This window comes from Triticum urartu, chromosome 1A, assembly GCF_056163025.1.
Source record: "Triticum urartu cultivar PI428250 chromosome 1A, HENAU_Tu73, whole genome shotgun sequence".
Lineage (NCBI taxonomy): Eukaryota > Viridiplantae > Streptophyta > Magnoliopsida > Poales > Poaceae > Triticum > Triticum urartu.
The window spans coordinates 486,418,641-486,490,729 of record NC_141873.1 but is presented as its reverse complement, the minus strand read 5'-3'; the positions used below and the strand labels follow the sequence as shown (position 1 = coordinate 486,490,729).

At 47.0% G+C, this 72,089-nt stretch overlaps 3 protein-coding genes across 3 annotated transcripts; 2 read left to right on the top strand and 1 right to left on the bottom strand.

Annotated features, from left to right (window-relative positions):
• Positions 1-23,739: 23,739 nt before the first annotated feature.
• Positions 23,740-24,588, top strand: LOC125536022 (uncharacterized). Its single transcript, XM_048699101.2, has one exon. The coding sequence runs from the start codon at positions 23,809-23,811 to the stop codon at positions 24,061-24,063; it is 255 nt and encodes an 84-aa protein (XP_048555058.1). The 5' UTR covers positions 23,740-23,808; the 3' UTR covers positions 24,064-24,588.
• Positions 24,589-32,501: 7,913 nt separating this feature from the next.
• On the bottom strand, positions 32,502-33,125 carry LOC147991839 (uncharacterized). Its single transcript, XM_087538835.1, has one exon. The coding sequence runs from the start codon at positions 33,123-33,125 to the stop codon at positions 32,502-32,504; it is 624 nt and encodes a 207-aa protein (XP_087394961.1).
• Positions 33,126-40,462: 7,337 nt separating this feature from the next.
• On the top strand, positions 40,463-41,328 carry LOC147991838 (uncharacterized). Its single transcript, XM_087539275.1, has one exon. The coding sequence runs from the start codon at positions 40,525-40,527 to the stop codon at positions 40,765-40,767; it is 243 nt and encodes an 80-aa protein (XP_087395401.1). The 5' UTR covers positions 40,463-40,524; the 3' UTR covers positions 40,768-41,328.
• The last annotated feature ends 30,761 nt before the right edge of the window (positions 41,329-72,089 follow it).

Below are 72,089 nucleotides of genomic sequence, written 5' to 3'. Positions count from 1 at the left end.
TCCTAACCGATGATCCTCCCCTCGTCGCCCTGTGAGAGAGCGATCACCGGTTGTATCTGGCACTTGGAAGGGTGTGTTTTATTAAGTATCCGGTTCTAGTTGTCATAAGGTCAAAGTACAACTCCAAGTTGTCCTGTTACCGAAGATCACGGCTATTCGAATAGATTAACTTCCCTGCAGGGGTGCACCACATAACCCAACACGCTCGATCCCATTTGGCCGGACACATTTTCCTGGGTCATGCCCGGCCTCGGAAGATCCACACGTTGCAGCCCTACCTAGGCACAACAGAGAGGTCAGCACGCCGGTCTAAATCCTATGGCGCAGGGGTCTGGGCCCATCGCCCATTGCACACCTGCACGTTGCGTACGCGGCCGGAGAGCAGACCTAGCAACCTCCATTACAAAGGAAGTTGCGTTACGCAGTCCAACCCGGCGCGCGCCGCTCAGTCGCTGACGTCACGAAGGCTTCGGCTGATACCACGACGTCGAGTGCCCATAACTGTCTCCGTGTAGATGGTTAGTGCGTATAGGCCAGTAGCCAGACACAGATCAAATACCAAGATCTCGTTAAGCGTGTTATTTTGATATAATCACGGACGCCGACCAGGGCCAGGTCACCTCTCTTCTAGGTGGTCTCAACCTGCCCTGTCGCTCCGCCACAAAGTAACAGTCGGGGGCCGTCGGGAACCCAGGCCCACCTCTACCGGGATGGAGCCACCTGCCCCTTCAGCCCCCATCTCCGAACAGTATCATAAGTAATGTAACAGTATAAAGCATATATCATATGCCCGTGATCACCTCCCGAAGTGATCACGGCCCAGTAGTATAGCATGGCAGACGGACAAGAGTGTAGGGCCACTGATGGAACACTAGTATCCTATACTAATCAAGTAGGATTGTAGGTAAAGGTATCAACAGTAGTAGCAAGGACAGGCTATGCATCAGGATAGGAATAATGAAAGCAGTAACATGCTACACTACTGTAATGCAAGCAGTATAGAGGAGAGTAGGCGATATCTGGTGATCAAGGGGGGGCTTGCCTGGTTGCTCTGGCAAGAAGGGTCATCTCCAATGTAGTCGAACACACGGACATCGGCAATAGTCTCAGAGTCTACCGGAAAGAAGTAACGGAGGGGGAACATAATAAATAACAGAGCAACAAAGCAACACAAAGCATAACATGGTGATGCGCTGTGCTAAGGGTGACCTAACGCAGTAGGAGGTGATACCGGCGAAGGGGGAAAACATCCGGGAAAGTATCCCCGGTGTTTCGCGTTTTTGGACCGGTGAACCGGAGGGGGGAAAGTTGCGTGTTCGCTATGCTAGGGATGTGTGGCAGATGAACGGGACGCATATTCAGATTCGTTGGATTTTTCTGAGTAACTTTCATATAGAAAACATTTTCATCCGATTTAATGATTATTTTATATGATTTTCTAAAGTTTTAGCAATATTCTAAAATTATTAATAATTTGAAAATAAATGTTAAAATGCTATATGCACTCAGCATTTGGTACACAGAACTGTACCCACTGGCTGACGGGTGGGCCAAGGGTCCCAGTTAACCAGTCAACGTTTGACTGGTCAACAGGGGGTGGGGTCCTCCTATCATACACTCATCTAACTAATTACCGATTATGTAGTTTAATTAGCAGATTAAGTTAATTAAGTTTAATTAATAGGATAGTTAATTAATTATATTTTCTTTTTAAAAGTCTTCTTTTTATTTAATTTCACAGGGGCGTGGGCCCAATGGCCAGTGGCCCAGGCGGGTTTAGCGGGCGCGGCTAAACGGGTACGGGCGCCCGAGGCCACCAGGGGCGCTGCCACGGGCCACGGCAGCGGCTGGAGGGGCGGCCTCGGCCACGGCGAGGTCGGCGGCGGCGGCGCCTGGAGCTGCGGGCGTCGGCAGGCGAGCCGGCGTGGCCAGCGGCGTAGGCGCGGGCAAGGCAGCAAGAAGTGGTAGGCGGCGGCGGTAGCGAGCGGGGATGGGCCCCGGGCGCGGCAGCAGGCGAGCGAGGCCGTGCGGGGCGAGCTGCGGAGGCAGAGGCCAACGGCGAGCGTGGCTGCGGGCGGTGGGGAGCAGGAGCGCCCGGCCAGGGGGTGCAGCGGGCGGCGTCGTCGAGGGGGCCGCGAGTGGAGCGGGGCAGGTCGCGGCTGGCGGCGTGGCTGGGCGTCGGCGGATGCATGGCGCAGCGCGGGGCGGCCAGGGTCGCGGGCGAGCGCAGTTCTCCTCGAGCGCGGTTGCTGGCGCGCACACGTGGACGTGAACGGGCAGGGGTGTGGCTATATGCAGGTGGGCGCGGGGGCGTGGCCACGTCGCGGAGCTCCGACGGCCATGGCGATGCACGAGCGGCTACAGCGACGAAACGAGAGGGGGTAGGGGGAATCGATGCTGCTCACTGAGAGGAGGTCGGTGGTGAGCTCATACGGGGTCGTGGTGGACGAGGTGATGCAGATCGACGGCGAGGCCGTGGCGAAGACAAACGACGAGGGCGGCATCAGCGTTGCTCCCCGAGCTTGATCCAGTGCGGTAGGCGGCGGAGACGACCTTGGTGTAGCTGCAGGACGCCTGGGGCCGCTCGGGGTGGCTCCAGTGTACGCGGACGACGACGGCGAGGCGGTGACCGAGCTCGGTTGGGAGCGAATTGAGAGGAGGAGGGTGCACGGGTGACGGCACCGTACGGGGAGGAGTAAGCGCGCGAGCGAGAGGGGAACGAGCGGGGGCGGAGGAAAAGATCTGGGGGTGTTGACTTGGCCGAGAGACGGGGAGGGCTTGGTCTTATCCCCACAGCTACATGGGTTGGCCCGGGTGGGCCGTGGGCCACGGGAATAGGAAAAAAAGGAGGGTCTTTCTTTTGTTTCATTTTCTCTTTCTTTTATTTACCCTTTTCTGATTATTTTACTTTCTATTATATTAGTTTCTTTAAAATATCAAGTTAGCACCTAAATTAGGTCACTACCAAACCTAGTTTGGACCCAAAATAAATTAGTTTAATATTTTATATTTTCAAAAGTAATTAAATTATTATTTTAGCCACTGTTTTTATTATTTTAGTGTCTTTAATTATTTTTTAAAAATGTGGTTTCTGCACCAATATTATTTATGCTTTATTTGCTACGACTTGAACATTTTAATTTTAAAGTTTGAAAACTTTTGATGTTTGCTTTTAATTCAATTTTGAATTTGAATCGGTTTTGAACTAACGCGAGATTATCGACAGTAATCGAGGTGACGTGGCACCATTAGCAGAGGTTTACTGTAGCTTGATTATCCGGGCGTCACAATTCTCCTCCACTACAAGAAATCTCGTCCCGAGATTTAAGAGGGGAGCAAGGGGGGTTGGAAATTCTGGTTACGATATTCTAACGAATCTTCTCAATCTTGGTTGCTCTTCTCGAAGAGATAGATCCATTACATTGATTTATCGAGTTCTCTGCTTCAGGTTCTCATGATGAAGTTGGCATCCTTTCTTTGGGAACTCCATCGTACTTATGAAAGAATAAAGGGGCTGGGAGAACAGACCTCTGCTAGGTTGACTAACATGTTGAGAACATCGGGGAAGGTGGGGGGGAAGTAACTCTCGAATTGAAATTAACAAGATATCGAGAGCAAAGTAAGAAGGTACCAAGAGAAACTTTGAGCGGGCAGACAATCGTTCGATGCCTGAAACAGCGCATGAAAGGTGTTCAGAGCAATGAGAATTAGTTTTGTGTCCCATACTAGAATTGACGATCTCTCGAAAGGTGTCCCATACTAATAGGCAAAGTCCTCCTCCATCGGCGGTTACCGGAATGTCATCAACAATAGTAACAGGGACTTACTGATAGAGTGGTACACCGAGGTGTTTACATAAGCAGGAGAATATTACCGCTTAGATCATATAGATCACAATAAGGGTTTAAACAAACCAACGGAAAGGAAAAATGGTTGTCAGTTTTAATCAGAACAACGGAAAGGAAAATGTGTTTAAACACATATTTCAGGGGTATGTCCTTCCCAAGGACAAGCGGAGCATGATATCCATGACATGATAGAAAGTAGAAAACCATTTAGGTAAGGGGGGAGGAATCTCATGGTATTACCCATGCAATGGTGTTAGGATAAATGATAAAGAAAAATTAGCATTGTGCTTCAAATGCTCTTATTGAAAATTGGATTACCACAGACATGCTTCGAGATAGCATTGACATGGTCTTCAAGAAAAGGTCAGACTTGGATATAGGAAGGATCCATCAGGAATAACTTGTAGAATAAGTCTTACAATTTCCTCAGGGAGGAATGGATAACCTTGCTAAAAAGGAAGAATTATAACAATGGGTCCTCCGGCCAAGTGTGCTAGGCATGACACCACCTTACCAGGTTAAGGACCAATGTTATAAATCTTGGAAATATGTTCCAACCATCATATCTGACCGGAAGTCATATCTGATTGGGGTCAGGATACCTCAGACTCAGGATGCCCGAGAAGAAAAAGGTGCATCAGCAGTTGACGTAAAGACATTTTAAGATTCTCGGGAAATGAACTATGGAAGCAAGTTCCGAAACAAGGGTTCAACATTAAATCAAGGAGGTGAGGAGGTGGCTGATTGACTCAGCAACAATTCATTGAGATTACCAAAAAGTTGGATTTCCACAATTATGTGAACAAGGAGGTAACACTTGTCAGATCAAATGATACAATTATGTATGCACGAGGTAAACATACACAATTAACATAGGTTGAAAGGTGCACCCAAAATATGGGCTTAGGCAGCATGATCGAGGGTAGAATGGTGTTTCAATAACCAGGGGTCTAAGACTGATCCGTAGACCATAAACTTCAAAGCAATAAGGTTGCTAGAAATACAGAATCCAAGCAGCACCGTTCACCTGTTGGTATCCCGGCTAAAATCAACATGGAAACCAAGAAAGAACGGTGATGGTGAGAAGTATCACTATACCAAGAATTCTTAAGAGGCGGAGCAATTCTCTCAACATCCTTGACATAAGAGATGGTAATACTCCAAGATAGAATCATAATATACGTTGGATAGAAAGGAACTCTAGGTACAACACAAAACATGAACAAGTTTGTGTTGGAGGGAAGGCAATAAAGTGGTCGATGATAGCACAAATCATCGAGGGAAAAGATGGTATTTCTCATCATGAATTCAATTGATATCCTGGAAGAGCTCAGAATGCTGATGATGATCACGACAAATTTTGTCGAGAGCTTACATGAACGTGTAATCGATCGGCGATGACATCAAGTCAAAGGAATGATGAAGCGAAAGGTTATTGGAACCACGGGTACGTCACAAACTCGGAATCAAGCTTGCTGTTCTAGGAGAAATTATATGATGAGGAAGATCACGTAAGATTAGCTTACCATCTAAATCTATGCTCCGGAAAGAGGGGCCAGGTAGCACAGTTAAGAAGTTGCACGATAATGATATAGCTGATCAGGCTAGCAATGACTTGAAGGATTAATAAACTCATAAGCAATGAAGATTACTTAGAGTGATTGAATTGAAGTGCAGAATTGATTTACTTATCAGTGTTCTCGGTTGACGACAACCCAGAACCCAGGAAAATTGAAATCGGTGAGAAATAACAGTTGATGAAGAACCCATAAGAAGTTATGTAGTCCCATGATATGTTGGGGAACGTAGCAGAAATTCAAAATTTTCTACGCATCACCAAGATCAATCTATGGAGTAATCTAGCAATGAGGGAAGGAGAGTGCATCTACATACCCTTGCAGATCTCTAAGCGGAAGCGTTCAAGTGAACGGGGTTGATGGAGTCGTACTCGTCGTGATCCAAATCACCGATGATCCTAGTGCCGAACGGACGGCACCTCCGCGTTCAACACACGTACAGCCCGGTGACGTCTCCTACGCCTTGATCCAGCAAGGGGAGAACGAGAGGTTGGGGAAGACTCCATCCAGCAGCAGCACGATGGCGTAGTGGTGTTGGAGGAGCGCGGGACTCCAGCAGGGCTTCGCCAAGCACTACGAGAGACGAGGAGGGAGAGGGGTAGGGCTGCGCCAACAGGGAGATTGAATCGCGTGTTGGGCTGCCCCTTTGCCTCCACTATATATAGGGGGAGAGGGAGGGCTGCGCCCCCACCTAGGGTTCCCACCCCAAGGGGTGCGGCAGCCCTAGATCCCATCTAGGGTGGCGGCCACAAGGGGGAGAGGGGGAGGCGCACCTAGGGTGGGCCTTAGGGCCCATCTGCCCTAGGGTTTGCCCCCTTCCCCTCTTGGAGGCGCCTTGGGCCTTGGTGGGAGGCGCCCCAGCCCACCTAGGGGCTGGTCCCTTCCCACTATTGGCCCATGTAGGCCTCCGGGGCTGGTGGCCCCACCTGGTGGACCCCCGGACCCCTCCGGTGGTCCCGGTACACTACCGGTGATGCCCGGAACAATTCCGGTGGCCAAAACCATACTTCCTATATATCAATCTTTACCTCCGGACCATTCCGGAACTCCTCGTGACGTCCGGGATCTCATCCGGGACTCCGAACAACATTCGGTAACCACATACATACTTTCCCTATAACCCTAGCGTCATCGAACCTTAAGTGTGCAGACCCTACGGGTTCGGGAGTCATGCAGACATGACCGAGACAATTCTCCGGTCAATAACCAACAGCGAGATCTGGATACCCATGTTGGCTCCCACATGCTCCACGATGATCTCATCGGATGAACCACGATGTCAAGGACTTAATCAATCTCGTATACAATTCCCTTTGTCTAGCGGTACGATACTTGCCCGAGATTCGATCGTCGGTATCCTGATACCTTGTTCAATCTCATTACTGGCAACTCTCTTTACTCGTTCTGTAACAAATCATCCCTTGATCAACTCCTTGGTCACATTGTGCACATTATGATGATGTCCTACCGAGTGGGCCCAGAGATACCTCTCCGTTTATACGGAGTGACAAATCCGAGTCTCGATTCGTGCCAACCCAACAGACACTTTCGGAGATACCTGTAGTGTACCTTTATAGCCACCCAGTTACGTTGTGATGTTTGGCACACCCAAAGCACTCCTACGGTATCCGGGAGTTGCACAATCTCATGGTCTAAGGAAATGATACTTGACATTAGAAAAGCTTTAGCAAACGAACTACACGATCTTGTGCTAGGCTTAGGATTGGGTCTTTTCCATCACATCATTCTCCTAATGATGTGATCCCATTATCAATGACATCCAATGTCCATGGTCAGGAAACTGTAACCATCTATTGATCAACGAGCTAGTCAACTAGAGGCTTACTAGGGACATGGTGTTGTCTATGTATCCACACATGTATCTGAGTTTCCTATCAATACAATTCTAGCATGGATAATAAACGATTATAATGAACAAGGAAATATAATAATAACCAATTTATTATTGCCTCTAGGGCATATTTCCAACAGTCTCCCACTTGCACTAGAGTCAATAATCTAGTTCACATCGCCATGTGATTTACACTCACAGGTCACATCGCCATGTGACCAACATCCAAAGAGTCTACTAGACTCAATGATCTAGTTCACATCACTATGTGATAAACACTCAAAGAGTTCTGGGTTTGATCATGTTATGCTTGTGAGAGAGGTTGTAGTCAACGGGTCTTGCCATATTCAGATCCCTATGTATTTCGCAAAACTTTATGTCATATCGTAGATGCTGCTACCACGTTCCACTTGGAGCTATTCCAAATTGTTGCTCCATTATATGTATCCGATATCTCTACTCAGAGCTATCCGGATAGGTGTTAAGCTTCCATCGACGTAACTCTTTACGTCGAACTCTTTATCACCTCCATAACCGAGAAACATTTCCTTATTCCTCTAAGGATAATTTTGACCGCTATCTGGTGATCTACTCCTAGATCACCTTTGTACCCTCTTGCCAGACATGTGGCAAGGCACACATCAGGTGCGGTACTTCAGCATGGCATACCGTATAGAGCCTATGACAAAAGCATAGGGGACGACCTTCGTCCTTCCTCTTTCTTCTGTCGTGGTCAAGCTTTGAGTCTTACTCAACTTCACACCTTACAACTCAGGTAAGAACCCCTTCTTTGACTGATCTATTTTGAACTCCTTCAAAAACATGTCAAGGTGTGCGTTCTTTGAAAGTATCATCAGGCGTCTTGATCTATCTCTATAGATCTTGATGCCCAATTTGTAAGCAGCTTTATCCAGGTCTTCCTTTGAAAAACACTCTTCAAACAACCGTTTATGCTTTCCAGAAATTCTACATTATTTCGGATCAACAATATGTCATCCACATATACTTATCAGAAATGTTGTAGTGCTCCCACTCACTTTCTTGTAAATACAAGTTTCTAGCAAACATTGTATAAACCTAAAAGCTTTGATCACTCCATCAAAGCATATATTCCGACTCCGAGATGCTTGCTCTAGTCCATAGAAGGATTGCTGGAGCCAGCATACCTTTTATCATCCTTAGGATCGACAAAACCTTTTATTGTATCACATACAACTTTTCTTACGAAAACATGGTAAGAAAACTTATTTTGACATCCATCTATAAGATTTCATAATCGAAAAATACAGCTAATGCTAACATGATTCTGACGGACTTAAGCATCGCTACGGGTGAGAAATTCTCATCGTAGTCAACTCCTTGAACTTGTGAAAAGACTCTTTCCCACAAGTCGAGCTTCATAGACGGTAACATTACCGCCCACGTCCGTCTTCTTCTTAAAGATCCATTTGTCTCAATGGCTTGCCGATCATCGGGCAAGTCCACCAAAGTTCATACTCTGTTCTAATACATGGATCCTATCTCAGATTTCATGGCTTCTAACCATTTGTTGGAATACGAGCCCACCATCGCTTCTCCATAGCTCGTAGGTTCATTGTTGTCTAACAACATGATATCTAAGACAGGATTACTGTACCACTCAGGAGTAGTACATATCCTTGTCGACCTACGAGGTTCGATAGCAACTTGATCCGAATCTTCATGATCACTATCATTAACTTCCTATTCAACAGACATAGGCGCCACAGAAAACATCTTTCTGTGTTGCGTCACTCTCTGGTTGAAGTAAAGGTTCGACAACCTCATCAAGTTCTATCTTCCTCCCACTCAATTCTTTCGAGAGAAACTCCTTCTCGAGAAAGGACCCGTTCTTAGCAACAAACAATTTGCCCTCGGATCTGAGATAGAAGGTGTACCCAACTGTCACCTTTGGGTATCCTATGAAGATGTGTTTGTCCGCTTTGGGTTTGAACTTCTCCGGCTGAAGCCTTAAGCATCGCAGCCCCAAACATTAGGAAACAACAACTTTGGTTTCTTGCCAAACCAATGTTCACACGGCGTCGTCTCAACGGACTTATATGGTGTCCTATCTAAAGTGAATGCAGCTGTCTCTTATGCATAACCTCAAAATAATAGCGGTAGATCGGTAAGAGACATCATAGATCGCACCATATCTCATAAGGTTCGATTACGACGTCCGGACACACCATTACCCTGTGGTGTTCCAGGTGGCTTCAACTGTGAAACAATTCCACAATGTCTTAAGTGTTTACCGAACTCATAACTCAGAAATTCTCATTGATCAGATCGTGGGAATTTGATCTTCTTGTTATGATGATTCTTAACTTCACTCTGAAATCGCTTGAACTTTTCAAACGTTTCAGACTTGTGCTTCATTAAGTAGATATACCTATATCTACCCAAATCGTCAGTGAAGATGAGAAAATAGCGATATCCACCGCACGCTTTAATTCTCATTGGATCACACGCATCAACATGCATGATTTCCAACAAGTCACTTGCCCGTTTCATTGTACCTGAAAACGGGGTCTTAGTCATCCTGCCCATGAGGCATGGCTCGCATGTGTCAAGTGATTCAAAATCAAGTGACTCCAAACATCCATCAATATGGAGTTTCTTCATGCATCTTACGCCAATATGACCTAAGCGGCAGTGCCACAAGAAAATGGTACTATCATTATTAACTCTACATCTTTTGGCGTGAACATGTGTATCACCACGACCGAGATTCAATGAACCATTCACCTAGGGTGCATGACCATGAAAGGTATCATTCATGTAAACAGAATAACCATTATTCTCTAACTTAAATGAATGAGCGTATTGCAATGAACATGATCAAATCATATTCATGCTCAACGTAGACACCTGATGACACTTATCTAGGTTCAATACTAATCCCGAAGGCAGATGGAGCGTGCGATGGTGATCTCATCAACTTTGGAAACACTTCCAACACACATCGTCACCTCACCCTCAGCCAGTCTCTGTTTAGTCCGTAGCTTTTGCTTCAAGTCACCAATAATAGTAACTGAACCGGTATCCAATACCCAGGTGCTACTGGGAGTACTAGTGAGGTACACATTAATGACACGTATAAATTTTGTTGAAGTTGCCAGCCTTCTTATCTACCATGCATTTGGGGTAATCCCGCTACTAGTGATCGTTCCCTTTACAATAGAAGCACTTAGTCTCGAGTTTGGGTTCAACCTTGGGTTCCTTCACTTGAGCGGCAACTGGTTTGCCATCCATATGAAGTTTCCCTTCTAGCCCTTGCCCTTCTTGAAACCAGTGGTCTTGTTAAACCATCAACACTTGATGCTCCTGCTTGATTTCTACCTTTTGCGGTCTTAAGCACCGCGAACAGCTCCGGGATCAACTCCATCCCTTGCATGTCATAGTTCATCACGAAGATCTAGTAGCTTAGTGATAGTGTCTAGAGAACTCTATCAATCACTATCTTATCTGGAAGTTTAACTCCCACTTGATTTAAGTGATTGTAGCACCCAGACATTCTGAGCACATGCTCACTAGCCGAGCTATTCTCCTCCATCTTGTTGGCAAAAGAACTTGTTAGAGGTCTCACACCTCTCAACACGGGCATGAGCCTGAAATCCCAATTTTAGCTCTTGGAACATCTCATATGTTCTATGGCATTCAAAACGTCATTGGAATCCCGATTCTAAGCCGTAAAGTATGGTGCATTAAACTATCAAGTAGTCATCAGGATGTGTCTGTCAGGTGTTCACAACATCCACAGACGATGTTGTAGGGGTTTGCACATCGAGCGGTGCATCAAATACGTAAGCCTTCTGTGTAGCAGTGAGGACACTCCTCGGACTACGGACCTAGTCCGCATCATTGCTTACAATATCTTTCAACTTAATCTTTCTCTAGGAACGTATTGAAACAGGGAGCTACAACGTGAGCTATTTATCTACAACATATTTGCGAAGACAATTCAGACTATGTTCATGATAATTGTGTTCATCTAATGAACTCCCACTCAGATAGACATCCCTCTAGTCATCTAAGTGAAACATGATCCGAGTCAACTAGGCCGTGTCCGATCATCACGTGAGACGGACTAGTCAACATCGGTGAACATCTTCATGTTGATCGTATCTTCTATACGACTCATGCTTGACCTTTCGGTCTTCCGTGTTCCGAGGCCATGTCTGTACATGCTAGGCTCGTCAAGTCAACCTAAGTGTATTGCGTGTGTAAATCTGGCTTACACCCGTTGTATTCGAACGTTAGAATCTATCACACCCGATCATCACGTGGTGCTTCAAAACAACGGACCTTCGCAACGGTGCACAGTTAGGGGGAACACTTTTCTTGAAATTTTAGTGAGGGATCATCTTATTTAAGCTACCGTCGTTCCAAGCAAATAAGATGTAAAACATGATAAACATCACATGCAATCAAATAGTGACATGATATGGCCAATATCATTTTGCTCCTTTTGATCTCCATCATCGGGGCTCCATGATCATCGTTGTCACCGGCATGACACCATGATCTCCATCATCGTGTCTTCTTGAAGTTGTCTCGTCATCTATTACTTCTAATACTATGGCTAGCGCTTTAGCAATAAAGTAAAGTAATTACATGACGTTTATGTTGACACGCAGGTCATAAATAAATTAAGACAACTCCTATGGCTCCTGCCGGTTGTCATACTCATCGACATGCAAGTCGTGATTCCTATTACAAGAACATGATCAATCTCATACATCACATATATTATTCATCACATCCTTTTGGCCATATCACATCACAAGGCATAAGCTGCAAAAACAAGTTAGACGTCCTCTAATTGTTTGTTGCAAGTTTTTACGTGGCTGCTATAGGTTTCTAGCAAGAAGGTTTCTTACCTACGTGAAAACCACAACGTGATATGCCAATTTCTATTTACCCTTCATAAGGACCCTTTTCATCGAATCCGATCCGACTAAAGTGGGAGAGACAGACACCCGCTAGCCACCTTATGCAACTAGTGCATGTCAGTCGGTGGAACCAGTCTCACGTAAGAGTACGTGTAAGGTCGGTCCGGGCCGCTTCATCCCACGATGCCGCCGAATCAAGATAAGACTAGTAACGGCAAGCAAATTGACAAAATCGATGCCCACAACAACTTGTGTTCTACTCGTCCACAGAAACTACGCATAGACCTAGCTCATGATGCCACTATTGGGGAACGTAGCAGAAATTCAAAATTTTCTACGCATCACCAAGATCGATCTATGGAGTAATCTAGCAATGAGGGAAGGAGAGTGCATCTACATACCCTTGTAGATCGCTAAGCAGAAGCATTCAAGTGAACAGGGTTGATGGAGTCGTACTCGTCGTGATCCAAATCACCGATGATCCTAGTGCCGAACGGACGGCACCTCCGCGTTCAACACTCGTACATCCCAGTGACGTCTCCTACGCCTTGATCCAGCAAGGGGAGGAGGAGAGGTTGGGGAAGACTCCATCCAGCAGCAGCACGATGGCGTAGTGGTGGTGGAGGAGCGTGGGACTCCAGCAGGGCTTCGCCAAGCACTACGAGAGACGAGGAGGGAGAGGGGTAGGGCTGCGCCAACAGGGAGATTGAATCGCGTGTTGGGCTGCCCCTTTGCCTCCACTATATATAGGGGGAGAGGGAGGGCTGCGCCCCCACCTAGGGTTCCCACCCCAAGGGGTGCGGCAGCCCTAGATCCCATCTAGGGTGGCGGCCACAAGGGGGAGAGGGGGAGGCGCACCTAGGGTGGGCCTTAGGGCCCATCTGCCCTAGGGTTTGCCCCCTTCCCCTCTTGGAGGCGCCTTGGGCCTTGGTGGGAGGCGCCCCAGCCCACCTAGGGGCTGGTCCCTTCCCACTATTGGCCCATGTAGGCCTCGGGGCTGGTGGCCCCACCTGGTGGACCCCCTGACCCCTTCGGTGGTCCCGGTACACTACCGGTGATGCCCGGAACAATTCCGGTGGCCAAAACCATACTTCCTATATATCAATATTTACCTCCGGACCATTCCGGAACTCCTCGTGACGTCCGGGATCTCATCCGGGACTCCGAACAACATTCGGTAACCACATACATACTTTCCCTATAACCCTAGCGTCATCGAACCTTAAGTGTGCAGACCCTACGGGTTCGAGAGTCATGCAGACATGACCGAGACAATTCTCTGGTCAATAACCAACAGCGGGATCTGAATACCCATGTTGGCTCCCACATGCTCCATGATGATCTCATCGGATGAACCACGATGTCAAGGACTTAATCAATCCCGTATACAATTCCCTTTGTCTAGCGGTACGATACTTGCCCGAGATTCGATCGTCGGTATCCCGATACCTTGTTCAATCTCGTTACTGGCAAGTCTCTTTACTCGTTCCGTAACACATCATCCCGTGATCAACTCCTTGGTCACATTGTGCACATTATGATGATGTCCTACCGAGTGGGCCCAGAGATACCTCTCCGTTTATACGGAGTGACAAATCCGAGTCTCGATTCGTGCCAACCCAACAGACACTTTCGGAGATACCTGTAGGGCACACCCAAAGCACTCCTACGGTATCCGGGAGTTGCACAATCTCATGGTCTAAGGAAATGATACTTGACATTAGAAAAGCTTTAGCAAACGAACTACACGATCTTGTGCTAGGCTTAGGATTGGGTCTTGTCCATCACATCATTCTCCTAATGATGTGATCCCGTTATCAATGACATCCAATGTCCATGGTCAGGAAACTGTAACCATCTATTGATCAACGAGCTAGTCAACTAGAGGCTTACTAGGGACATGGTGTTGTCTATGTATCCACACATGTATCTGAGTTTCCTATCAATACAATTCTAGAATGGATAATAAACGATTATCATGAACAAGGAAATATAATAATAACCAATTTGTTATTGCCTCTAGGGCATATTTCCAACATGATATTCTCGCGGTACCAGAGGGTGTACTCAAGGGTAGAGCGGGACAGAGGTTGGACAAGTGAAATCATTTGCAGAAGGCAAGTACTTAAACTTGCCCAAGAAATGGGATCAAAGAAGAACAATATGGTCGAAACCACGGTCGCAAAAGACCAAGCATAGATAAGAGAAGAAGTTATAACAAGGGGATTATTATTACTATGAGAAGCTTCCATGATAAGTTCCACCTCGGGCCCATGGGCATGAACACAAAGTTCAAGGTCGACTCCCACTTCTCCAAAGCATAACCTTACATTCACTTCTCGTTTCGATAATGGCATTAGTGTTGAAAGTTTTGCCTGGTGAAATACCAGATGAGTATGACCCGTGAAATCTTTCGGGCTCACATAGATTAGGAAAATGCATAGGTTCAACCCATCAGGGTCTCTTAGGAACCTATACCACAAACTTCAGGAGTAAATAACACAAGCTCGAAAGCAGAGCATGTTTGACAAAAGTAGAGGATACAATTTACCAAAGGCATTATGTATCAGGTAAAGAACTCACAAGAATTTCGGTCGTGAAGGACACTGTCGGATAATAACCCGGCAGTGGGTATGGCGGTCTAGGACGGGGTTGATATGAGTATCGGTGCTCAATCAGAGGAAGAAGGAATGCCAAGGCATCAGATTATAGAAACAACTGACTAATTCAAAGCTTAATGCAAAGAATTTTATGATTTCCAAATTAAGGGATCAGAAGTAATCGTTCTGATCAAAAATGAATAAGTTCAATAGACTTAGAAGCACAACCGATCAAGGCATTCATTGGTGAAGAACCAGCTCATATCCAAATGACGTCTGAGCCGAAAGGATAATCCTAGGATTCGACTAATGATTGTGAACATTCACAACTTATTGAATCAATGGACTCAAAAATGATAGTGACCAAGGATGCCAATAAGATTATTATGCTTATGGGATTAACCATAATGCAAGCAAGCAAGAATTTCAAGAACAACAGGCTGTTGAGGATTTTGGAAAGATCAAATAGTATTTCAATGGCTTATGTGAAACACCTGAACAACTGGGAATAAGAGGATACTCGATAAGTGGAATGAATTACCGGCATGGGTATTCAGGTGGCAAAGAACTGCAAAAGCAACGGGCACAAAGTCTCGAAAGAGTATCGGAGAGTAACTTCGAAATCTTCTGGTGCAGTCGGCGATTATCTGAAGTGAGGGCCTCTCCAGGAGAAAGTGTTTTCGAGAACCTAAAGTTAGTTTTTTAGAAAATCTTTTAACCCGAATAGAAGAGAGATTAGAATCCCAGAGTATAGACGAGGAATAAAAGATCCTAATTACACCCAATGGCGATGTGGGCCCATGGGCCGCACAGCCATGTTAGTAAAAGTTTTGTAAAGTCTAGACTCGACTTCAGCCAAGGAGTGTGGAAGGGGGATTCCTACAGGTAGTTGGCTCTGATACCAACTTGTGACGCCCCCGATTCAATCGTACACTAATCATACACGCAAATGTGTACGATCAAGATCAGGGACTCACAGGAAGATATCACAACATAACTCTACAAATAAAATAAGTCATACAAGCTTCATATTACAAGCCAGGGGCCTCGAAGGCTCGAATACAAGAGCTCGATCATAGACGAGTCAGCGGAAACAACAATATCTGAGTACAGACATAAGATAAACAAGTTTGCCTTAAGAAGGCTAGCACAAACTGGGATACAGATCGAAAGAGGCGCAGGCCTCCTGCCTGGGATCCTCCTAAACTACTCCTGGTCGTCGTCAGCGGGCTGCACGTAGTAGTAGGCACCTCCCGAGTAGTAGTAGTCGTCGTCGACGGTGGCGTCTGGCTCCTGGGCTCCAACGTCTGGTCGCAGCAATCGGGTATAGAAAAGGGAGGAAAAGAGGGAGAAAGCAACCGTGAGTACTCTTCCAAAGTACTCGCAAGCAAGGAGCTACACTACATATGTATGCATTGGTATCAACTGGAACAAGGCTATTATATGTGGACTGAACTGCAGAAAGCCGGAATAAGGGGGGATAGCTAGTCCTTTCGAAGACTACGCTTCTGGCAGCCTCCGTCTTGCAGCATGTAGAAGAGAGTAGACTGAAGTCCTCCAAGTATCATTGCATAGCATAATCCTAACCGATCATATGCCCGTGATCACCTCCCGAAGTGATCACGGCCTAGTAGTATAGCATGGCAGACGGACAAGAGTGTAGGGCCACTGATGGAACACTAGCATCCTATACTAAGCAAGTAGGATTGCAGGTAAAGGTATCAACAGTAGTGGCAAGGACAGGCTATGCATCAGGATAGGAATAACAAAAGCAGTAACATGCTACACTACTCTAATGCAAGCAGTATAGAGGAGAGTAGGCGATATCTGGTGATCAAGGGGGGGCTTGCCTGGTTGCTCTGGCAAGAAGGGTCATCTTCAATGTAGTCGAACACACGGACATCGGCAGTAGTCTCGGAGTCTACCAGAAAGAAGTAACGGAGGGGGAACGTAATAAATAACAGAGCAACAAAGCAACACAAAGCATAACATGGTGATGCGCGGTGCTAAGGGTGACCTAACGCAGTAGGAGGTGATACCGGCGAAGGGGGAAAACATCCGGGAAAGTATCCCCGGTGTTTCGCGTTTTCGGACCGGTGAACCGGAGGGGGGAAAGTTGCGTGTTCGCTATGCTAGGGATGTGTGGCAGATGAACGGGACACATATTCGGATTCGTTGGATTTTTCTGAGTAACTTTCATATAGAAAACATTTTCATCCGAGTTACTGATTATTTTATATGATTTTCTAAAGTTTTAGTAATATTCTGAAATTATTAATAATTCGAAAATAAATGTTAAAATGCTATATGCACTCAGCATTGGGTACACAGAACTGTACCCACTGGCTGACGGGTGGGCCAGGGGTCCCAGTTGACCAGTCAACGTTTGACTGGTCAACAAGGGGTGGGGTCCTCCTGTCATACACTCATCTAACTAATTACCGATTAGGTAGTTTAATTAGCAGATTAAGTTAATTAAGTTTAATTAATAGGATAGTTAATTAATTATATTTTCTTTTTAAAAGTCTTCTTTTTATTTAATTTCACAGGGGCGTGGGCCCAAGGGCCAGTGGCCCAGGCGGGTTTAGCGGGCGCGACTAAACGGGTACGGGCGCCCGAGGCCACCAGGGGCGCTGCCACGGGCCACGGCAGCGGCTGGAGGGGCGGCCTCGGCCACGGCGAGGTCGGCGGCGGCGGCGCCTGGAGCTGCGGGCGTCGGCAGGCGAGCCGGCGTGGCCAGCGGCGTAGGCACGGGCAAGGCAGCAAGCAGTGGGAGGCGGCGGCGGTAGCGAGCGGGGATGGGCCCCAGGCGCGGCAGCAGGCGAGCGAGGCCGTGCGGGGCGAGCTGCGGAGGCAGAGGCCAACGGCGAGCGTGGCTACGGGTGGTAGGGAGCAGGAGCGCGCGGCCAGGGGGTGCAGCGGGCGGCGCCGTCGAGGGGGCCGCGAGCGGAGCGGGGCAGGTCGCGGCTGGCGGCGTGGCTGGGCGTCGGCGGATGCAGGGCGCAGCGCGAGGCGGCCAGGGTCGCGGGCGAGCGCAGTTCTCCTCGAGCGCGGTTGCTGGCGCGCACACGTGGACGTGAACGGGCAGGGGTGTGGCTATATGCAGGTGGGCGCGGGGGCGTGGCCACGTCGCGGAGCTCCGATGGCCATGGCGATGCACGGGCGGCTACAGCGACGAAACGAGAGGGGGGTAGGAGGAATCGATGTTGCTCACTGAGAGGAGGTCGGTGGTGAGCTCGTACGGGGTCGTGGTGGACGAGGTGATGCAGATCGACGGCGAGGCCGTGGCGAAGACAAACGACGAGGGCGGCCTCAGCGTTGCTCCCCGAGCTTGATCCAGTGCGGTAGGCGGCGGAGACGACCTTGGTGTAGCTGGAGGACGCCTGGGGCCGCTCGGGGTGGCTCCAGTGTACGCGGACGACGACGGCGAGGCGGTGACCGAGCTCGGTTGTGAGCGAATTGAGAGGAGGAGGGTGCACGGGCGACGGCAGCGTACGGGAAGGAGTAAGCGCGCGAGCGAGGGGGGAACAAGCGGGGGGCGGAGGAAAAGATCTGGGGGTGCTGACTTGGCCGAGAGACGGGGAGGGCTTGGTCTTATCCCCACAACTACGTGGGTTGGCCCGGGTGGGCCGTGGGCCACGGGAACAGGAAAAAAGGGGGGTCTTTCTTTTGTTTCATTTTCTCTTTCTTTTATTTACTCTTTTCTGTTTATTTTACTTTCTGTTATATTAGTTTCTTCAAAATATCAAGTTAGCACCTAAATTAGCATCATCAAATTAGGTCACTATCAAACCTAGTTTGGACCCAAAATAAATTAGTTTAATATTTTATATTTTCAAAAGCAATTAAATTATTATTTTAGCCACTGTTTTTATTATTTTAGTGTCTTTAATTATTTTTTTAAAAAATGTGGTTTCTGCACCAATATTATTTATGCTTTATTTGCTACGACTTGAACATTTTAATTTTAAAGTTTGAAAACTTTTGATGTTTGCTTTTAATTCAATTTTGAATTTGAATCGGTTTTGAACTAACGCGAGATTATCGACAGTAATCGAGGTGATGTGACACCATTAGCAGAGGTTTACTGTAGCTTGATTATCCGGGCGTCACACAAACACCCATATAACCAATGTCTCATGGGTAGGGCAAGTTATCACCTATTTTGCACGAGCGATTCAGCCCTCAAGATGGCCTCGAATCGAAAAGCGTTCAACATGAAAGTTGCCCGGCTCATTGAAACAGATAAATATTCTTTTGGGTGCATCTTCATCTAAGGTGGTATGCAGCCTGTGGGTATCAAAAGCCAAACTGCTATCACAGACCTATCTAAATCCGAGTTAGATTAATTTTGGAAGGTTTTGGACGGGATTTGGAGTTCTTTTTTCGTATGGGAAGTTCAGACGCCTCATAAATAGATGAGAGGTAATGGATGGTTGAACAACACACAATCGACAAATTAATAGATCACCTTTACCTTTTCTTCCTTACCTTCGTTTTCTTCTTCCTCGTTCTTTGTTCGTTCTTTTCGTTGCAGGGCGACGAAACTTGAGGCCCTACGGGCGATCAGGTCGACTTAGTGCAGCCCATAGCCGCCCCATGTCCTGACGGGGTCCCTCCCAGGCGTGAGGGGGTTCGGCTCTACAAAAGTGTCCGTTAGATTGCTTGCATATCGTGCTTCCTGTCGGGTCTCCTTCGACATGACCTGCAGTGCATCACCCCCGACGTCGAGGGTACAAAGTGACGTGTTTGTGTGCGAACACAATTCTTGGAGAATACGATGGGGACGAAGCTTCGAACGGTCTCCATCCCAACAGTCGGACCTTGAGATGGAGGTCGGTGCCGACACAAAGAAGAATGGTAGGGGAGAAAGTGTTAACTTGAGGGATAATGAATTGTTGTGTGGTTCGTGGTTGGCCACTAGTGTTGATTTGTTCATGGCACGGAGCGAAAGGGATCAACCATTTGGTAGAATGTTCATGCTTGGTTCATGAGCACAAGCACTACGATCCCTATCGGCTATTGCACGGAAGCGACCCTGATTTGTGGTCCGAAGTCGCTCACCCTTTGATGGTACACCATTCAAGATGTCGCCAACAAGTATTGCGTGAAGGAAATATGCCCTAGAGGCAATAATAAAGTTGTTATTTATATTTATTTATATCATGATAAATGTTTATTATTCATGCTAGAATTGTATTAACCGGAAACTTAGTACATGTGTGAATACATAGACAAACAGAGTGTCCCTGGTATGTCTCTACTTGACTAGCTCGTTAATCAAAGATGGTTAAGTTTCCTGACCATAGACATGTGTTGTCATTTGATGAACGAGATCACATCATTAAAGAATGATGTGATGGACAAGACCCATCTGTTAGCTTAGCATTGTGATCATTTAGTTTTGTTGCTATTGTTTTCTTCATGACTTATACATGTTTCTGTGACTATGAGATTATGCAACTCCCAAATACCGGAGGAACACCTTATGTGCTATCAAACGCCACAACGTAACTGGCGATTATAAAGATGTTCTACAGGTGTCTCCGATGGTGTTTGTTGAGTTGGCATAGATCGAGATTAGGATTTGCCACTCCGTGTATCAGAGAGGTATCTCTGGGCCCTCTCAGTAATTCACACCACTATAAGCCTTGCAAGCAATGTGACTAATGAGTTAGTTACGGGATGATACATTACAGAACGAGTAAAGAGACTTGCCGGTAACAATATTGAACTACGTATGAGGATACCGACGGTAGAATCTCGGGCAAGTAACATACCGATGACAAAGAAAATGACGTATGTTGTTATGCGGTTTGACCGATAAAGATCTTCGTAGAATATGTAGGAGCCAATATGAGCATCCAAGTTCCGCTATTTGTTATTGACCGGAGATGTGTCTCGGTCATGTCTACATAGTTCTCGCACCCGTAGGGTCCGCACGCTTAACATTCGATGATGATTTGTATTATGAGTTATGTGATTTGATGACCGAAGTTTGTTCGGAGTCCCGGATGAGATCACGGATGTGACGAGGAGTCTCGAAATGGTCGAGAGGTAAAGATTCATATATTGGAAGGTTGCATTTGGACATCGAAATGGTTCCGAGACGTTCGGGCATTTTTCCGGAGTACCGAGAGGTTACCGGAACCCCCCAGGAAAGTTAATGGGTCTTAGTGGGCTTTAGTGGAGAGAGGGAAGAAGGGCTACGGGGTGGTGCGCGCCTCCCCCTGCCCAAACCGAATTGGACAAGGGGTGGGGGCGCGGCCCCCTCCTTCCTTCTCCTTCTTCCCTCCTTCCTTTCCCTCTGGTGGAAGAAAGGAAAAGGGAGGGCCGAATCCTACTTGGACTAGGAGTCCAAGTAGGACTCCCCCTGGCGCGCCCAACCTGGCCGGCCTCCTCTCTCCCTCCCTCCTTTATATACGTGGCCAGGGGGCACCCCAATAGCACAACAGACAATCTCTTAGCCATGTGCGGTGCCCCCCTCCACAATTCAACACCTCGGTCATATCATCGTAGTGCTTAGGTGAAGTCATGCGCCAGTAACTTCATCATCATCGTCGCCACGTCGTCGTGCTGACGGAACTCTCCCTCGTCCTCAACTGGATCAAGAGCTCGAGGGACGTCATCTTGTTGAACGTATGCTGAACACAGAGGTGACGTACGTTCGGTACTTGGATCGGTTGGATCGTGAAGACGTTCGACTACATCAACCACGTTACTAAACGCTTCCGCTTTCGGTCTACAAGGGTACGTGGACACACTCTCCCCTCTCATTGCTATGCATCTCCTAGTTAGATCTTGCATGATATTAGATTTTTTTTTTGAATTACTACGTTCCCAAACATTGTGGCCATTACAAACAACTCCAGAACCGGTGGCCAAGTGGTGCACTAATCTTCGGGCAAGTAAGTTGTTTATATGTTTGTCATTTTGCCGAATATGCTCCATGTGTTGGTCATTTAGCCGGATATCATGTGTGCACATTGTTGACCTCCTTTTCTGGCCATCTCTTGCGTGCACATTGTACTTAAAGGTGGATAAGAAGCACATAGTTTTCAAGCATTATTGTCTGAAGTTGAATGTGCACCCCAAATGGCTCTTATCCATTGCCAATGCCGCCAAGACCGCTGGCATAGCCAATGAAGACGAAGATGGTGATCCAACTGGCACAACAAAAGGAGGGCTTGAGCTGGACAAGAAGGTCAAAAGGGGTTTCTGGGGAGGAAGAGGAAGGAGAAGGAGACGCGAGAAGGCGCAACGACCAAGATAACAGAGAGGTTCGAGGACATTATGGAGAAGGAGGAGGAGACATGCGTCAAACACAATGACACGAAAAAGGAAAATAAGGTTGAAAGGTTTGACACGTTCATGGCAGCAATTGAGAAGAAGAATAAGCTTGAATGGGAGATGGTTGAGCTCGCAGCCAACTCAGACAATGCCAAGATGTTGACATTGAATATAAATGGCTTGGAGCCCAATGCGATGAAGATCATGCAGGCCTACCATGAAATGATGTTCAAGCGTTTGGTGGCCGAGTTGGAGGAGCTGGCCGTTGAGTAGTGGCTGCACAATGAAGAATTTGCCATGGATAGCCGTCCACCTATGCAAAATTCGACGTTTATTGCATGGATAATTGGTTGTCTATGAAAAAATTGACCTTTTTTGCACGGACAGTCGGACGACAATTTTTGGGATCTGCTAGATGTAAAAACTTGTTGGACATTGATTTTTTTTGGTTGTGATGCATATGGCAACTATTTCACATATGCAAAACATGCTATTGATTCCCTCTAAAAAAATATGCTATTAATCTAACATATACATGTCCAAGAAAGGAGACCGGACCTGTTTCAAAAAGAAAAGAAAGGAAAAGAAAAGAAAAGAAAAAGGTGATTTGATGCACGTGGTTGGACGACCGGCTTCCATATGTATGTTTGCGAATGTGTCTGTGGACGTTAATTGTGTCTGATTCAAGGCACGACATTGAAGATCGGAAAATTGCTTTTGGAGGCCGAGCTTCATAGAGGCCTCTAAATGCAAAATTCAAAATTCATGAAAATTCATATTTTTTTACATTTGAAAAAATTCTAAAAAGAACAGATATAGATGAAGGCATAATGCACAAGTGTGTAATTTTTTTAGAACGAAATACGTTGAAATGAGGTCTATGCAAAAAAAAATCTAGGACTTTTTAACACATGAATTTATCTGGTTGCATTTGAACACACTTCGTTCTAAAATTTTACACACATACACCTCACATTTTTGTTTACTTGTAGAATTGTTTTCAGATTTTTTTGAAACCAGAAATTTTGATTTTTTAAAAATTCGGCCTCCGTCGAGGCCGAGATCCAAAAGGCCATACTCAATGAAATTGCTTTATATATTATATGTGATGTGAACGCGCCTTTCTCTGATCGAGGTGCCAATCGGCCGGCCGCCCCCATCCACAGCTCAAGCTATGACTTGTGGCAAGAAAGCGAAAGCACATCCGGACATGGAGATGCGGATCGATCCCGCAGATCCAATCTGCTTCTTCCCATCAATTCCCTGCATCACTCCTAAAACATCAGTGTGTGACGACTTGACGAGCGACAACGCGATACGTCTTCAGGTTCCTTCGAGAAACCTTGCACTACTGACTTGCCATCCAAGCCTAGCCAGCCGACCCCGCTGCCACTAGCAGCAGCAGCCAACGTGGAAAGTACAAGGCGGGCCCACATCCGACCGTCCAAAATTTAGATATGCACGCATTCGCCGTGCCGAGACACTGGCTACCCCACCCGTCACTGAGACGTGCAAGCTCCTGCCTGGTTGAACCCGAGCCCGATACGCTTTTGGGGCCCACGCCGGAGCGCGCTTTTGGGGCCACCTCTGACCTTTTCCGGCCATCGCTGCGCTCTGCTCTCTCCCGGCTACGCCTATATAATCCCCCTCGCAGACAGAACCTGGAGTATATCCAGCCTCGACGGCGAAACAATCCACCAACCTCTCGTCCTCTCCCCCGCCGGAAGAATGGCCACCAAGGGCTACCAGGCTCCAGCTCCGGCGATGCCCGCGGCGGGAGGGGGCGCCGGTTCCGGCGGTGGCGGCGGCGACGGCAACAGGGCGCCGAAGGGGAGCAAGCCGCGGCGTGGACAGGTCAAGGAAAAGATCATCAAGGACGTGGTCGCCGCGGTCGCCAACATGGCCGCGGGTCTCGTCCGCGCCGACAAGAACGGCGCCGGCACCGGCGGTCTCCCGGCCGCCGGCGACGCCGGTGCCAAGTGAACAGCCCCTGTGTTCACGCCCGTCCTCTGCTGCTACTCCGTGCTCATTTTTTGTGCGCGCAGCAGATGCCGGAGCAAAATACTACTACTAGTATTGTTAAATTTCCGTCGCGTCGGCGTCAGCGTCAGCGTCAGTGGTGGGCGGATTCAGTTGCCTTATTTGAGGTAGCAACTGGTCTCTTCATCCGGTCTCGTTGATCGTCTTGCTGCTGCTGGTTGGTGGTGAAGCCTCAGCTGCTAGCATCTCGGGAGGTTGCGAAGGTTTTTTAGTGCCAACCTCCTCATATGTTTGCCGCTGCGTCTTCATCTCCTCCTCGAGCAGGCCTGGTCGATCGTAGGTTCTGTCTTCAGGTTGTGTGCTGCTGCTTGCCTGGGTTTGATTGTGTGCTTGTGTGCGGTACTGTAAAAAGGAGGGACGGATCAGCGTGTATTATGGTCCGATCCGTCCTTCCTTGCTTGTGTGTGTGTGCTCGTAGTATTGTGGTTCCGTTATTTATCAAATCATCAATACTATATATACTAAGCATTTCGTGTTGTGTACTAACATTTCCGCTTGACCTTGTGCATGATGAGTGCAAAAGTTACTCCCTTTCAACATCATGTGTGCTGCAAGGAAAAAAAACATTTTTTTTCTGCGCTGTTTGAGGGGCAACGCAATCGTGGTAATATTCCCAATGGGGAAGAAAAAAGAAAAAGAAGATGGTGATATCTGATGACGCAAAACTCAGCTCATGACTAGTCCAAGGCAAGTCACCGTCCCCGATCAACTTGCTGCCGATGCCAAACGCCTGGTTTGACAACCTCGTGCAAACGCCCTAAACAAACAGCTTCGCTAAACAAATCAGGGCGCGAACTCGCGACATGACACGCAAACAAGGGCCCATTAGCAGCAGCTTCAGCGTTTGATTATTTTTCTGACTTTCTTGCTCCCCTGAAAGCAACCACTACTACGCGGTATCGCTCTGCTCAAGTGGCCAGCGACTGAAAAGGCCGGCCGGGTCCGCCCACCAATACCAATAGTCATGGGGATCGAGCACCTATTTAACATGTGTATGAAAAACTTTAGCGGTCAGTCAATTTTATGAAACGCCGGATCAGCATCCAACGCTGATCAAGCGCCCGACACTGTTCTTACTCCTCCTCGGTTCTCTTCTTCCTATTGTGTGCCACGATCTTGACCTGCCCTACCCGCTTGTCGCCATCTCCACGGTCGACAGGGCGCTACCACGCGCCCCCTCACCACCACACCCTCCCCTCAACATTCTCGTATTGTCGTGCTTACCGTTGTCACGGCCACCCCTCTAAGCCCCCCTCTCCCTTGATCTCACGACGACCCCGACACCCCTCACTCGCACCGGGCAACCCGCATCCTCACTTCCGTCTGGGGCGTCGTTGCTCACAGTGGCAGCCCCGTCTCCAGCGAGGTCCTAGCTCGGTCTCATCGAAATCGATGCTCATCGGTGTTGCTCCTCACGTCGGTCCTCTCTTCTTTTCGGCCTTGTCCCAAAATCGACCGATGCATACAAAAAATTTAGGCACCTGTGATTTAGCAAACGTGATAATCATCTCATTCTAAGCATAGAAGGTTGGCTTTATAGGAGACAATCGCTGTTCATGTTCGTCGGTGTGCTCTTGCACACTGGCGGACGACCGTAGTTGAAAGAAGGGTCAATTGTGTATGAGTGGATCACCACGCAACATTAAAGCATCTTTACTCTTTTTCCTTAAATTAAACTTCTCAAGCCACCTCCTCAAACTTAATTATATTAATGTTCATTTTCCATTTATTTAGTTAGTTTTCTTATTGAAGTTGAAATTATTAACTAAAGACCACAAATTTGAATATTTTGAATTTATACTCTAGTGGAAATATTTCAAAATCATTGAAAATTCTGAGTTTTCAAATTAAAATTTAAACACACCATAGGGTAAGAATGAAGTATAATCTGAATAAAGCATGATAGAAGAATTACTAATTGGTAATTACTCACAATTGCTCAACAAGATCATCTTGGGGTTGTTATGAGGTTTTAGGTTCTCGATCCTGCAATGGCCTACGAGATAGCTCTAGACACTTTTTGGTTGATGTTCCGGCTCCACGTGTAACCTAGTGTAATCATACTCATAGTTCTCCGACTAACGTCTATCAATATTGATGATCATGTTGTGCAAGTTTACATATGTTGTCATGATCTGTCGTTGTACCTTTTGGTCCTAATACTCAACAGGGCTACAGTCCAGAGCAAAGCGAGCTTGTAGCACCGTAAAAGCTCTCTCAATATCCTTTCTCGCAGCTTCTTGTCATGTTGCAAAGTGAGATCTCTTGTTTTCATTGTGGTCGTTGAATATCTTCACAAATGTGACCCTATGGGTGGTACATGGTATCTACAAGGTAGCCCATGTTGTGGTGATGGCTTTGAAAACATAGTTCCAAGGAGGAGCTTGGTTGATAGCAATAATCCCAAATAGAGGATATCTCTTGCAGGAGATTGAGATCATTGTGAGAGCCAAACATCCCAAAGTATGAGTGCCAAATCCATATATCCTCTCATGGAGCTGTTTAAAGAATGATGATTGAATGCATACAAGACAACTCTTTCATGTCCAATGCATACAATCAATGGGTCTGAACATCCCTGGCCAGCCTCTTGCTTCATATATACCCATAAGACTTGCAATGTGTTCCTCATTGGGTGCCCTCTTGTACTCGGTTCTAAAAATCTCGATAACATATAATGTGAATCTATTCGTGCGCTCGAAGATGTGGCATCCTCTCCAATGCGAATGTACTCAAGAATAATGCCAGCTACCACTCCATTGCAAACACTCAAATAGTCTCGCTACACTTCATCAAAGGGGCTTGCACTGATTTCTCCAATGGCATCCCTTCTTAATGTGAACCAAGGATCACGCCTCTCCACAACTTGTGCAATGCACACGGAATCTTCTTCTCCTTCGGACGGATAAATCGGATTATTCACAAAGTAATTCCTGACAAGTTTTTATGTCATGTTGTCATGGATGCGATGACGGTTGGACTGAAAACCGCATCTCTTACTTTCCCTCGAAAGGTCATGGATAATGCCATCTCGAAATCGTCTTCTCCTTCGGACGACTAGTCGTCGCAAAACTCTTGCAACGTCCTCTTCATCTACACACTGCATTTTCCAGGTCAATGGCGTGACAGCCTTCGGCGTGCCACCGTAAGCGTGTAGCTATAACGACAGTTTGACGATTTTTTCCCAAAGAAAAAAGAGCACTCTTCTTTGTGCGGAATAGAAGCTTATCGCCTTATTTTTATCGCAAGTAGTACGCACTACTAAAAATGATGTGCGATGTGCGAATTGGTCGCCCCATCCACGAACTGGAGCTATCATATCATTCTGGTGGCAAGAAAGCCAAAACGCGTGAAGCACCACGCAGGCAGGAAGATGTGAATCGATCGTGAAGATCCAGTCCGCCTCCTCCAATCATCTGCTAGCATCACTCACATCATCACTACGTGACGGCTTCACGAACGAGAAGTGCGTCTCCGGATCTCTTCTTCTTCCGGCAACCATCCGATCCCGCCGGCTAGCTCGCACTGGCACCAAGTGGGCATGTACGTACTACGTGGAAAGTACGCCGCGGGCCCACTTCGTCATTGAGACGTGCAAGCTCCTGTGCCGTACCGTCGGGACGCCGCCCTACACGTGGGACGGCGGCGGAGCCCGCCCGCGTGCTTTGGGATCCGCCGTCTCTGCGCTTTCGCCGCTATGCTCTGCTCGCTCGTGTCTCATGTCATTCCGTAGCATTTTGTACGTAACAGTGAAGCGCCGGTGGATGATTAGTTCCTTACCCTGTGCTTATAGCATCTACAGCCGGGCTTTACAAATCCGATCCCTCAAATGCCCGTGGACGCATCCAGGCACGTCCATGGACAATGATCGGACACGTCTCAGATTAGCCATTTTGCATCCGCCTCACCCATATTTTATTCCCAAAATTCATATAAAGCATGCAGAATGAATCCTACTACATCTATGTACTACCCTAAGCTACTCTTCATCGTCAGAGATGTCCACGACAACGGTGCCGGGCGCCAGCTGCAGGGCCCCTCAAGTATTACTTTCTCTCTTTGTGCTGGCCTGCCAGGTCTAGTCCAATTAATCTACGTCAAAATAAGCGCAGGCCACAAGCGCAGGCCATGATGCGACTGAGATTGCTCCCGGTCTGGCGATGCGAACGATGGCTGAATTCCTGATCTTTTTTCTCGTGTACTTTGTGCGCCGCCTCGACCTCCCGAGTCCCATATCTGAGAAGAGACTGAACGCCGGATCACAGTCGCGGATCGTGCGCGCCGGCCGGCCACATCCAGTACGTGACGCCGACGGCGCAAATCCAGGACAATTAAGGAGAAGAAGAACCAGAGAATTAGCGACGAGTTACTTGCTCCAGGATGATTAGGTGCAACCAGAGAATCAACAACGAGTTACTAGCTGGACGTTATATCCAATGGACCAGGTAAATCATACTACAAAACTTGATTGATGCGTATAACTTCTTTTTTTTTTGAAACAAGGCAAAAGGCTTGCCATTTTCATTAATTAAGGAGAAGGTTTAGATAAGAGCCGCAGAGCGGCAAGAAAGAAAGATTACTCTCGCGACATAAGCGCACTCAGGTGGTTGGCTCCCGCCAACGCCCAAAGATGGGCCTCCTCTTTGATCTTGGCAACAATAATGATGGTCGGTGAAGCCGTGTTGCGAAAAACTCTTGCGTTCCGCTCCTTCCACATTTCCCACATAACAAGCATCAGAACAGAGGCAGTGGCTTTCTTGATGTGCCCTCCAGAGTTTATCGTCTTAAGCCACCAATCTCGAACCGTGTCTTCATGGCGCCAAATCAGTGGCGAGTGGTCCTGCATGCCAAGCCAGGCGACCACCGCATGCCAGACACGGGTAATGAACCTACACTGGAAGAAGAGATGGGAGGCGGACTCTTGGACTTGTTTGCATAGGGGACAAAGTCCACAGTTTGGCCATCCTCGCCGTTGTAGTCGATCCGCCGTCCACGCACGGTTTTGGATGATAAGCCAAGTGAAAACCTTGCATTTTTGGGGAGCCCAACTCTTCCAGATTGTGGGAGCAGTTGGGCTGAGAAGTAGGCTCTTGAATTGTGCCATGTACGCTGTAGCCGTCGAATATTCACCACTGGAAGTGAATTTCCATGTATAACTTCCTTTTGTTTGCAGTTAAGTTGATACAAATAACTTAACCATCTATCAACACGTATTTTCATTTGGTTATATGGATTAACAATAATTCACCCTTTTGCCGGATAGAGAACCCATACAATTTGAAGAAAGTTATAGTTGAGGTCCAGCGCATTGCACCCTTCTATCCCATCAGTAACATAACTATCTACAATTTGTTGCCAGGTATAATAAATGATGATCAAATCGTACTTCGTTGTTTAGGAATATATTACCTTAGATTGTCATTTGTGCGTTCGACTGAAAAAAGTTAAGATTTTATTGAGTTGATCTAGTGCCATTTAGCATTGCATTAGTTTCAAATTATTAACTATTTCCTTTAAATTTGACATGAATGTTATTCTTGATGATGTATGAATTGCGCGATGTATTGATTCGGTGCAATGTGCACGGTATATATAAGTATAAAGTGGGGCTCTCCCTCAATCTATACAACAAACTAGAGAGATGGGCCTAGTCAATATACATGCACAAATAACATACTCAACACCCCCCCCCCCCCCCCCCGCAGTCGAAGCGGCACCGCGGCTGACGCAAAGACTGGACCAGAACTCCTCAAAAGACGACATAGGCAAGCCCTTAGTCATGATATCTGCAAATTATTGGGAAGTAGGGACGTGTAAAACACGAATATGGCCAAGAGCCACCTGTTCCCCTACAAAGTGAATATCCAACTCAATATGCTTGGTCCGGCGATGATGTACCGGGTTAGCGGAGAGGTAGACCGCCGAGACGTTGTCGCAGTAGACCACCATGGCACGGTCAACAGGACAGGAAAGCTCTTGAAGCAGTTGGCGAAGTCACGAACACTCGGCGACGGCGTTGGCCACCGCACGATACTCAGCCTCAGCACTGGAACGAGAGACCGTAGGCTGCCGCTTGGACGACCACAAGATAAATAAGGGTCCAAGGTAGACACAATAGCCCGAAGTGGAGCGACGAGTGTCAGGACAGCCTGCCCAGTCTGCATCGGAGTAGGCGGTGAGGGCAGTGTCAGCGGAGGCGTGAAGCATGATGCCAAGATCCATAGTGCCAGAGACATAGCGGAGAATCCGCTTGACGGCAGCCCAGTGGACGTCTCGAGGAGCATGCATATGAAGACACACCTGCTGCACGGCATACTGGATCTCCGGTCGAGTCAGGGTGAGGTACTGAAGTGCACCAACGATAGACCGATAGAAAGCAGCATCCGAAGCAGGAGTACCATCCGTGGCAGAAAGCTTGGCCTTCGTATCAACGGGCATAGCGGCGGGCTTGCAGTTAAGCATGCCGGCGCGCTCCAAGATTTCGTGAGCGTACTTCCGCTGATGAAGGAAGAAGCCATCCGGACGACGCACCACCTCGACACCGAGGAAGTAGTGCAAAGGGCCCAAGTCCTTGATGGCGAACTCAGCGCGAAGACGAGCCGTGAGCTGACTGAGGAGACCAGCCGTACATGCCGTCAGGATGATATCGTCGACATAGAGCAGCAAGTAGGCCGTGTCGGAGCGCTGATGATAGACGAAGAGCGAAGCGTCCGAGCGGGTTGAGCGAAACCCAAGCTGGTGGAGAAACGCCGTGATGCGCTGGTACCAAGCGCGCGGAGCCTGCTTGAGTCCGTACAAGGACCGCGAGAGCAGGCACACATGGTCGGGAAGCGCCGGGTCAACAAACCCGGTGGCCTGCTGGCAGAAGACCTGCTCCTCGAGGTGACCATGAAGAAAGGCGTTGGAGACGTCCATCTGGTGCACCGGCCAAGCACGGGAGACCGCAAGGTGAAGAACCGTGCGAATCGTGCCGGGCTTGACAACCGGAGCGAAGGTGTCGATGAAGTCAATGCCAGCACGCTGTCTGAAGCCCCGAACGACCCAGCGCGCTTTATAGCGATCAAGAGTACCATCAGAACGGAGCTTGTGTTTGAAGACCCACTTCCTGGTAATCACGTTGGCGTGCCGGGGACGGGGAACAAGCTGCCACGCCCGGTTGCGCAATAGGGCGTCAAACTCCTCTTGCATCGCAGCCATCCAGAGCGGGTCACGAAGAGCGGCTCGGGCGGAGGATGGCAATGGCGACGGCTCAGAGGTGAACGCCGCATGGACGTAGTCATCCGCGGCGTAGCGCGAGCTCGGGCGAAAAACGCCCGTACGGGCGCGGGTGATCGGACCGGCCAAAGGTGCCGGAGGCGCGAGGGCCGGGGGCGCCGAGGGGGCTGGCGCCAAGGGTGCCGGGGGCGCCGAGGGGGGCGGGGGCGTCGGGAGCACCCAGGAGGCCAGGGGCGCCGAGGGGGCCGCAGGCGCCGGGGGGCCGCGGAGGTCGTGGGCACCAGGGGGGCGCGGGCGCTAGGGGGGCCTGTGTCGCGGCTGTAGGAGGCGCCGCATGCGGGGGGTGCCTCAAAGCCAGGGGCGGGCCAAGAGAGGCGCGCGAGCACCCTGGGAGCGGCGTTGAGGAGCCCGCGTCACTGGTGGCGGGAGGAACAGCCGGACATACCTGCTGAAACGGAACACATGCTCATCAAAGTAAACGTGCCGGGAAATGAACACACGGTGGGAGACGGGATCGAAGGAGACAAGATTACCAGGATGAGCAAACATGTGAGCCGTAGCCCCGGTGTTCATGTACCAATCGCGCCTCCGGTGTAGTTGTTCGGCGTAGACGCAGCGTGCAGCGCGGCGAGGAGCGCCGGATCCCAAGGTGCCGGTGGCAGGGCCGGCGTGGGTGGCGGTGGGGCCGCAGGGAGACCGTAGGCGCCGCTCATCTGCGGCAGTGGGTATCCTCCGTACGGCTGCGAAGCCGCGTAGTACGCCTGGTGCACCAGTGGGCGCGGCACGGGAAGCGTCGGTGCAGGAGCCCGTGGAAACCGGCATGGTGTACGCATGGACGACACCGGTCCAGGGGTTATAGCTGGAGGCCCATGGAGGCGGCACCTGGAGCTGCTGCGGCGCCTGAAACTGCTGCTGGTGCTGGCCAGCTTGCTGCGGCTGCTGACCGTCGCGGCGGCCACCGCGCCGGCCCCCGCGACGCTTTTCAGCGGGAGGAGCGGGGGGCGCGGGCGGGCCGTACGACAATGGTAGGAGCCCCGGCTGCTGGGGCGCCGAGAAAGGCGCCTGATGACGCTGCTGGGGTGCCGGGGCAGCGGGAGGCGCCGGAGGCCCGCCGCGGGTGGTACCGAGAGCGAGGGCGGTGTGGATGGCGCGCGTCTTCACCTGCTTCATCCGCTTCTCCTCCGAGTGGAGGTACGCAACGAACTTGGCGAAGGACGGTTGGGGATGAGGCTGAGGTTCCCTGCGGCGTTGCCGAAATCCTCGTTGAGCCCAGCAGTGAGCGTGCTGAGGAGGAGGTCATCATCGACCTTGGCGCCGATATCGCGAAGCTCGTCAGCGAGAGTCTTAAGGCGGCGACAATAGTCGTTGATGGAGGTGTTGTCCTGATGACACCCAAAGAACTTTTGCTGGAGCTTGTTGTCGGTGAAGAGCCCGTTCATCTTGGTCCACACGGCGCATGCATCATCACCGTCCGTCACGACCGTCTGGAAGAGGTCGGGCGTGATGGTAAGGAAAAACCAGCGAATGATCGTGATGTCGATGGTGGACCAGTCATGAAACTCGGAAACAAGGCTGAATTCGACGGTGCCGTCCACGTGGCCCATGAGATGATACTCCCGGAATACGAGGGAGAAATACGTCTTCCACGAGTGGTAGGAGGAGTCCGCCTGGGAGAGACGAACCGGCACCCGCTCGAAGATATTGAGCTTGCGGATGTCGTTGACATCGGGAGAGTTGGCGTCAGCGAACGGGTTAGAGTTGGTGGACGTAGAGGAGGTGACGGATGACATAGCGAGGACGGGACAGAGCTGGTGGCGCGGATGGCTCGGGTGAGATTTACGGCGGCTTCAGTGATACGGTTGGCGGGCGGGCAGGCAGTAGCAGTAGTACGGCAGCAGCGGATGACGCAAGTGGACTCGGAGTCAGCGATCGCGGGCGGCGTGGCGCTACGGCGATGTGAATTGGCGATCTGGTGGCCGGCGATCTGGTGTTGGTGGCTAGCAATCACGGGAACGGCTGGATGATGTTGGCAGCTAGTGTGTTGGGGGCTAGCGTGTTGGGCAGCGGCTTGGAGCGCGATGGGATCGCGGGCGGCGGCTAGGAACGAACGACGCGGCGCAGCGCAGGGTTTGGAGAGGTAGCGACGCGGCCGGCGCAGGGGTGCGCGGACGGCGGCGAAGGGAAGACGGCGACGGTGGCGACGCAGGAGAAGGCGCGGCGGCGGAAGCTAGGATTTTAGAATCTAAAAACTGATACCATGATGATGTATGAATTGCACAGTGTATTAATTCGGTGCAATGAATACAGTATATATAAGTATAAAGTGGGGCATCTCTCCCAATCTATACAACAAACTAGAAAAGTGGACTTAGTCAATATACATGTACAAATAACATACTCAACAATTCTTATATGCATTTTAAATGTTTATTTGTGGCATTTCATATACACGAGTTAATTGCAGGGAAATACCATATTTAGGGCAGGCGTGACAGATCAATACCATTATTCGGTTTTTTTGTATGTCAATATCATGTCTAGGGCAGTCTGTTATATATTGGTCTAAACCGTGCATGACAGTGTGTTGACGCCGTATCTGACCATTGGGGCCCGCCTGTCGAGGGATGGCGTGGCTGTTCTTTTGCAAAAAAATACTCACACTTTTTATTTAATCGTGTATCCCTTAGTTCCGAAAAAAAGGACCTGACAGGAAAAAACGTACAAAAAGTTATTCAGCGAGGGCGGGATTCGAGCCAGAGACGGGGCGCACACACTGTGAGCGCGACGGCCACTACGCCATGTACTCAAATCGTGACAGTTAAGGCAATCTTTCTTTGTAATATTATTATCCTGGACGTTCCGTTTTATTGTATTTGTTTTTTTCGGATTTCTTTTATGTTTTTGCAAATCGTGGTTATTCTTTGCCCGTACGCAATGTGCGTATCGTATATTGAAAAACTAATACACATTATATGTTAAAAGTTTATCATATATACAAGTTTATAATAATAAGATCTTTGCGCCGAACATCGTATACATACCGAATATTTCTTCAGGTGTATCTATTTCTTTACTTAGACGATGAACGTTATAATGCAAAAAAAGTTCATTGTATATTAAAAAAATTCACTGTATAAAATTAGCACCTGAGATAGACAAAATGTTTTATCTAAAAAGAATGAAGGAAGGAGGAAATACGACATAAAAGCTTGAAATACTCGATAACTAATACCGTGCATGCAGAAATAAATAAGAAATTATATGTCAAACAAAATTTTGTTTTCTGCCGCTTCAGAAATTGTAATTCTTAATGATGCGACTTGCACATCGCAAGGCTCTACAAAAATGTATACATGGACCCAGCTTTGCATATAGTGCATCCACCCACTGTGGATTGATCGAGTATATAACATTTTTTATGCAAATTTATTTATAAATAGTACTCAGCCAACATAGAAATAGTACCTCTTGCATTTGGAAAATATAGCTTCCTGTGAGTTTCTATAAATTTTCTACCGATGTTTACAATGAAAAATCCAAAGCAAATGGAGAGGTAAAGTATAGTTTTTAGTAAACCGTACTTCATATCTTGTATTAATGATGGTAAAAAAATGAAATAAACTACTCCCTCCATTTCATAATATAAGAGCGTTTTTGACACCACACTAGTGTCAAAAACACTCTTATATTATGGGACGGAGGGAGTATATATGTTTCGCCATCAATGTTTAGAGAAAATACTGAAAGAATAGCAACTAGAAAATACTGAAAGAATATTATGGATAATAAAAAAAACAGCAGGACAATGCTGTGGACAATGCGCACCCGGACAATGCGCCTTGCTGCGGATAATAAAAATAATAATGAAAGAATAGCACCTGAAAAAGCGGAACGTCAAAAGTCCTTCTATAATAAAACAAATAATTGCCTATAATTCAATCGAACATGCACTAGCGTAGCGGTCGTCGCGTTTGCACTGTGTAACCCCAGGCTCCGGTTCGAACCACGCTTGGCGAGCCCGCGCATATGTAATTTGTGTATGTTTTTTTCTTGCAGTTCCTTTTTTCGCAACTAAGGATATATGTGTGATTAAATAAAAAGTGTGGGTGTTTTTTGCAAAAGAACATGCCACGTCATTGTCATTCCCTGACAGGCGGGCCGCAACGGTCAGATACAGCGTCAATACACCGTTATACAAGGTTTAGACCAATATGCAACAGACTGCCCCAGACATGATACTGACATGTAAAAAAACTGAATAATGGTACTGATCTGTCACACCTGCCCCAAATGTGGTACTTCCCCGCAATTAACTCCATATACACATACTCCCTTTCTTCCCGGTGTATACGACTTAATTCAAAAATCTCACCAACCAAAAAAGGTAATATATCGGTTACTATTTCAATTGTCATATTACAGGGCCCATGGTTTTTAGTTTCGCCCGAGCCCCCAAAACCCCAGGACCGGCCCTGGCTGGCTGGACGGGCGAGTAGGAGGGCTCCAACTCCTCCTGCTGCTCGACCTCATCCATGTAGGCGAACATCTTCGCCTCCTCCACGGCCTCTTGTGCTTTCATCTCCTGCCGGCGACGGCATCTTGCCTTCGCAGCTGACTCCGACCGAAGGGAATCGAGGATGGCCTACTGCTCCGCCTGGAGATCCCCGTCGCCAGCGACCCCACATTCTCCTCCTTCGGCTCATCTCCCTCCTCCCCAAAGTCCTCCTCCTCCTCCAACTCCTCCTCCGGATCCATTGCATCCGGAGGCAGCCCCGCGGCGATCCGGGCTTCGCACCTAGCCCAGATCTGCTCAAGGAGCTTGAGACGGCGCTCCGGCGTCAGAAAGGGATTGGTCCTTACCCGGCGGCGTGGGGGCATGGCTACTAGTCGGACGGGTGGAGTGAATAGTGGTGGCGGCGGCGGATGGGAGGAGGAAAATATGGATTGGCTGGTAGGGTTTCGGTGCCGCTGGTCGACTTAAATAACTCGGCAATGCACTGCTCGGCCCGCTGAAGCTGTGTCACGCGGCGCCACCGATTCAACGGAGGAAACGAGTTTCGGACCACCGGATTTAAGGGCGTTTCCGGCTGGGACCCCTTTATCTGTTCGACATGACGGGCGTGCTCGGACGCCCCATGTTAAATTTCGTTCGGTTAGTACAAGAGTGGTCAGAGCAAATTTGCAAGTCTGCATTGGGATCTTATGGCCTTGTGCCCTTATCCAATTCCATCTACTAATGTGTAATGTGGACGCGCCTTTGTGCTTCCGGTGTGCCAATCGATCGGCCGGCCGCCCCATCCACAGCTCAAGCTATCACTTGGTGGAAAGAAAGCGAAAGCACATCTGCACATGAAGCTGCGGATCGATCCCGCAGATTTTGATCTGCTTCCTCCTTTTATTTGTTACAATTACTTGTAATTTCTATTTTTAATGAAATAGTTGGTAGTCTCGTACGATTTATTTTCGTCTTTCTCCCACATCTCCTGGATTTTTTTCATCTTCCCTCTCACCTTCTAATATCGTTAGTTTTTTCGTCGGTTTTACTCGCCCCCCTCCCACCTCCCAATTTCATCCGGTTTTTATTCGTCCCACCTCCCACCACTCCCTGGTACTGGTTTTTTTCTCTCCACTCTTTCTTTGCAAACCAATAATTTTCTAACATATAAAAGATCACGAATCTATATTTCCTTACCCGAATCAATCCCTCCCTACATCAGTGCATTTCTTTATTAAGAAAACTAACACGTAAATCTTAACGCATTGTGAACAAATCCCGTTATGGACCTAATTAATTTATTATGGAATCTATACGTGGTCGCATTGGTTTTTCTCTCTCCACTATTTCCTTGCAAACCACTAATTTCCTAACATACAAAAGATCACGAATCTATCTTTCCTTACCCGAATCAATCGCTCCCTACATCAATGCATTTCTTTATTAAGAAAACTAACACCTAATCTTAACGCATTGTAAACAAATCCAGTTATGGACCTAATTAATTTATTATGGAATCTATACGTGGTCGCATTGGTTCTTTTTCACTCCACTATTTCCTTGCAAACCACTAATTTCTTAACATTCAAAAGATCACGAATTTATCTTTCCTTACCCGAATCAATTGCTCCTGCATCAGTGCATTTCTTTATTAAGAAAACTAACACGTAAATCTTAACACATTGTAAACAAATCCCGTTATAGACCTAATTAATTTATTATGAAATCTATACGTGGTCGCATTGGTTCTTTTTCTCTCAACTCTTTCCTTGCAAACCACTAATTTCCTAACATACAAAAGATCACGAATCTATCTTTCCTTACCCGAATCAATCGATCCCTACATCAATGCATTTCTTTATTAAGAAAACTAACACGTAAATCTTAACGCATTGTAAACAAATTCCATTATGGACCTAATTAATTTATTATGGAATCTATAACGGGATTTTTATAACATACAAAAGATCATGAATCTATCTTTCTTTACCCGAATCAATCGATCCCTACATCAATGCATTTCTTTATTAAGAAAACTAACACGTAAATCTTAACGCATTGTAAACAAATCCCGTTATGGACCTAATTAATTTATTATGGAATGTGTAACGGGATTTTTGTAACGGAATTTGTAACGCATTGTAAACAAATCCCTCTATGGAATATGTAGTTTAGGTTCTGATTCATTTCAATCACATAAATAAATAGGTAATTAAGAATTCAGAACTCGCACCATATATTTGAGATTACCTTCCTAAAATATAGACGTAATATTTTCCTAGATAACCTTCCAAAACAAAATGAGATATTCCTAAATAACAAATCATCAATCCTGCGCACTATATCATTATTATTATCTCCACTATTAATTGACTATCACAAGTTTCCTAAACAACAAAAGAACATATCTTTTACTTGTGGGCGTACGCATTCGCGCGCCCCTATGGATGATGCCGTGCGTGATACCATGGAGGATGTCGCGGCCGGGCCTAACACTTGCGTGATACTCGAGAATGCCAAGGCGTGCATCACGATGTCAAGGACGGCCATGACGGGAGGCGTGTCGTCATACCACCACGTACATGTGTTCGTGGATACGGTCATATTATATTTCTTGTCATTAATACACAGAGACACACATACTACATTCTCAAATCAAGTGTGTCCATTCAAATGTCAATAAAATTGGTTAAGGAAATGTGTCCTGCAATACTTGGTAGTCGTCATCATTCGTAGCAGCCATTCATGCGATAATATTTTGTAAATCGAGCGCTGAATCAATTTAGAAATAAAACCATTAATGTAATTAATTAACTAGATGGTTAATTATGTATGCAATTAATTAGGTCCATTTAAATAGAAATTATTTTTTTGCATCCAATCAATTTTGAAACCAAGTCATTAATGTAATTAATGGTTTAGGTAGACACTTAATTATGCCTACAGATAATTAGAAGTAGAGATTTTTTCCAATTAGACGGGTAATTAGTCGATTTGGTTGGGAGTTAATCAGGCGTGCGAAGAATTAGGTAGGTTGTTAATTATTTATGTAATTAATTAAGCAAGCAATTCATCGGGTTGAATCATTTTAAAAGTGCTCATCGGCAAGGACAATCAACAGGCTCTCAGCGACATGGTCGAGCACCACTTGGCAGCATGGACAACGGACACCATGCGCCCGCGACATGACGACCTAGCACTCACCAAGATGGATGACGACCATCCTCTGCAGGATGTCCACATGTTGACGGTTTTTGAAACGTTCGCAGATAAGTACAACACGACATTAGATTGGCGAGGTGGTTCATGCTATAGTTGAAAGGGAGTGCTTCATGAATAAGAAGGAAAAATGAACTAAAGCGACCAAGTGGTCCATGGTGTTGGAGATGGAAAGAGTGTTCCAAAAATATAAAGTGAAATAAGAAAGAAAGAGTATTATAAAAAATAAGTAGGATGAGAATTAAAACTGGCGAGGAAGGAGGAGGAAGAAGAAGAAGATGAGGCGTCGCTGGCAAACGCGCTGATGTTGGCGTCAAGGAAACGGGTTGGTGAAGAGACTAGGAGTAAAAGATGTGGGGAAGGACGAGGAAGAGAAGAACATCAATTATCCCTTCTATCAATGAATGGTATCTGGGCTGGAGGTGGAGCTTATTGGCGACTAGGAATACATTCAGGTTGCCACTTACCTCCCATGTCAGTGTGTATTTGCGAAGTTGAATGGATCTTTGAGATTGATCTCTATAGTTATTTATTATTTTGTGTCAATAGTATGTGTTAGTTTAATTCAGTTTATTATATAATAAATATGAAAAAATTTATCTTTGTTGCAACACATGACGAAGATGAGGTGGGTGTCATTTGATTTTAAAGAAGGAGGCTCCAGCGAGAAATGTCCCATTACGGCAGGAAACCGAGTGAGAAAGGAAGGATCCGAGAGAAAAAGAGGGTGATACGTTGTGGGATGGGTTTTTTTGTGTTGGGCCAATGTGTTAGAGATAACATGGGGATAGTTCGAACAACCACATTTCTCCCTCACATAAGGTCTAAATTTGAGGCAGCCCAGACTATTCATACGGTTAAATTTTGAAGGGCCTACTAAGCGTTCATTTGATGTCCGAACACGTCTGAACCTTTGAGAACAAATAAGTTTTGACCTTACAGATAACTTTAATCATTTATTTAATTAATTTATATATGCATAGCCCATAGCAACGCATGGGCGTTCTGCTAGTATCAGAAGTGACGACTTGGCGAGCGAGAACGCGATACGTCCCCAGGCTCCTTCGAGAAACCTTTGCACTACCGACTTGCCATCCAAGCCAGCCAAGCCGTCCGGACTTGCCACTAGCAGCAGCGCCCAGCATAGAAAGTACAAGGCGGGCCCACAATCGACCGTCCAAAATGCAGATATGGACGCGTTGTGCCGAGTCACTGGCACGTCCCCACTTGACACCTGGCTACCCCACCCGTCACTGAGACGCGCGAGCTCCTGGCTGGTTGAGCCCGAGCCCGACATGTACGCTTTTGGGTCCCATGCCCGAGCGCGCTTTGGGACCCGCCACCTCTGCTCTTTTCCGGCCATCGCACTGCTCCCTGCCCACGCACAGCCGCCTATTTAACCGGTCTCGGACCACAGCCTGGAGGATATCCACCAACCTCTCCCCTCCCTGCCCTCCTCTCCCCCCGCCGGAAGAATGGCCACCAAGGGCTACCAGGCTCAAGCCCCGGCGATGCCCGCGGCGGGAGAGCGCGCCGGCTCCGGCGGCGGCAACAAGGCGCCGACGGGGAGCACGCCGAGGCGCGGCCAGATCAAGGAGAAGATCATCAAGGACGTGATCACCGCGGTCACCAACCTGGCCGCCGGGCTCGTCCGCGCCGACAAGAACGACGCCAGCACGGGCGGTCTCCCGGCCGCCGGCGACGCCGACGCCAAGTGAACCGCCCCCGTTCTCCTGCAGCCGCTCGCCCGTCCTCTGCTGCTACTCTGTGCTCATTTTAGTGCGCGCAGCAGATCCGGAGCAAAATACTACTACCGGTATTGTTAAATTTCCGTCGCGTCAGCGTCAGCGGTGGGCGGATTCAGTTGCCTTATTTGAGGTAGCAGCTGGTCTCCCCATCCCTAGTTTCTGCGTCTTGAGCTGGGTCCGCCTCGGTGATCTTCTTCCTGCTGCTGGAGTGCTGGTTGGTGGTGAAGCCTCAGCTGCTGGCATCTCGGGAGGTTTGCGAAGGTTTTTTAGTGCCGACCTCCCGATATGTTTGCCGCTGCGTCTTCATCTCCTCCCCGAGCAGGTCTGGTCGATCGTAGCTCTTTGCTTCCCGTTGTGTGCTGCTGCTGGCTAGGGTTTGATTGTGTGCCTGTGTACGGTGCTGTAAAAAGAAGGGATGGATCAGCGAGTATTATGGTCCGATCCGTCCGTCCGTCCTTGCTTGTGTATGTGCTCCTAGTATTGTGGTTCCCTTCTTGTGAAATCAATACTACTGTACTGGTTACATATTAAGCACTTCCGTGTTACTTAGAAACCCGTTTGATTTGGCCACCGGAGGATTCTGCTTCGAGTTCTATCACGTTTTTGCTTGACCTCTGCATTTCCTTTTTGAGGTTGCTTAACCTCTGCATGATGAGTGCATCCCTTTCTATGTCCTGTCACCTGCGTGCCGCTAGGAAAAAATCGCTCAGATTTGATTGAGCGACGACAGTCGTCATAAGATTGCAAGTTAGAACACAATAAATATGAAAATGAAAAGGTGGTGATATTATGTACGAAGCACTGTTGCCTGTTGGCGCTCAAGTCTTGATCCATCTCCCACAGACCTCGCTTGTCCAAGTAAGTCTCCGCCCGCAATCAACTTGCTGCCGATGCCAAAAGCCCCTCTGGTTTGAACGCCTCGCGCAAGGTAACTCTAAACAAATGAGGGTTCGAACTCGCGACGTGACACGCAACCTAGGCCCGTTCAGCATCTTCGTTTGATGATTATTTTCCAGGGCTTGACTTTCATGCTTCACTGGAAGCAATCACCACGCGGTATCTCCCTCTGCTCCAGTGGCCAGCGACTGAAAAAGCCGGCCGGGTCCATCCATCCATCCGCCGTTATGGCATCTCCAACGTCAATCTATAAATTTTTCTAGTACATCCGTCCGCGGAGAGAGGATGCAGTTCATGGACATGGATGCGGAAGGCGATCATTCAACGCTACGCTTATACATCAGGCCTCTCTTATTTTTTTTCAAGTCTGCACGATTCAAATAGCCGCATACATATAGTACAAACGCTCAAATAGCTGCATACATAGAGTACATGCGTTTAAATAGCCGCATGCAACACTAATTCAAATTTTAAAAAGTTCAAATATTACATCCCAACATTGTTATCCACTTTAACCGTCTACTAATGCTCTATCAGATCTTCCTTCAGCTACTCGTGTGTTGGTCGATGCAGATGCAAATATGGCCGGATTCTGGTCTGGAAGTTCGATATGACCATCCATGTTCTCAAATTCTAGAGTTGCGACAGTATCCTCACCCTCATCATCGACGATCCTGTTGTGCATGATCACACAACATGTCATCACCTCCCACAAGGTCTTCGGATCCCATAGTTTAGCAGGTCCACGAACAACTGCGAAACGGGCTTGCAGAACTCCAAATGCCATGTCGACATCATTTCTAGCTGCTTCTTGTCTTTGGGCAAAGTGAGAATTTTTTAGGCCAACTGGATTAGAGATGGTGCTAACATAGGTAACCCACAGAGAATAGATACCGTCAACCAGATAGTAGCCCATATTGTATTCATGTCCATTGGCAGTATAGTGGCAAGGAGGAGTTTTTCCTTCAGTTAGCCTCGCAAACAATGGTGATCGTTACATCACATTGATGTCATTGTGAGACCCGGGCATGCCAAAGGAAGTGTAGCAAATCCAAAAATCATATGATGCAACTGCTTCAAGAATGATGGTGGACTTCTTAACATGACCCTGATATTATCCTTGTAAAGACTTCGGGCAGTTCTTTCATTTCCAATGCATGCAGTCAAGATATCCAAGAAAACTTGGGCACCCTCTTGCTTCTGAGATTGCCAAGAGCCCCTCGGTGTCTGCCACAGTTGGTTCTCTCAGGTACCGAGGTCCAAACACCTCGACCATGACAGTTGCAAACCTGGCCATGGCATCTCCGCATGTGCTCTCAGACATCCGTAGGTACTCATCCCACGAATCAGCGACCGTGCCATATGCAAGCATTTGAAGTGCGGTCGTGCACTTCTGCTAACCGGAGAACCCAATCGTTCCCACAGTGCCATTCTTCAAGATGAAATAGTCATCATAGGAGCGGACGCCATGGTACAAACGATCGAACACTGTCTTGCGCATCCGAAAATGCCGACAAAAATGGTCAGCGAAGAGTGCATTGGGGGCAAAGTAGTTGGCCATCAGTGTCAAATGTTCGCACGCCCTGTTGCGGTTGTGCACCCGACGACCCTTGGTCGATACCTTGAAATTGAGAACATGCTCCTTCGCATGCTCCGCGTCTTTAGGGACTGCCTGTAGATCGCCGTCTCATCCGTGTAGTCCTCCTCGTCGGACGAGCCATCAGACGACTCAGCATAGTGCTCGTATATGTACTTCAAATCAGAAATCATTCCTTGAAAGAAGAAAGGACAACTTTTTTAGCTCCGGCAATTCATTGAACAGTTGTTGGGCATGGTGAGTATAGTAGTAGCAGATGGTACCTAGCGTGGCGGTCGGAGGAGAGGGGTTGAATGGCGACGGAGGAGAAGCGGGATGGAACCCGCCTGGAACACTGGAGGTGATGGAGACGTAGAGTTCCGACAGGGATGTGGCATGGCCGTCGAGGTGGTGAAGCGGCATCGAAGGCAAGAGAGAAAGAAGGAAGGAGATAAAATGGGGAGGATGGAGGCGCAGGGTTCAGAAAGGGTTTTTGGATGGGCCGGGGTATTGGAGTCTTACGTGGCTGCTGTCTGGACTCCCGCAAAGGCCCCCCACCCACCCATGTTTGTCTCGGGTTTGCTGGAAAAAGTATGCCTGGGCCGCTCGGCGGACTGATACAGAACCGCGTGGGATGGCAAACCGTGTCGAACCGCGCGGTCCAGACAATTACGAGCGGTTTGAGGGTCCGTCTTGGAGATGCCCTTACAAATAATCCTTTCATTTGAAGCGCAAAATGTCAGCTTAGCTTTATCCGAGTAGGTGGGCATGCTCCATGCAAAGTGGTGGTTAGCCGAAGTTGAAAGAGGGGGCGAATTGTGCATGAATGGACTCCAAGCAGCCTTAAAGAATCTATACTCACCCCCCTGAAATTTAACTTCCGAAATCACCTTTTCCCACTTAACTTGCTAAATTTTGAGGGCTTCAAAATTCTTGCACTAGTTTCCCCCTCAAACTTTAACTCCCTTAATTTATTTTATTTTGCTATTCATTCCATCATTTTGCATACAAAAGCCTTATTTCAGCTACATTTGCACAACATATTAATTTAAAACTTCAAATTTCTAATGTACATATTTCTAATGCACCTCGATGCCGCTGTTCAGGAGCTAGTCGACATCTCGACATCGACACCCAAGGGTACCTCCTTGCTCGTGCTCATATCGATTGCTGCCCAAAGTAATTATGTATGGTGCAAACATTGTACTCTTAGCCCTGTCAAGCTGTGGGGTTGTAGTTTCTGTTTGCATGTTTTGGCTCTGATTTTCTCAGAGCGATCCATGTCCATAGAGAAAATTTTGTTTATGCATGATATAAATGAAATTTGGTGAATATATCTACTCCATGTAAATTGTCTAGGTGGCATACTACAAAGGTCGGAAATGGGGAGTGTAATATTAATGTGTGTCAATGGATAGCTGTGGATTGTGACGGTGTGACTAAAATTATCCAACCTGTTATGTGCCTATGTCATTTGTTTGTCTGTGTCCTTTGAACCAGGATTCTGGCTTGATTTTTGTTTGTATTTTTCAGATGTTTTAGCTATGGATGGTTGTTTGCTGGTGGTTGTACTTTTAATTATAGCTATATATGTGTGTTGCCGTTTTTTGCAATGTTGGCGACATGTTTTTTCTGCTTATTTTGACAATTCCAAGATGTGTGTATGTGTTGTGCAGGGCGCTGGATTGGCAAATATTTTGTTTTGGTGTCGCGTGTCGGCAATGGATATGTTAATGATGCCTCTTTACTTTTGGTTATTATCTGCAGTGAGTCTGGTGCAGGGGACGGTGAGGCGTCTAGGACGATCGCCTTGGTTCCCAACCGGCTGCTTTGGTCGGCCGTGGCGCTGGGGAGAGGGGGATGCGGGCTGCAGCACCAGAAATTTAGAAGTCGAATGCCGCAGGTTGCCGGATCCAGCCGAGCGGACAGTTTTTTTTTTTACCATAGTGGGATGTGCTTGGTGAAGTGAGATGCTTGTGTGATGTGAACAAGGTAGGAGGATATCACACTAACCTGATGTAATATTTCCTGATGCTCATGCAGTCTGCACTTGCTTTGCAGAATGGTGGTCTGAATGTATGTATATATGACCTGGTGTTATCTGAATGCATTTTCTGGCAACCGATGGAGTCATCTTCTTCACATGTGTGATGTACAGGAGGAGCCTGCCGAAGTAAGGCCAACTCTACCGCGCGACATCATTTTGTCCGCCGGATACAGTTTGGGTAAAAGCGCACACATGCAACGACCCAGCGGCAGACCCTATTTTACTTTTTTATTCATTTTGTATCCGTTTTACCCCATCTCTAGATCAAAGTTGGTTTCGCTTTGGGGCCAAAGCGGACAGAAAACGGACACAGCGGCCTCGTCTTTGTCCGCTCGTGTCCGGCCGGGCCCATGTGTCAACCTCCCCCCACCTATCCCACTTTTCTCTTTCTCTCCTCTCTCTTTTTCGCGCCCTCGGCCCACGTCCCCTAGCATCCCGGCGACGCAGCAGCAGCATGCCACCGCAGTAGCAGTAGCGGGTGCGGCGGCGGCAAGGCGGCGAGCGCGCGTGGCGCGACGAGGCGGCGGCGAGCGGGCGCGGCGGCAGGAGGGGCCGGGCGAGCACAGCGGCACTCTGGAGCGGAGCGGGGCGCCGGACGCGGTGGAACAGGCGCGCGGGGCGGTCCGGAGTGCGGGCGCGTCGGCCGAAGCAGGGTGCCGCTCGAACGCGCCGAAGCTCAAGCGCTTCGGTCGAAGCGTGGCACCGCACGGACGCCGCGGCGAGCGACAGGAGTAGCTAGCTAGACGGCGAGATGCGGCGCGGGCGAGCTGCTGCTCTACGAGCTAGCAAGGCAAGCGGGCGGGAGGCGGCCAGCGCTGCGGGGGCGGCAAGGCGAGGACGCGACCGCGGGCGCTGCGCAGCCGGAGCAGGGGCTGCAGCGAGGTATACGCGAGCGCGCGCGGCAAGATGCGACGCCGGCTAGCTGCTAGGCAGGCTCGGCGCGGCTGGTGAGCACGGGCATGCTAGCTAGCGAGGTGCCGCGTTCGCGTCCTTGCTAGCTAGCCAGCCAGCCGCTGCGTTCGCGTGCGTGCTTGCTTGCTAGCTAGCCAGCCGCCGCGTTCGCGTGCGTCCGTGCTTGCTAGCTAGCTAGCCTGCCGCCGCCGTGTGCGAGCATAGTGCGTGGGCTGCGGCGAGGCGGACGCGGCGGGTGGCGGCCGGCGGGGCACGGGTGCGGCGAATCCGGACAGCGCCGATGCTCCTCGTCGACGCTGACGGCGGCCCTCCGTCAAGTGTTCGAGGAAATGTCTAAAGCAGAACACAGCCGGACATATTTTGGTTGGGTCAGCCGTGTTGGGCGCCTCGATGGCGGTGTCGTGGATCTAAGACTGACAGTAGAATGTGAGGTAGGTATGAGGAGGCAAGATCCTAGCTATGGAGTAGTTGTACACGCGAGTTTACGAGTTCAGGCCCTTCACGGAGGAAGTAAAAGCCATACGTCTCGGTGCCCGGAGGCGGTCGACTAGATTATGTATATGTGTGTGTTTACAAAGGTTGGGAACCCTTGTGCCAGTGGAGAGGGTGGCTTATATAGAGTGCGCCCAGACCCCAGCCAGCCCACGTTACAAGGGGTTTAAGGTACATAAAGAGAGAGCGTTACAGGTAACGTCCATAATAAAGTGCTATAAATGATCATTAAGTATATGAGTAAACACCCGACCGTTGCTGCGCGGAGTGGCTTTAGGTCTTCTGCACATCGAGTGGTTTAGTAGTCGAGTGACCTAAATAAGGAGGGGTCTCCGAGTGAATGGTAGGTCGAGTGGAGTCCACTCGACACCTTTGTTGGGTCCCCTCTGTTTATTCTTGAACTTCTTTGCTTCTAGGACAAGGACCTTAAGTAGGACGTATAGGTCAGGCCTATTACCCTACCCCAGGTCTATGTCCTCATCATTAGCCCCCGAATGGATTAAGGTCCGAGTGAAAAGAAGGTTGAAGTTGGCCTTGCTTTGACTCTTGCTTTCATCTCCAAATGGAAGCCAATTGTTGGAACTTCAGCTTTGTTTCAGTCGCCTTGATCAATTCAGAAATTGCCGACTGGTTTTTATAACGTCACCCGTCGAGTGTTATCCTTGACATGGAATCTTTGGCGTGATCGGTTGTAGAGGATCCCGGATTTCGCGGGATTCAAAATTTTGGTGGAAGCGCGCCAGGCGGAGCGCGCCGTGGTAAGCGGAGTAGATAAATAGGATGTTTCGATTTCTGTGCCACCTTTTTCGCCACGTATCCCGTGTGCGACTATTAAGGAAGAGGAGCCGTACTGTGCGTGCCCATTCTCCTTCTTCTTCCTCTTGCTCCTTTAACTCTTTCAGCTTCTCCACTCTCGACGCCGCTGCTCCGCCGCCATGGGGAAGGAGAAAACGGCAGCGCTGGAACGCGCGAAGAAGGCGACGGGGGCGGCGAAAAGCAAGAAGATGAATCAAGGATCTTCATCGCGCTCGGGGCTGCCGTCGGGTTGGATCCAGGGAGATTGGATCCGATCCTCACTTCGGCAGGAAGACTTGGACGATATGGCCGAGTTAGGGCTGATCGTCCATGAGTCTGCGCGGCTGCCGGAGGGGGAAACGGAGCCGCAGCCGTGACCGGGTGAGTGTGTTCTGCTCGCCACTCATGTCGACCGCGGCTTCTCGCTTCCTCCACACCCCTTCTTTCGAGGTTTCTTGAATTTCTTCGGGGCTCAACTCCATCATTTTACTCCCAACACCATCACATACCTTGCTGCATTCGTGTCCATGTGTGAGAATTTCCTGGGGTGTCGACCGCACTGGGGTCTTTTCAAGCACATTTTCACCATCCGCTCCCAAACAGTGAAGAAAGCGAACTCGAATGACGAGAAAACCCATGTTATCCAGATGTGTGGGGGTCTGGGTATCCAGAAGAGGAAACGGAGTTCCTTCCCTTCGATGACTCTTCCTGAGTCGGTCAGGGGCTGGCAGTCGACCTGGTTCTACTGCCAGGATATTGTGACCCCGGGCCAGTCGACTGGACTTCCCCCTTTCTCTTTTGATCGTGTTCAGACTCCATCTTCGTTGAAAGTGACCGCGCGGAGAAAGCGGAGACGGGCATACTGGTCGAGAGAGTAGTTCAACTGATCAACCAAGGTGTCACCGGCCTGGATCTGCTGGAGGTGTTCCTCAGTCGGCACATTCAACCACTCCAAGCTCGTGACCACTCCATGTGGATGTATGATACGTCTTCAACGTATCTATAATTTTTGATTGATCCATGCTATATTATCTACTGTTTTGGACATTATTGGGCTTTATTTTCCACTTTTATATTATTTTTGGGACTAACCTATTAACCGGAGGCCCAGCCCAGAATTGCTTTTTTTTGCCTATTTTAGGGTTTCGAAGAAAAGGAATATCAAATGGAGTCCAAACGGAATGAAACCTTCGGGAACGTGATTTTCTCGCCGAACATGATCCAGGAGACTTGGACCCTACGTCAAGCAACCAACACGGAGGCCATGAGGTAGGGGAGGTGCGCCTACCCCCCAGGCGCGCCCTCCACCCTCGTGGGCCCCCTGTTGCTCCACCGACGTACTTCTTCCTCCTATATATACTTACGTACCCCCAAACGATCAGAACCGGAGCCAAAACCCTAATTCCACCGCCGTAACTTTCTGTATCCACGAGATCCCATCTTGGGGCCTGTTCCAGAGCTCCACCGGAGGGGGCATCGATCACGGAGGGCTTCTACATCAACACCATAGCCTCCCCGATGAAGTGTGAGTAGTTTACCTCAGACCTACGGGTCCATAGTTATTAGCTAGATGGCTTCTTCTCTCTTTTTGGATCTCAATACAAAGTTCTCCCCCTCTCTTGTGGAGATCTATTCGATGTAATCTTCTTTTTGCGGTGTGTTTGTTGAGACCGATGAATTGTGGGTTTATGATCAAGTTTATCTATGAACAATATTTGAATCTTCTCTGAATTATTTTATGTATGATTGGTTATCTTTGCAAGTCTCTTCGAATTATCAGTTTGGTTTGGCCTACTAGATTGATCTTTCTTGCAATGGGAGAAGTGCTTAGCTTTGGGTTCAATCTTGCGGTGTCCTTTCCCAGTGACAGTAGGTGTCGCAACGGCGCACAGTTAGGGGAAACACTTTCTTGAAATTATTATGAGGGATCATCTTACTTACTACCGTCGTTCTAAGTAAACAAGATGCAAAAACATGATAAACATCATATGCAATCAAATAATAGTGACATGATATGGCCAATATCATATAGATCCTTTGATCTCCATCTTGGGGCTCCATGATCATCTTGTCACCGGCATGACACCATGATCTCCATCATCATGATCTCCATCATCGTGTCTCCATGAAGTTGCTCGCCAACTATTACTTCTACTACTATGGCTAACACGTTTAGCAATAAAGTAAAGTAATTTTCATGGCGTTTCTCAATGACACGCAAGTCATACAAAAATAAAGACAACTCCTATGGCTCCAGCCGGTTGTCATACTCATCGACATGCAAGTCGTGATTCCTATTACAAGAACATGATCTCATACATCACATATATATCATTCATCATTCATCACAACTTTGGCCATATCACATCACATGACACTTGGTGCAAAAACAAGTTAGACGTCCTCTAATTGTTGTTGCAAGTTTTACGTGGCTGCAATAGGGTTCTAGCAAGAACGTTTCTTACCTACGCCAAAACCACAACGTGAATTGCCAATTTCTATTTACCCTTCATAAGGACCCTGTTCATCGAATCCGATCCGACTAAAGTGGGAGAGACAGACACCCGCCAGCCACCTTATGCAACTAGTGCATGTCAGTCGGTGGAACCGGTCTCACGTAAGCGTACGTGTAAGGTTGGTCCGGGCCGCTTCATCCCACGATGCCGCCGAATCAAGATAAGACTAGTAACGGCAAGTAAATTGACAATATCGACGCCCACAACTACTTTGTGTTCTACTCGTGCATAGTAACTACGCATAGACCTAGCTCATGATGCCACTGTTGGGGAACGTTGCAGAAAACAAAAAAATTTCCTACGTTTCACCAAGATCATTCTATGGAGTCAACTAGCAACGAGAGGAGAGTGCATCTACATACCCTTGTAGATCGCGAGCGGAAGCGTTCAAGAGAACGGGGATGATGGAGTCGTACTCGCCGTGATCCAAATCACCGATGACCAAGTGCCGAACGGACGGCACCTCCGCGTTCAACACACGTACAGAGCGGATGACGTCTCCTCCTTCTTGATCCAGCAAGGGGGAAGGAGAGGTTGATGAAGATCCAGCAGCACGACGGCGTGGTGGTGGATGTAGCAGTGATCGCAGCAGGGCTTCGCCGAGCTTCTGCGAGAGGGAGAGGTGTAGCAGGGGAGAGGGAGGCGCCAAGACTTGAGGTGTAGCTGCCCTCCCTCCCCCCTTTTATATAGGCCCCCTAGGGGGGTGCGCCGGCCCTAGGAGATGGGATCTCCTAGGAGGGGCGGCGGCCAAGGGGGTGGAGTACCCCCCAAGGCAAGTGGAGGCGCCCCCTCCCCTAGGGTTCCCAACCCTAGGCGCATGGGGGGGGGCAAGGGGGCGCGCACCAGCCCACCAGGGGCTGGTTCCCCTCCCCACTTCAGCCCATGGGGCCCTCCGGGATGGGTAGCCCCACCCGGTGGACCCCGGGACCCTTTCGATGGTCCCGGTACAATACCGGTGACCCCCGAAACTCTCCCGATGGTCGAAACTGCACTTCCTATATATAATTCTTCACCTCCGGACCATTCCGGAACTCCTCGTGACGTCCGGGATCTCATCTGGGACTCCGAACAACTTTCGGGTTACTGCATACTCATATCTCTACAACCCTAGCGTCACCGAACCTTAAGTGTGTAGACCCTACGGGTTTGGGAGACATGCAGACATGACCGAGAAGCCTCTCCGGTCAATAACCAACAGCGGGATCTAGATACCCATGTTGGCTCCCACATGCTCCACGATGATCTCATCGGATGAACCACGATGTCGAGGATTCAATCAATCCATATACAATTCCCTTTGTCAATCGGTACGTTACTTGCCCGAGACTCGATCGTCGGTATCCCAATACCTCGTTTAGTCTCGTTACCGGCAAGTCACTTTACTCGTACCGTAATGCATGATCCCGTGATCAACCACTTGATCACTTTGAGCTCATTGTGATGATGCATTACCGAGTGGGCCCAGAGATACCTTTCCGTCATACGGAGTGACAAATCCCAGTCTCGATTCGTGCCAACCCAACAGACACTTTCAGAGATACCTGTAATGTACCTTTATAGTCACCCAATTACGTTGTGACATTTGGCATACCCAAGGCACTCCTACGGTATCCGGGAGTTGCACAACCTCATGGTCTAAGGAAATGATACTTGACACTCAGAAAAGCTACATGAAGTGTGAGTAGTTTACCTCAGACCTACGGGTCCATAGTTATTAGCTAGATGGCGTCTTCTCTATTTTTGGATCTCAATACAAAGTTCTCCCCCTCTCTTGTGGAGATCTATTCGATGTAATATTCTTTTTGCGGTGTGTTTGTTGAGACCGATGAATTGTGGGTTTATGATCAAGTTTATCTATGAAGAATATTTGAATCTTCTCTGAATTATTTTATGTATGATTGGTTATCTTTGCAAGTCTCTTCGAATTATCAGTTTGGTTTGGCCTACTAGATTGATCTTTCTTGCAATGGGAGAAGTGCTTACCTTTGGGTTCAATCTTACGGTGTCCTTTCCCAGTGACAGTAGGGGCAGCAAGGCACGTATTGTATTGTTGCCATCGAGGATAACAAGATGGGGTTTTCATCATATTGCATGAGTTTATCCCTCTGATACATCTCCGTCGTATCTACTTTTCCAGACACTTTTGCCCTTGTTTTGGACTCTAACTTGCATGATTTGAATGGAACTAACCCGGACTGACGCTGTTTTCAGAAGAATTACCATGGTGTTATTTATGTGCAGAAACAAGCGTTCTCGGAATGACATGAAACTTCACGGAGCAACTTTTTGGAAAATATAAAAAATACCCACAAAAGATGAAGGCCAAGGGGGCCACCACCTGTCCACGAGGGTGGGGGGGCGCGCCTTCCCCCCTAGGGCGCGCCCCCTACCTCGTGGGCCCCCTGGTGCCTCTCCGACTCCAACTCCAACTCCAACTCTATATATTGTGTTTCGGGGAGAAAAAAAATCAGAGAGAAGAATTCATTGCGTCTTACGATACGGAGCCACCACCAAGCCCTAAAACCTCTCGGGCGGGCTGATCTAGAGTCCGTTCGGGGCTCCGAAGAGGGGAATCTGTCGCCATCGTCATCATCAACCATCCTCCATCACCAATTTCATGATGCTCACCGCCGTGTGTGAGTAATTCCATCGTAGGCTTGCTGGACGGTGATGGGTTGGATGGGATCTATCATGTAATCGAGTTAGTTTTGTTCGGGTTTGATCCCTAGTATCCACTATTTTCTGAGATTGATGTTGCTATGACTTTGCTATGCTTAATGCTTGTCACTAGGGCCCGAGTGCCATGATTTCAGATCTGAACCTATTATGTTTTCATCAATATATGAGTGTTCTTGATCCTATCTTGCAAGTCTATAGTCACCTATTATGTGTTATGATCCGCTAACCCCGAAGTGACAATAATTGGGATACTTACCGGTGATGACCGTAGTTTGAGGAGTTCATGTATTCACTATGTGTTAATGCTTTGTTCCGGTACTCTATTAAAAGGAGGCCTTAATATCCCTTAGTTTTCGTAAGGACCCTGCTGCCATGGGAGGGTAGGACAAAAGATGTCATGCAAGTTCTTTTCCATAAGCACGTATGACTATGTTCGGAATACATGCCTACATTATATCAATGAACTGGAGCTAGTTATGTGTCACCCTAGGTTATGACTGTTACATGATGAAGTGCATCCGACATAATTCTCCATCACTGATCCATTGCCTACGAGCTTTTCGTATATTGTTCTTCGCTTATTTACTTTCCCGTTGCTATTGCTATCATCACTACAAAATACCAAAACATTACTTTTACTACTGTTACCTTTAGTTACCGTTACCACTACTATCATATTACTTTGCTACTAAATACTTTGCTGCAGATACTAAGTTTCCAGGTGTGGTTGAATTGACAACTCAGTTGCTAATACTTGAGAGTATTCTTTGGCTCCCCTTGTGTCGAATCAATAAATTTGGGTTCAATACTTTACCCTCAAAAACTGTTGCGATCCCCTATACTTGTGGGTTATCAAGACTATTTTCTGGCGCCGTTTCCAGGGAGCATAGCTCTATTCTTTGAGTCACTTGGGATTTATATCTTCTTATCATTATGAAGAACTTGAAAGATCCAAGAACCAAGATTTATCCCTCAACTACGAGGGGGGGTAAGGACCTGCCATCTAGCTCTGCACTTGATTCACCTTCTGTTTTAAGTAAGCTTGCGACACCTAAACCTGCTTCTGTTATTCGTTCTGATATGTCGCATGTTATTGATGATGCCACTTCTGCTATACATGATACTTATGATGAAACTACTTCTATGCTTGATACTACTGTGCCACTTGGTGAACTTCTTGATGAACAACTTGCTAGGGCTAGAGAGGTTGAAAATATTGAATCTGATAATACTGATGAAATTGATGATGAAGACTTGCCTGTTATTCCCGAGGGTTATGTTTTGATAAAGAAGCCTCTTTAGCTATTTTAGCTTGCAAAGATAGATACAAACTTAAGAGGTTATTAGCTAAATGGAACAAGCAATCTCTAAATGCTAGAATGAAACCTGACCCTGCTTTTGCTACTTCACCTATCTGTGTTACCGATAAGGATTATGAATTCTCTGTTGATCCTGATATAATTACTTTGGTCGAATCTGATCCTTTTCATGGTTATGAATCTAAAAATGTTGTGGCACATCTTACTAAATTAAATGATATAGCCACCCTGTTCATGACTGATTAGAGAACTCGTTACTTTTATATCCTTAAAATATTTTCGTTCTCATTAAAGGGTGATGCTAAGATATGGTTTAATTCTCTTGATCCTGGTTGTGTGCGTTGTCCCCAGGATATGATTTATTACTTCTCTGCTAAATATTTCGCTGCTCATAAGAAACATGCTGCTTTAAGGGATATATATAATTTTGTGCAAATTAAAGAAGAGAGTCTCCCACAAGCTTGGGGGAGGCTTCTCCAATTACTTAATGCTTTGCCTGATCATCCTCTTAAGAAAAATGAAATACTTGATATCTTTTATAATGGACTAACCGATGCTTCCAGAGATTACCTGGATAGTTGTGCTGGTTCTGTTTTCAGGGAAAGAACACCGGATGAAGCATAAATTCTATTGAATAATATGTTGACAAATGAAAATAATTGGACACCTCCGGAGCCAATTCCTGAGCCTATTCCTAAACCAACTCCGAAGAAGAGGGGTATTCGATTTCTCAGTCCTGAAGATATGCAAGAGGCAAAGAAATCTATGAAAGAAAAAGGTATTAAAGCTGAAGATGTTAAGAATTTACCTCCTATTGAAGAAATACATGGTCTTAATTTACCGCCTGTTGAAGAAACATATGTTCTTAATCCTTTACCTATTGAAGAAACTTATGGTCTTGATAAACCGACACAGGTAGTAAAGGTAAATTCTCTCTATAGATATGATAAAGCTGAAATCCCATTTACTAAGTTTGCTAGCCCATGCTTAGATGAGTTTGATAAATTTATGGCTAAGCAAGAAGACTTTAATGCTTATTTTGGTAGACAATTGAAATACAATTCAAATATGCTTGAAGACTTGGGTGATTATATGGCCAATGTCAAAGGTGAACTTAAACTTATTAGTAAACATGCTTCTATGGTTACCACTCAAGTAGAACAAGTACTTCAAGCTCAAAATGATTTGCTCAATGAATTGAATAGTAAGAATAATGATAATGCAGTTAGAGTGGCTACTAGAACTGGTAGAATGACTCAGGAACCTTTGTATCCTGAAGGCCACACTAAGAGAATTGAGCAAGATTCTCAGAGAAATAATATAGATGCACCTAGTCCTTCTAAAAGGAAGAAAAAGAAAAATGATAGGACTTTGCATGCTTCTAGTGAACCTGTTACTGAAACACCTGAGAATCCAAATGATATTTCTATTTCTGATGCTGAAACTCAATCTGGTAATGAACCTGAAACTAGTGTTAATAATAATATTCATGATGATGCTCAACCTAGTAATGATAATGATTTAGAAATTGAACCTGCTGTTAATCTTGATAACCCACAATCAAAGAATCAACATTATGATAAGAAAGACTTTGTTGCTAGGAAACATGGTAAAGAAAGAGAGCCTTGGGTTCAGAAACCCATGCCTTTTCCTCCCAAACCATCCAAGAAAAAGGATGATGAGGATTTTGAGCGCTTTGCTAAAATGATTAGACCTATCTTTTTGCGTATGCGATTAACCGATATGCTTAAAATGAATCATTATGCTAAGTACATGAAAGAAATTGTTACAAATAAAAGAAAGATACCGGAAGCTGAAATTTCCACCATGCTTGCTAATTATACTTTTAAGGGTGGAATACCAAAGAAACTTGGAGATCCAGGAGTGCCCACTATACCATGCTCTATTAAAAGAAACTATGTTAAAACTGCTTTATGTGATCTTGGAGCCGGTGTTAGTGTTATGCCTCTCTCTTTATATCGTAGACTTGATTTGAATAAGTTGACACCTACTGAAATATCTTTGCAAATGGCTGATAAATCAACTGCTATACCTGTCGGTATTTGTGAGGATGTGCATGTTGTAGTTGCAAACATTACTATTTTAACGGACTTTGTTATTCTTGATATTCCCGAGGATGATAGTATGTCTATTATTCTTGGAAGACCCTTTTTGAATACTGCAGGGGCTGTTATTGATTGCACTAAAGGCAATGTCACTTTTCATGTTAATGGTAATGAGCATACGGTACACTTTCCGAGGAAACAACCTCAAGTCCATAGTATCAACTCTATTGGAAAAATTCCATCGATTATATTTGGAGGTTTTGAATTTACTCTTCCTACTGTCAAGAAGAAATATGATATTCTTATTATTGGGGATGTGCATATCCCCGTTGAGGTAACATAGTGTTATTCGAAACTTCTCCGGTTCCATGTTATTCGGAATGAATTCTTTAACAAGACCTGATCAACCTTGTTAGCGGATTCCTTTTGATGAGCATGAGATGGATGAAATTAGAAAGCACAACCTTCTGTACCCCACTTTTACTTTCTGTTATTTATATAAAATAAAATAAAATAAATATTTTTCTATATGTTATCTGATTATCCGTGCAATATAAAAATACCCTGAAAATAAAAGTTCTCCAAATGCCCTGAAATTTAAATATGATTTTTTAGAATATTTGAGAATATTTGGCACTGAGAACACAGCAGGGGGGTTAACCACATGCCCACGAGGGTGGAGGGTCCGCCCCCTGCCTCATGGGCCCACGGTGGCCCTCCTCCACTTATCCTTTCACCCACACACTCCTTCTTCCTCCCCAAACACGAATATCCAGCTCAAACCCGAGTCCAAGCTCATTTTGCTGCCATTTTCGATCTCCTTGCTCAAAGCACCTCTCACAAAACTGCTTGGGGAGATTGTTCCTTGGTATGTGACTCCTCCATTGGTCCAATTAGTTTTTGTTCTAGTGCTTTATTCATTGCAAATTTTTGCTGCTTAGGTGACCATGTTATCGAGCTTGCATGTCAAATTTATATGGTCAAAAGTAGTTTTGATGCATGATATAGGCCCTAGGCACTTGTAGGAGTAGTTGCTATCAATATTATTGAGTTTGGTTCACTTTTATTTTGAAGTTACTAAAAAATTTCAGAATTTTTCAGAGGAAGAAATATGCTTAGGAAAATGTTCCAGGGTGGTTCTTCAAGGAAGCAAGGACCTAGGCTTGCAATGCGTGATGCTGATGATGAGCCACCAAGAGACGCTCCAGTGCGTCCTTGTGAATGGCCTTCTGAGAAATTTATGGATCGAGCAGGAATTAAGGAATAATTTAACGCATATTTGTGTAATGCTGATCTTGTGAGCTTCGAGGAAGAGAAGTGCAGCCAATATCACAATCTCACTAGTTCCTTTGTGAGGAGGTTTGAATTTTCATCTTCATGTAATTCTCCAACTGTCATGTTTGATCTATATGAAAATTCTTACACTATGGACTTAGAGGATTTTACCACTGCTTGCAAACCTCCACAATGGGGTAGTATAAGGGATCCTCGCAAATCTGAATTTCGAGATTTTCTTGATAGCATAAATGTGGGAGAATCTAGAGATATAACACAAGCCACCATAGGGAGCATTCACTTTCCTGCTATACATTATTTTGCTCTCTTCATAGGTAGATGCATTAATGGTAAAGATGAGGCATGTCACATGTGTGTCCCTGACCTTAGTATTCTTAGGAGTGCTGTGTTAGGAGATAAATCTTATAATTTGGGAGCCATTGTTGCACGTAGGTTGCATCTTAATAGATTTAATGGAGATTTCTTTGGAGGAATTTATGCAACCCGCATAGCTAATTTTCTTGGTATAGCCATACGCGAAGATGATATTGAATTACCTCCTGCTTACCTAGACTTTAATGCTATGGTTCAACAGCAGTTTGTCGAGAGTAATGAATCACCTCTCCAGTATCGGCTAATCTTTGACAGACGTCGTGCTGTCCATATTACTCTCCCTGCTCCTGCCTTCTTTGATCATCAGGCAAAAGGAAGATATACTATTACCAGAGAGGAGGTAGATGAGTACGAGAGGAGAGCGGAGGCTGCTCGTCGCCATGCTGCAGCTCAACAGGAGATAACCGGTGTATCGCAGTACGACCCCAACTATTATTATGGATATCCGCCAGGCCAGCCGTGGCCATAGACCAACTTAGGCCAAAAGCCTAAAGCTTGGGGAGTACGTATTTCCCACCGACATTACATTTATGTTCACACACTCATTGCTAGATGTCGGTGCTCATACTTTTTCATTGTATCATCCATGCTAGTTTATTTTCCTTTTTATGCTTTCTTCTTGTGTGTTTAATAAACCTTAAGAAAAACCAAAAAAATTAGTTGTAGCTTTTAGTTAGTTTAATTTCCATGCTTGTAGTAGTAATTAAAAAGAAAACCTAAAAAGATTTCCTATTCTTCTTTTACTTGTTGGGAGCTCTTCCGTGTAAATACTTTTATTTCTTTTCTTTTCTTTGGGGGTCGATAGGAGAAGACCATGATTAAATTGTTGAAGTGGCTCTTATATACATTATTGTTGATCTGACAAAAGAGCCCACATTGCCTTGTCTTCTCCTGTTTATTGAATGCTTGCAGATTCCAGCTTAGTCCAATGCACGCGCAATATTATTATTATTCACATCGTTCGGTCGTGCAAGTGAAGGGCAATTATGGCGATATATGATGGACTGCCTGAGATGAGAAAAGCTGGTATGAACTCGGCCTCTTTTGTTTTTGTAAATATGATTAGTTCATCGTTCCCGATTCAGCCTATTATGAATAAACATGTTTGCAATGACAACTAGAGATCATAATTCCTTGTGTCATGCTTGATTAGCTATGAGTCATAATGGTTTACCTTGCATGCCAACATGCTATTGAAATGGTTATGATGTGGTATGATAGGGTGGTATCCTCCTTTGAATGGTTTAAGTGACTTGACTTGGCGCATGTTTACGCATGTAGTTGAAACAAAATCAACATAGCCTTCACGATATTTATGTTCATGGTGGATTATATCCTACTCATGCTTGCATTCGGTGTTGATTAATTTAATGCATGTTCATGACTGTTGTCGCTCTCTAGCTGGTCGCTTCCCAGTCTTTTGCTAGCCTTCACATGTACTAAGCAGGAATACTGCTTGTGCATCCAATCCGTTAAACCCCAAAGTTATTCCACATGAGTCCACTATACCTACCTATATACGGTATCTACCTGCCGTTCCAAGTAAATTTGTATGTGCCAAACTCTAAACCTTCAAATAAATATCCTGTTTTGTATGCTCGAATAGCTCATGTATCAACTAGGGCTGTCTGTATCTTCCATGTTAGGCGGGTTATTCTCAAGAGGAGTGGACTCCGCTCCTCACTCACGAGATAAATGGCTGGTCACCGGGATGCCCAGTCCCATGCTTTATGCAAAATAAATCAAAATAATTGCAAACAAAACTCCCCCTGGGACTCTTGTTAGTTGGAGGCACTCATTGTTTCGAGCAAGCCATGGATTGATGCTTGTTGGTGGAAGGGGGAGTATAAACTTTACCATTCTGTTTGGGAACCGCCTCTAATGTGTGTAGCATGGAAGATATTGCCATCTCTTGGTTGTTATGTTGACAATGAAATTATACCGCTCAAAATATTATTCACCTCTATTTCAAAACCGAGCTCTAGCACCTCTACAAATCCCTGCTTCCCTCTGCGAAGGGCCTATCTATTTACTTTTATGCTGAGTCATCATCCTCTTATTAAAAAGCACCAGTTGGAGAGCACCGCTGTCATTTGCATTCATTATTGTTAGTTTACATTGAGTATGACTTGACTGGATCTCTTTTACCATGAATTACAATGTCTAGTCAGTCCTTGGTCTTTAAAGGTGCTCTGCATTTATGTTTTGCGGTCTCAGAAAGGGCTAGCGAGATACCACCTTGTTATATCATATTATGATTGTTTTGAGAAAGTGTTGTCATCCGAGATTTATTATTATTGCTTGCTAGTTGATTATGCTACTGATATGAGTAAACTTGAGACATAAGCGTTATTGCGAATGTGTTTAGTTATAATCTTTGCTGAAAACTTGAATGCTGGCTTTACATATTTACAACAACAAGAGCAAACAGAGTTTGTATAAGTTTTTCTTTATCGCTTTCAGTCTGTCAACTGAATTGCTTGAGGACAAGCAAAGGTTTAAGCTTGGGGGAGTTGATACGTCTCTGTCGTATCTACTTTTCCAAACACTTTTTCCCTTGTTTTGGACTCTAACTTGCATGATTTGAATGGAACTAACCTGGACTGACGCTGTTTTCAGCAGAATTACCATGGTGTTATTTATGTGCAGAAACAAACATTCTCGGAATGACCTGAAACTTCACGGAGCAACTTTTTGGAAAATATAAAAAATACCTGCAAAAGATGAAGGCCAGGGGGCCACCACCTGTCCACGAGGGTGGGGGCATGCCTGCCCCCTAGGCCGTGCCCCCTACCTCGTGGGCCCCCTGGTGCCTCTCCGACTCCAACTCCAACTCTATATATTGTGTTTTGGGGAGAAAAAATCAGAGAGAAGAATTCATCATGTTTTACGATACCGAACCGCCGCCAAGCCCTAAAACCTCTCGGGAGGGCGGATCTGGAGTCCGTTCAGGGCTCCGGAGAGGGGAATCCGTCGGCATCGTCATCATCAACCATCCTCCATCACCAATTTCATGATGCTCACCGTGCGTGAGTAATTCCATCGTAGGCTTGCTGGACGTTGATGGGTTGGATGGGATCTATCATGTAATTGAGTTAGTTTTGTTAGGGTTTGATCCCTAGTATCCACTATTTTCTGAGATTGATGTTGCTATGACTTTGCTTTGCTTAATGCTTGTCACTAGGGCCCGAGTGCCATGATTTCAGATCTGAACCTATCATGTTCAGAATACATGCCTACATTATATCAATGAACTGGAGCTAGTTCTGTGTCACCCTAGGTTATGACTGTTACATGATGAAGCGTATCCGGCATAATTCTCCATCACTGATCCATTGCCTACGAGCTTTTCATATATTGTTCTTCACTTATTTACTTTCCCGTTGCTATTGCTATCATCACTACAAAATACCAAAAACATTACTTTTACTACTATTACCTTTAGTTACCGTTACCACTACTATCATATTACTTTGCTACTAGATACTTTGCTGCAGATACTAAGTTTCCATGTGTGGTTGAATTGACAACTCAGCTGCTCATACTTGAGAGTATTCTTTGGCTCCCCTTGTGTCGAATCAATAAATTTGGGTTGAATACTTTACCCTCGAAAACTGTTGCGATCCCCTATACTTGTGGGTTATCACCCTCTACATCATGTCATCTTGCTTAAGGCATTACTCTGTTCTTATGAACTTAATACTCTAGCAGTCGATGTGTGGAGTAATAGTAGTAGATGCAGGCAGGAGTCGGTCTACTTGTCTTGGACGTGATGCCTATATACATGATCATACCTAGATATTCTCATAACTATGCTCAATTCTGTCAATTGCTCAACAGTAATTTGTTCACCCACCGTAAAATACTTATGCTCTCGAGAGAAGCCACTAGTGAAACCTATGGCCCATGGGTCTATCTTCATCATATTAATCTTCCAATACTTAGTTATTTTCATTTCCTTTTATTTTACTTTGCATCTTTATCATAAAAATACCAAAAATATTATCTTATCATATCTATCAGATCTCACTCTCGTAAGTGACCGTGAAGGGATTGACAACCCCTTATCGCGTTGGTTGCGAGGATTTATTTGTTTTGTGCAGGTGCGAGGGACTCGCATGTAGCCTCCTACTGGATTGATACCTTGGTTCTCAAAAACTAAGGGAAATACTTACGCTACTTTGCTGCACCACCCTTTCCTCTTCAAGGGAAAACCAACGCAAGTGCTCATGTGGTAGCAATGTACTCCGGGGCTGGCGACACCGCTCGGGTTCATCCGGAGGATGTGGCGGCCAAAACAGTGGCCCAGTGGTTGAGGGGCATCACCAGAAACAAGGAAAACCCCGGGGGCGCCAGGAGAGTCAACCCTTTCAGCGACAACAACCAGCCAGACAAGGTTTGACCACTACAACTGATTGAATTTGGACGTGTTTTCTGACTGTTTGTTGATCCGACTGATTCCCACTCAGCTCCTTGTTTTGTAGATTTACACAAAGATGTACTCAATGCCCAATGGCGAACAAGCTCTGGAGCAGGACCATGAGGGCGAGGACAGCACGGAGGAGAGCGGCGAGTGGGAGTCACCAGCCGACGATGATGAAGATGAGAGCGATGAGTCGGACGATGAGGAGGTAGCCGACTCACCACCTCATTCCGAGCGTCGATCCAAGCAGCACCATCATCCGGCAGGCAGGCGCGGCAAGGTTGTGACCTCGAGCGCTCCATCTCAAAAGCGTGCTCGGTCTTCGACTCTAGAATTCGCTGAAAAGGTCACCAAGCAGCCCAAGATCAATCCTTCGAAGGCTCGGAAGACCTTGCCTAGAATCAAGATGGACATTCCTGTTGCTTCCGGGTAAAAGTTCTTCTCGTCTTTTCTTGTTCTGACCGATTCTCTTGTACTGACCGAATGGATGATGAACCTTTATAGCCCGGCCTCGGCCACGACTGATATGGATATCGACAAGACCCCAGACGACGAGGAGACCGACGACGCAGCTACCTCCAAAGCCAGTAAGTCTGCCCGACTCGAATTTATTTGGACGACTGGGTTGTTTGTCAGCTATCTCTTTGACTTTCTCTGCTTGTTGCAGCTCCACGGGACGTTGTTGTGCTCCCGGACGATGAAGAAGAAGTATCGCTGAGGGGAAGGAGGAGGAGGGACAAGGAACTGAGCGGAAAGCGTCTGAGGCCCAGGTTCCTCAGTCGACTGTGATGCCTGGGACGGCAGTCGACCGATCGACGGATCTGGCTCGTTCCAACGTCACTTTCGCTATCCCTCTGTCGACTGATTGCCCATCAGGATCAGCTGCTCGGACTTCTGCTGCACCCATACAGCTCCACGCATCAGACCCAGCGACTGCTCCGACTGCTCTGCCATCATCGCTTTTCACTGCGTATCGAACCCCGGACGACCCACCGATTGCCGCCAAGGAAGCTCTTCTTCAGTTGAACCTCGTGATGGGGCAAATGAAAGTGGTGCATGAGTCCAGTCAGGTGGCCTTCAATGCCGGAGCTGCTCTACAGACCAATGTCCAGGTTAGTTGATTTCCGATTGATCATATTTCTCGTCCGATGACCCACTGGGGTGTGACTGTTTGAAGTTGCACAAGTCAATTTGAGTCGTCTTGGATTGAATCTCTGAACTAGTGGGGGCACTCTTAGTGCACCCACTGGGTGTAGTCCCTGAGACCATAGTTGACTGCGTGCAGTCGTTCGTGGTCTGAGAATCTGAATTTTGTCACTCGGTTTGGACGGACCAGGTCGAATGAAACCAGAACCAATGGGGGCATGCTTTTTTTTAACTCACGCTGGGCAGACCATGTCAAGTGTTTATTCAAACCAGTGGGGGCACGCTAAGTGCACCCACTGGGTGTAGTCCCCGAGACTGTCGTTGAATGTTTGATTCGGCGGTAGTCTTAGAGTAGCTATCACTGTGATGTCTTTTTATCTCAGTCGACTGATATGGCTTATACTGCAGAAATCTTGTGATCTTGGGGCTCAGCTTTCTTCAATGAACAAACAGCAAGTGAGCCTCAACCTTGATCTGGAATTGGCCAAGAAGAATCTCAAGACTGCTCATGATGAAGTAGCTGCCATGGGAGGTAACCAATCGTCAACTGTCTATCTCACTGCTGGCACTTTTCCTTTCCATTTTTTTGAATCGAGTGACTCCACTCGAGCAGATGTATGTAGTGAAAACTATCAACTCCAAGCCCGTCTGAAGAATGTTATTTCTTTAGAGAAAATGAAGTAGGCTTTGGAGAAGAAGGATCTGGATCTTGCTGCTGCACAGAAGGAAGTGCGAGAGAAAACAACGCTTGCTGACCAGAAGCTTGCTTCAGTCGGCAAGTTAGAAGAAGAGAACTCCAAACTGAAGACTGTTGTTTCTGACGCCAATCGGGAGGTCGAGCGACTGAAGAAAGACAAAGACAAGCTGACTGACGAGCTTGGGAGCCTCAAGGCCAAGAAGGGCGATTTGGAGTCTTATCTGGGCCAGCTTGCTGCAAAGCTGGTCCTAAAACTTGAAGGTACTGATGATTGACTGACTTATTACGGTTGACTGTTAGGCCTGATTATATCGTCGACTCACCATTTACTCAACTGTGTAGAGCTTTGCCAAGACTTTGAAGCGGAAACTGGGCGGGTCAAGACGGGTCTCGATCCCATAAATTGTCCAGTAAAGGATGATGTTGCAATGAGCGTGCTGCGGTTGGATTCTCGCATGGACAGCGTGGTTGCTTATCTTGCCCGCCTGAAGGTAGCGATGACTCGGGTTGACGCTGAACTCTGGCCTCAGGCGGAACTGTCTCAAGACCATGAGTCTCTGATGGCTCAACCGAATCAAATACCCGACCGAGTGCAAGAATGGAAGAAGTCATCTGCTCACTATGGCGCTGATGTCGCATTGTCCCTAGTCCGAGTGCACTTCAAAGACGTCAAAGAAGAAAAGCTGGTGGAGCTCAAGGTTGCTAACACAACGAGGCACACTTTCCAGTCCTTCATGGACACTTTCCTTGACGCCGCCACTCGCATTGCGGACAACATAGACCTTGGCAGTTTCTGTGACCCAACCAGTCCTTCTCCTGACGCGTGACCAAAAAACATTATGCTCCACCTTTATTTGCCTCGGAATGCCGAGTGATTGTGTAATCGTTAAACTTCTTCGGGCTTGATGCTCGAATACTTTTGATCCGTCGTCCGGAACTTTAGGATTTATCTGAACTTGGTTTATCTCTGAATATGCTTGTTTTTGCCTTCGAGTGGAATTTGCTCTTCACTCGGAATAATCTTTGTACTTGAGATGCAACTATTGTACTTATGGCGCAGCTCTGAGGAGAAGGTTGCAGTCGACCTGCACCTCGCCGTCCTTGCAGATACGGATGGAGCATACGTTGTACTTGTGGCGCAGCTTTGAGGAGAAGGTTGTAGTCGACCTGCACCTCACCGTCCTTGCGGATAAGGATGAAGCGTACATTGTACTTGTGGCGTAGCTCCGAGGAGAAGGTTGCAGTCGACCTGCACCTCCCCGTCCTTGCAGATAGGGACGGAGCGTACATTGTACTTGTGGCGCAGCTCCGAGGAGAAGGTTGTAGTCGACCTGCACCTCGCCATCCTTGCGGATAGGGATAGGTTTCAAACTTAGGTGAGTACTGGACTGCAGCTAAGCCTCCGAATGGGAGGGTTGCTCACCACTCAGTAGGATTTTTTCAAACTTAGGCGAGTACTGGACTGCGGCTAAGCCCCCAAGTGGGAGGGTTGCTCACCACTCGGTAGGATTTTTTCGAACTTAGGCGAGTACTGGACTGCAGCTAAGCCCCCAAGTGGGAGGGTTGCTCACCACTCGGTGGGATTTTTCAAACTTAGGTGAGTACTGGACTGCAGCTAAGCCCCCGAGTGGGAGGGTTGCTCATCACTCGGTAGGATTTTTAATACTTAGGCGAGTACTGGACCGCAGCTAAGCCCCCGAGTGAGAGACTTGCTCACCACTCGGTAGGATTTTCAACACTTAGGCGAGTACTGTACTGCATCTAATCCTCCGAGTGGGAGGGTTGCTCATCACTCGGTAGGATCTTTAATACTTAGGCAAGTACTGGACTGCAGCTAAGCCCCCGAGTGAGAGACTTGCTCACCACTCGGTAGGATTTTCAACACTTAGGCGAGTACTGGACTGCAGCTAAGCCTCCAGGTGAGAGACTTGCTCAGCACTCGGTAGGATTTTCAACACATAGGCGAGTACTGGACTGCATCTAAGCCGCCGAGTGAGAGACTTGCTCACCACTCGGTAGGATTTTCAACACTTACACTACAAAAAAAAATACACTTCCGTGATGATACGTGTTTGTCACAGTAGGTCGCATTTTCTGTCATGCATGTACATCCATGACGATTTTATGACAGAATCAAGATAGTCATACCTATGCTGTCGTAGAAGTGTCCCATGACATTACCAAAATTATCATCATGGAAGTGTCCACTTCCATGATGATAAATCACGCGTCACAGAAGTGCTTTCGTCAAGGGTGACCGACATGTGGCATCCACCGTAACGGAACACCGTTAAGCTATCGGGTCGGGTTTTGGATCCGATAACCCGTTAACAGCCCTGGCCAATGGGGATTTTCCACGTGTAAAATCATCATTGGCTGGAGGAGACACGTGTCAGGTCCGAGTTGGCACAGGTGTGACTCATCCAATGGGTGAGACGCGCCTATGATATGTTGACACGTGGACCGGCCCATCAAGTTTAAATGGGCCGGCCCAACTAAAGGCCCATAAGATTTTGCGGACCATAATGGGCCGGCCCAGCTAAAGGCCCACGATATTTTGCGGACCATAATGGGCTGGCCTAGTTAAAGGCCCACAAGGTTTTGCGGGCCTTAATGGGCCGGCCCAGGTAAAGGCCCACAAGATTTTTGTGTGCCATAATGGGCCGGCCCAGGTAAAGGCCCACAAGATTCTTGCGGATCATAATGGGCCGACCCAGCTAAAGGCCCACTAGATTTTGCCGACATTAATGGGCCGGCCCAGCTGTAGGCCCACAAGATTTTGAGGACCCTAGTAGGCCGGCCCATTAACTGGCTGCCATGTTTTGGGCCAAATACCGGCCCATATTTGATCTGGTCCATTAATGGCCTGCCACGCTCCGGGCCTAATAGTGGCCCATATGAGATCCGGCCCGTTAAAAGCCTACCATGTTCTGGGCCAAATTACAGCCCAGATCAGGTCCAGTCCTTTAAGAGGCTTTGGGCTCAATTATGGCCCATATCAAATTCGGCCCGTCAACTGGACACTATGCTTTTGGGCCCACTTAGTAATTCGGCCTGATATTAGTTTTGGCTTGTTAAGGGCCCGTTTAACATTTCGGCCCTATATTAATTTCGGCATGTTAAAAGCCCGTCATATAGTTGGGCCTAACTACGTCCCAGTTTGCATCCGGCCTGCTCGCAGCCGATATCTGATTGGGCCAAACAAGGACCGAGACAATTTTGGCATGTTAAAAGCCCGTGATTTGATTCGCACAATCTTGGGCCGGGGTTCATTTCGGGCTGCTGCCGGCCCGTGAGCTGTTCGGCACGTTTCAGGCCCAACCTACATCGCGATTGCATGACGGCCTGATTATGTACCGTAATTTTATGGTTTGGCCGGTTTACTGCGAAGACAGGATATATATACAGTAAAATAACTGCAGCATCGTGAATAAGAAAAAACCTAGACTATACAATAATGAAATTATGGCATATTACATCCACTGGGCATCAAAGTTCGCCACTATGATAATAAAGCACAAGCAGACAGCAAATTACATACACTAGACATCAAAGATCGCCACAAGTGCAAATAAACACGCCGACAAAATAATATACAAAACCGACAACACTTCAATAGAGTTCAAGAAAGGTTAGCCCTGCTAGGGAGCTGCAGCGCAAGCAGCTGAGCAAGATGATGAGACTGCGCTTGTTCAACACTTATATCTTCCTCACTCTGAAAGATAAACAAGCAGACAAATGACAGGTTTTGCACATAAAAGTATCAGTGCTGACAATTCATCACATTTCTTATTGACGAATAAAGTGACACAGTTTAAAATTGCATTAACACAATATGGTATTGTTCAGGTCAAGACATGGCAGGAAATGACATTGTGAAGGAGTTGGCAGCTTCACGACACCACTGGATTACAGATCAAGAACTCATAAGTATCACTGGTTAGTGTGCTGTCAATTTATACCATTTCAGATTGGCAAATAAAGAGACGGTTTAAATAATAGTAGAATGATATGACATTGTTCATAGTTAAGACATTGCAGAATATGACATTATGCTGTAGTGGGTAGGTTCACCACACCATTGGATTACGGATGAAGAACAGAAGCATACATGCAGTGCAAAAGAAGATCACTTGCTCTGTATAGTTTAATTTACATGGTATGAAGAAGGAACTTGGTTGTACAACTGAAAACTTAAATTGAGAAAGGACAAAATTTAGTTTATGAACTACATAATAAACTTTAAACAAGCAATTTGATGCATACACCAAAAATAAACAGCTGTTGCAGTCATGCCTAACCAAATATATACAACAAAGTTTGAAGGCTTGAGATGGACAAACTTACATTATTGGTGAAGACAGGCTCGATATAGGCCTTGTCCATGCTGATGGGGGGCAATTCAAGAAGTTTACCACAGAATCTTCTTCAAAAGCATTGCCTTTATTCTACATTTTGTTAAGAGTAAATATAGATGTGATAATATACGATAAAATGGGGAATATTTAAGATAAGTTGAAGAGTATGCTACATAACCAAGTAGCTATAAATGTAAGTGTAGCGATACAGGCAAAAGGTACAGCCAAGAGCAATGCACATCTAAACTTCTTCAGTACCAACCTTATGGTAAGAGTAAATATAGATCTGATGTGTAGAAAATGGAGGGCAAAGGAAAATAAGCTGCATAGTGATGGTACGTGAACAACTACCTGTCATTACAAGTACACTAATAAAGGACAACATGTACTTACAAGAACAGTGCAGAGCTAAAAAACATTGGCATTGGATATATTCTACACTAATGTAACCATTCATACAGATCAGGTAATTTGGAGCGAACAATTGATAAGCAATCTATCATGCATACTACCGTCACATAATGAACCAGGTATGTATGCAAGTACAGTGACACAGGACAACAGGTACTAACGAGAGCAAAGTAGTGGGCAGCATATTTGCGATATCCTGTCGTTCTTGTCAAACCGGAATTCTTCTTCGAGCAGATTTCCTGCAAAAAAGATCCGTAAGGCACATGCGGAAAAGTAGAAGTTCAAATTATCATGTGATTTCATAGACAGCACCTCATGCTGGGAACAAGACCAGTGCGTAACAAGGTTTTTCCATTCAATGTCTTCTAAATTTAGCACAGGAGACTTCACTGGAAATTCGTTTATAGACTTGCCATCAAAGTGTGATTTCCTCAGGTAACACCGATACTGCTGCAATGCTTCCTTGAAAAGCACAAGCAAGCTTTGCTTGTCATGACTATCTAGATTGACCCTCGCCTAGTTACAACAATGTAATGTAAATCATTGATGTGTTCAATCAGCAGAAAACAGGAAAATAATAACCATGAATAATAGCACTTACACATAAGTTGGACAGGAAGATGTGAAAATGGTGTTTGTCTTCACAATAATCTTCCCATGATGGGAATATATGCACGTAGTCCCTAACAACATTGAAAGCATTGTCTTTTAAACTGGGAATAAATGGAATGGGGTTCCAATCTGCAGGAATTGGCCGTCTCTGCAGTTGGGATAGGTCTTCGGCCGGTGGACTTGCTGTACTTTTTGCTGGAGTGGGATTTTTCAGTGGTACAGCTGGTGTTATGGCAAATGAAATCGGTATACCTTTTGCTGGAGTGCAGGTCCTGTGTGGTGGGGCTAGTGGTGTGGCCAGTGAAGTATGGGTACAGTCTGCTGAAGTCGGTCCTATGTTTTGTGTCACTGGTTGTACAGCTAATATAAGTGGGGTGCTGTCTGATTTCTCCAGCACCACCATGTTTTTCAAGGACTTTGCTGGTGCTCCTTCAGGTTCGGCAATCACCCTCTTCCTTTTTGATGTCTGATGCACAGGAACAACATTTGAGTGGAAAAACATGGTATGATGACAGTTGGAATATGTACTGATAATGGATGGGCATGGCATCTCGACATATATGATGAGTATACTAAGCAGATGGCGGTGCAACAAAGTAGAAGAAATGCAAGACAACATATGCAAGATACCCGCAATCAATAAAACATTGCCAAATTAGAACAGGCACCTTGATGGGTGAACATGATAGGCCATCTGCCTTTGACTCCTCGAGGTTAGAATAGTCATTAGGATCATATTTTGAACAAGAATCAACAGGTGGGGAGCGTATGAGTTTCATTGCATCCAGAATGGCACTCAATGCCTTGGTGCCAATTTTGTAAGTCATTGCAGTGTTTAGCTTCAAGAGTGGACTGCTGCTAGTGCGACACAAAGCAGCTACACAGATCATAGTGTAGATATAATGGGAAAACCTTAAGCATCAGGGTAAAATCAGCAAAGTGGAACTTGCAATAGTAGAAAAAGGGTCTAATGTGAAACTCCTTAGTGGTGCCGGTTCCAACGGCCAGGCGGGTGGCGCTCATTAGTACCGGTTCGTGGCGAACCTTTAGTACCGGTTCGTGCCACGAACCGGTACTAAAGAGGTGGTGGCCTTTAGTACGGGTTGGTGGCTCCAACCGGTACTAAAGGGGGGGTCTTTAGTACCGGTTGGAGCCACCAACCCGTACTAAAGGTGGTGGCCTTTAGTACGGGTTGGTGGCTCCAACCGATACTAAAGACCCCCCCCTTTAGTACCGGCTGGAGCCACCAACCGGTACTAAAGGTGGTGCGCTGCCACCCATAGTGCACAATGTTTAGTCCCACCTCACTAGTTGAGAGGAGCTCGCACCGGTTTATAAGCCCCGCTGCGGCTACCGTGTCGAGCTCCTCTCTAAGCAGGCCTTTGTGGGCCTATTGCAAGTCTTCTGCCCTGTGGGGCCTACTGGGTCATACGGGCCTGCATCCTGGCCCAACTAGAGATTGGGTTTCTAGTCGTATGCATGCCGTGCCGGCCTAGTAGGCGGGCTGTTTTTGCTTTATTTCAAAAATAAAAATTAAAAAAATCCTTACCAACCGGGACTAAAGGTCCCCCAGACCACAGGGCGCCTCGTGTCACGTGGTTGCCTTTTAGCACCGGTTCATGCTGAACCGGTACTAAAGGGGGGGGGGCTTTAGTGCCCACACTTTAGTGTCGGTTACCGAACCGACACTAAAGGGCCTTACGAACCGGTGCTATTACCCGGTTTTGCACTAGTGTTGCTGGAATATATGTGCTAGTATTGCGGGTACGGCTAGAAAGGCTTCGGATACCAGCTCTCTTCAAGTGAAGGTGCGGTACTGTTAATATCAGTGTAACTCTCAAAGGCGACACAGCTCCCCGCGTTTCCTTGCTATTCTTATAGGATTCAAGTGGGCAGGCCACTACAGATCCTATTCCTATGTTTACAAGATCCTACAAATCAAAGAGGCTCAAAGTGTCCATCACAACCAACCATATAGACCTCTACACTACAAATGTCCCTGCTCATCTTCAGTACAAGGAACATACTGTACTACTATCATACTCCCTCCGTTCCGAAATATAAGTCTTGGTAGAGATTTCCACTATGGATCACATACAGATGTATCCAGATAGATTTTAGAGTGTAGATTCACTCATTTTTCTCCATATGTAGTCCATGGTGGAATCTATACAAAGACTTGTATTTAGGAACGGAGAGAGTACATATTAAAGAAGAACGGAAGAGGAACATGGTAAAGAAGAGCAAGCAGATTTTGGATAATAAAATGTTGGTTGTGCAGTGCCCACACATGATGAACCTGAACGCATTAATATGCAACTCCCAGCTGTCTCTTGACCATTTCAGGCGGTTGGATGAAGATCCTACGTCTCCTAACCCTTCTTCTTCCTCGTCTCTGATTCTTCCCATACAGAACACCGCACGGGCCGCCGGCCGGACCGCCGGCCCCTACCGCCTGTGTTCCTCCGGCACCCCCACCCCCACCCCTGCCCCAACCCCCACCCGCGTCGAGTTTTCTTCGTTCGGCGAGGCCCCACAACCACCCGAGCCCCTTCGATCGCACTGGCGAACTCCGGTGAGCTCTGAAAAATCGACTGACCCAATTTTGTAATTTAGTCTACTATGATTTAACTTGTGTGGAATATAAAAGGGGAAAACCATAAGCATTGGGAGTATAG

Bases quoted from the DNA above. Each gene is read 5' to 3' on its own strand.
- LOC147991839 (XM_087538835.1), bottom strand. From the start codon at position 33,125: ATGTCATCCGTCACCTCCTCTACGTCCACCAACTCTAACCCGTTCGCT.
- LOC147991838 (XM_087539275.1), top strand. From the start codon at position 40,525: ATGGCCACCAAGGGCTACCAGGCTCAAGCCCCGGCGATGCCCGCGGCG.
- LOC125536022 (XM_048699101.2), top strand. From the start codon at position 23,809: ATGGCCACCAAGGGCTACCAGGCTCCAGCTCCGGCGATGCCCGCGGCG.